This window comes from Triticum dicoccoides, chromosome 5A, assembly GCF_002162155.2.
Source record: "Triticum dicoccoides isolate Atlit2015 ecotype Zavitan chromosome 5A, WEW_v2.0, whole genome shotgun sequence".
Taxonomy (NCBI): Eukaryota; Viridiplantae; Streptophyta; class Magnoliopsida; order Poales; family Poaceae; genus Triticum; species Triticum dicoccoides.
Genome location: NC_041388.1, coordinates 309,916,551 through 309,985,115, shown reverse-complemented (window position 1 = coordinate 309,985,115; position 68,565 = coordinate 309,916,551). Strand labels below are relative to the sequence as shown.

General features: G+C 44.9%; 1 protein-coding gene and 1 pseudogene across 3 annotated transcripts; both read right to left on the bottom strand.

The window, feature by feature from the left end:
- Positions 1 to 21,052: 21,052 nt before the first annotated feature.
- Positions 21,053 to 22,251, bottom strand: LOC119299471 (annotated as a pseudogene).
- Positions 22,252 to 25,537: 3,286 nt separating this feature from the next.
- LOC119301164 (GBF-interacting protein 1-like) lies at positions 25,538 to 36,193 on the bottom strand. 3 transcript variants are annotated; one of them, XM_037578072.1, is made up of 12 exons: positions 35,819 to 36,193; positions 33,666 to 33,709; positions 33,156 to 33,261; positions 32,322 to 32,445; positions 31,620 to 31,735; positions 31,398 to 31,553; positions 31,196 to 31,300; positions 29,389 to 29,773; positions 28,301 to 28,562; positions 27,684 to 27,842; positions 26,798 to 27,298; positions 25,538 to 26,380 (listed from the first exon to the last, which is right to left on the bottom strand). In XM_037578072.1, exons 1-12 carry the CDS (start codon positions 35,973 to 35,975, stop codon positions 26,087 to 26,089), a joined length of 2,409 nt encoding a protein of 802 aa, XP_037433969.1. In that variant the 5' UTR covers positions 35,976 to 36,193; the 3' UTR covers positions 25,538 to 26,086. The 3 variants fall into 3 exon arrangements, with proteins under 3 accessions (XP_037433969.1, XP_037433970.1, XP_037433968.1); XM_037578073.1 differs by having other exon boundaries at positions 31,398 to 31,532; XM_037578071.1 differs by having other exon boundaries at positions 31,398 to 31,735.
- Between the last annotated feature and the right edge of the window lie 32,372 nt (positions 36,194 to 68,565).

Below are 68,565 nucleotides of genomic sequence, written 5' to 3'. Positions count from 1 at the left end.
GGAGAGGAGGGAGGAGAAACCGTGAGGGCAGAGGAGGAGAGGAGGGAGGAGGAGGTCGCCGGAGAGGAGGAGGAGGAGGTCGCCGGAGAGGAGGAGGGGAGTATTGTGGAGGAGAGAAGGGGAGATGGAGTGGAGGAGAAAAATGAAGAGGTAAGGAGGAAAGGACCCCGCCCAGCCATATATACGGCATAGTAATGGCGCACCGTGGGCAGGTGCGCCACCACGGTGCGCCATTACTAACTGTTTTTTTAAGGCGGGAAGATAGTAATGGCGCCTGCCCATTACTAACTTATTTTTATTTTTTGATATAGTTTGAATTTTGAAGACGGAAAGATAGTAATGGCGCACCATGGGCAGGTGTGACATTACTAAGTTTGACTTTTTTTTAAAATAATTGCCTCTCCAGATCTTAAAAGCCTCATAACTTTTTTCTGATAGGTTTTTGAGGATTCTAGAAAATCGAATACGGGCATAGCTCGTTAAATTCGGACATAACTTTTCGAGTAGATGATTTTTCATATAAAAAACTTTTTCATCGGTGGTCGTATGCAAAAGTTACGGCCATTTTACCGAAACACGACGGCCTTTTGCAAAAAAAATCAAAATTCATGTTTGTTAATTTTCCTAACAACTAGAACACATAACACATGGGCATATTTTTTTTGAATTTTTTTGAATTTTTTATCATTTTCTTTTATTTTTTAAAAAACCTAAAAGGCGATCAACATGGGGGTGTTTGTGTGTGTGAGACGTTAGTAATGGCGCACCCTCCCCGGTGCGCCATTACTAACCTCACACACACGCAGGCACACCCCCACCAGACATAGCAATGGCGCACCACACCTAGGTGTGGCGCACCACCATCGTGGTGCGCCATTAATGTCCATATTAGCTATAGGCATTTTCCTAGTAGTGTTGCGGTGTCCTTTCCCAGTGACAGCAGGGGCAGCAAGGCACATATTGTATTGTTGCCATCGAGGATAAAAAGATGGGATTATATCATATTGCATGAGTTTATCCCTCTACATCATGTCATCTTACTTAAAGCATTACTCTGTTCTTACGAACTTAATACTCTAGATGCATGCTGGATAGCGGTCAATGTGTGGAGTAATAGTAGTAGATGTAGAATCGTTTCGGTTTATTTGTCACGGACGTGATGCCTATATACATGATCATACCTAGATATTATCATAACTATGCTCAATTCTATCAATTGCTCGATAGTAATTCGTTTACCCACCGTAATACTTATGCTCTTGAGAAAAGCCACTAGTGAAACCTATGGCCCCAGGGTCTATCTTCCATCATATTAATCTTCCAACACTTAGCTATTTCTATTGACGTTTATTTTACTTTACATCTTTATTTCTCTTTATCATAAAAATACCAAAAATATTATCTTATCATATCTATCAGATCTCACTCTCGTAAGTGACCGTGAAGGGATTGACAACCCCTTTATCGCGTTGGTTGTGAGGTTCTTATTTGTTTGTGTAGATGCGTGGGACTCGAGTGTGATCTCCTACTGGATTGATGTTGGGGAACATAGTAATTTCCAAAATTTTCCTACGTACACGCAAGATCATGGTGATGCATAGCAACGAGAGGGGAGAGTGTTGTCCACGTACCCTCGTAGACCAAAAGCGGAAGCGTTAGCACAACGCGGTTGATGTAGTCGTACGTCTTCATGATCCGACCGATCAAGTACCGAACGCACGGCACCTCCGAGTTCAGCACACCTTCAGCCCGATGACGTCCCTCTAACTCCGATCCAGCCGAGTGTTGAGGGAGAGTTTCGTCAGCACGACGGCGTGGTGACGATGTTGATGTTCTACCGACGCAGGGCTTCGCCTAAGCACCCCTACAGTATTATCGAGGTGGACTATGGTGGAGGGGGCACCGCACACGGCTAAGAGACGATCAACTTGATCAACTTGTGTGTCTAGAGGTGCCCCCTGCCCCTGTATATAAAGGAGCAAGGGGGTGCGGCCGGCCAAGGGGAGAGGCGCGCCGGAGGAGTCCTACTCCCACCGGGAGTAGGACTCCCCCCTTTTCTAGTTGGATTAGGACTTGGGAGGGGGAAGAAGGAAAGAGGGGGGCCGGCCCCCTTTGCCCTAAACCAATTCGGTTTGGGCCTAGGGGGCGCGCCCCACACTTCCCTTGCTTCCCTCCTTTTCCACTAAGGCCCATGTAGGCCCATTAAGCCCCCGAGGGGTTCCGGTAACCCCCCGGTACTCCGGTAAAATTCCGATTTCACCCGGAACACTTCCGATATCCAAACATAGGCTTCCAATATATCAATCTTCATGTCTCGACCATTTCGAGACTCCTCGTCATGTCCGTGATCACATCCAGGACTCCGAACAACCTTCGGTACATCAAAACATAGAACTCATAATATAATTGTCATCGTAGCGTTAAGCGTGCGGACCCTATGGGTTTGAGAACTATGTAGACATGACCGAGACACGTCTCCGGTCAATAACCAATAGCGGAACCTGGATGCTCATATTGGCTCCTACATATTCTACGAAGATCTTTATCGGTCAGACCGCATAACAACATACGGTATTCCCTTTGTCATCGGTATGTTACTTGCCCGAGATTCGATCGTCGGTATCTCAATACCTAGTTCAATCTCGTTACCGGCAAGTCTCTTTACTCGCTCTGTAACACATCATCCCGCAACTAACTCATTAGTTGCAATGCTTGCAAGGCTTATAGTGATGTGCATTACCGAGTGGGCCCAGAGATACCTCTCCGACAATCGAAGTGACAAATCCTAATCTCGAAATACGCCAACCCAACAAGTACCTTCAGAGACACCTGTAGAGCACCTTTATAATCACTCAGTTGCGTTGTGACGTTTGGTAGCACACAAAGTGTTCCTCCGGTAAACGGGAGTTGCATAATCTCATAGTCATAGGAACATGTATAAGTCATGAAGAAAGCAATAGCAACAAACTAAATGATCAAGTGTTATGCTAATGGAATGGGTCAAGTCAATCACATCATTCTCTCATGATGTGACCCCGTTAATCAAATGACAACTCATGTCTGTGGCCAGGAAACTTAACCATCTTTGATTCAACGAGCCAGTCAAGTAGAGGCATACTAGTGACATACCGTTTGTCTATGTATTCACACATGTATTATGTTTCCGGTTAATACAATTCTAGCATGAATAATAAACATTTATCATGATATAAGGAAATAAATAATAACTTTATTATTGCCTCTAGGGCATATTTCCTTCAGTCTCCCACTTGCACTAGAGTCTATAATCTAGTTCACATCGCCATGTGATTTAACATCAATAGTTCACATTACCATGTGATTAACACCCATAGTTCACATCGTCATGTGACCAACACCCAAAGGGTTTACTAGAGTCAATAATCTAGTTCACATCGCTATGTGATTAATACCCAAAGAGTAGTAAGGTGTGATCATGTTTTGCTTGTGAGGGAAGTTTAGTCAACGGGTCTGCCACATTCAGATCCGTATGTATTTTGCAAATTTCTATGTCAACAATGCTCTGCACGGAGCTACTCTAGCTAATTGCTCCCACTTTCAATATGTATCCAGATTGAGACTTTGAGTCATCTGGATCAGTGTCAAAACTTGCATCGACGTAACCCTTTATGACAAACCTTTTGTCACCTCCATAATCGAGAAACATATCCTTATTCCACTAAGGATAATTTTGACCAATGTCCAGTGATCTACTCCTAGATCACTATTGTACTCCCTTGCCAAACTCAGGGCAGGGTATACAATAGGTCTGGTACACAGCATGGCATACTTTATAGAACCTATGGCTGAGGCATAGGGAATGACTTTCATTCTCTCTCTATCTTCTGTTGTGGTCGGGTTTTGAGTCTTACTCAACTTCACACCTTGTAACACAGGCAAGAACTCCTTCTTTGACTGTTCCATTTTGAACTACTTCAAAATCTTGTCAAGGTATGTACTCATTGAAAAACTTATCTAGCGTCTTGATCTATCTCTATAGATCTTGGTGCTCAATATGTCAGCAGCTTCATCGAGGTCTTTCTTTGAAAAACTCCTTTCGAACATTCCTTTATGCTTTGCAGAATAATTCTACATTATCTCCGATCAACAATATGTCATTCACATATACTTATCAGAAATGTTGTAGTGCTCCCACTCACTTTCTTGTAAATACAGGCTTCACCGCAAGTCTGTACAAAACTATATGCTTTGATCAACTTATCAAAGCATATATTCCAACTCCGAGATACTTGCACCAGTCCATAGATGGATCACTGGAGCTTGCATATTTTGTTAGTACCTTTAGGATTGACAAAACCTTCTGGTTGCATCATATACAACTCTTCTTTAATAAATCCATTAAGGAATGCAGTTTTGTTTATCCATTTGCCAGATTTCATAAAATGTGGCAATTGCTAACATGATTCGGACAGACTTAAGAATAGATACGAGTGAGAAACTCTCATCACAGTTAACACCTTGAACTTGTCGAAAACCCTTTTGCGACAATTCTAGCTTTGTAGATAGTAACACTACTATCAACGTCCATCTTCCTCTTGAATATCCATTTAATCTCAATGGCTCGCCGATCATTGGGCAAGTCAATCAAAGTCCATACTTTGTTCTCATACATGGATCTCATCTCAGATTTCATGGCCTCAAGCCATTTCGCAGAATCTGGGCTCATCATCGCTTCCTCATAGTTCGTAGACTCGTCATGGTCAAGTAACATGACCTCCAGAACAGGATTACCGTACCACTCTGGTGTGGATCTCACTCTGGTTTACCTACAAGGTCTCGGTTAGTAACTTGATCTGAAGTTACATGATCATCATCATTATCTTCCTCACTAATTGGTGTAGCAGTCACAGGAATAGATTTCTGTGATGAACTACTTTCCAATAAGGGAGCAGGTACAGTTTCCTCATCAAGTTCTACTTTCCTCCCACTCACTTCTTTCGAGAGAAACTCCTCTAGAAAGGATCCATTCTCAGCAATGAATATATTACCTTCGGATCTCTGATAGAAGGTGTACCCAACATTTTCTTTTGGATATCCTATGAAGATGCACTTCTCCGATTTGGGTTTGAGCTTATCAGGTTGAAACTTTTTCACATAAGCATTACAACCTCAAACTTTAAGAAACGACAGCTTAGGTTTCTTGCCAAACCATAGTTCATACGGTGTCGTCTGAACGGATTTAGATGATGCCCTATTTAATGTGAATGTAGTTGTCTCTAATGCATAACCCCAAAACTATAGTGGTTAATTGGTAAGAAACATCATAGATCGCACCATATCAAGTAAAGTATGATTACAACGTTCAGACACACCATTATGCTGTGGTGTTCCGGGTGGCGTGAGTTGTGAAACTATTCCACATTGTTTCAAATGAAGACCAAACTCGTAACTCAAATATTCTCCTCCACGATCAGATCGTAGATACTTTATTTTCTTTTTATGATGATTTTCAACTTCACTCTGAAATTCTTTGAAATTTTCAAATGTTTCAGACTTATGTTTCATTAAGTAGATATACCCATATCTTCTTAAATCATCTATGAAGGTGAGAAAATAACGATACCCGCCACGAGCCTCAATATTTATCGAACCACAAACATCTGTATGTATGATTTCCAACAAATCTGTTGCTCGCTCCATAGTTCCGGAGAACAGCGTTTTAGTCATCTTGCCCATGAGGCACGGTTCGCAAGTACCAAGTGATTCATAGTCAAGTGGTTCCAAAAGTCCATCAGTATGGAGTTTCTTCATGCGCTTTACACCGCTATGACCTAAACGGCAGTGCCACAAATTAGTTGCACTATCATTATCAACTATGCATCTTTTGGCTTCAACATTATGAATATGTGTGTCACTACTATCGAGATTCAATAAGAATAGACCACTATTCACGGGTGCATGACCATAAAAGGTTTTATTCATGTAAACAGAACAACAATTATTCTCTAACTTACATGAATAAACGTATTGCAATAAACATGATCCAATCATATTCATGCTCAACGCAAACACTAAATAACATTTATTTTAGGTTTAACACTAATCCCAAAAGTATAGGGAGTGTGCGATGATGATCATATCAATCTTGGAACCATTTCCAATACACATCGTCACTTCACCCTTAACTAGTCTCTGTTCATTCTGCAACTCCTGTTTCAAGTTACTATTCTTAGCAACTGAACTAGTATCAAATACTGAGGGGTTGCTATAAACATTAGTAAAGTACACATCAATAACATGTATATCAAATATACCTATGTTCACTTTGCCATCCTTCTTATCCGCCAATTACTTAGGGTAGTTCCGCTTCCAATGACCAGTCCCTATGCAGTAGGAGCACTCAGTTTCAGGCTTAGGTCCAGACTTGGGTTTTTTCACTTGAGCAGCAAATTGTTTCCGTTCTTCTTGAAGTTCCCCTTTTTTTCCTTTGCCCCTTTACTTGAAACTAGTGGTTTTGTTTACCATAAACACTTGATGATTTTCTTGATTTCTACCTTCGTCGATTTCAGCATCACGAAGAGCTTGGGAATCGTTTCTGTTATCCCTTGCATATTATAGTTATCACGAAGTTCTACTAACTTGGTGATGGTGACTAGAGAATTCTATCAATCACTATTTTATCTGGAAGATTAACTCCCACTTGATTCAAGCGATTATAGTACCCAGACAATCTGAGCACATGCTCACTCCTGAGCTATTCTCCTCCATCTTTTAGCTATAGAGCTTGTTGGAGACTTCATATCTCTCAAATCGGGTATTTAATTGAAATATTAACTTCAACTCCTGGAACATCTCATATGGTCCATGACGTTCAAAACGTCTTTGAAGTCCCGATTCTAAGCCGTTTAAGCATGGTGCACTAAACTATCAAGTAGTCATCATATTGAGCTAGCCAAACGTTCATAACATCTGCATCTGCTCCTGCAATAGGTTTGTCACCTAGCAGTGCATCAAGGACATAATCCTTCTGTGCAGCAATGAGGATAAACCTCAGATCACAGATCCAATCCGCATCATTGCTACTAACATCTTTCAACTTAGTTTTCTCTAGGAACATATCAAAAATAAAACAGGGAAGCTAAACGCGAGCTATTGATCTACAACATAGATATGCTAATACTACCAGGACTAAGTTCATGATAAATTTAAGTTCAATTAATCATATTACTTAAGAACTCCCACTTAGATAGACATCTCTTTAATCCTCTAAGTGATCACGTGATCCATATCAACTAAACCATGTCCGATCATCACGTGAGATGGAGTAGTTTCAATGGTGAACATCACTATGTTGATCATATCTACTATATGATTCACGCTCGACCTTTCGGTCTCCGTGTTCCGAGGCCATATCTGTTATATGCTAGGCTCGTCAAGTTTAACCTGAGTATTCCGCGTGTGCAACTGTTTTGCACCTGTTGTATTTGAACGTAGAGCCTATCACACCCGATCATCACGTGGTGTCTCAGCACGAAGAACTTTCGCAACGGTGCATACTCAGGGAGAACACTTGTTCCTTGATAATTAGTGAGAGATCATCTTATAAAGCTACCATCGAACTAAGCAAAATAAGATGTATAAAAGATAAACATCACATGCAATCAAAATATGTGACATGATATGGCCATCATCATCTTGTGCCTTTGATCTCCATCTCCAAAGCATCGTCATGATTTCCATTGTCACCGGCATGACACCATGATCTCCATCATCTTGATCTATATCAATGTGTCATCACATGGTCGTCTCACCAACTATTGCTCTTGCAACTATTGCTATCGCATAGCGATAAAGTAAAGCAATTATTTGGCGCTTGCATCTTATGCAATAAAGAGACAACCATAAGGCTTCTGCCAGTTGCCGATAACTTCAACAAAACATGATCATCTTATACAACAACTTATATCTCATCACGTTTGACCATATCACATCACAACATGCCCTACAAAAACAAGTTAGACGTCCTCTACTTTGTTGTTGCAAGTTTTACGTGGCTGCTACGGGCTTAGCAAGAACCGTTCTTACCTATGCTTCAAAACCACAACGATAGTTTGTCAAGTTGGTGTTGTTTTAACCTTTGAAGGACCGGGCGTAGCCACACTCGGTTCAACTAAAGTTGGAGAAACTGACACCCGCCAGCCACCTATGTGCAAAGCACATCGGTAGAACCAGTCTCCCGTAAGCGTACACGTAATGTCAGTCCGGGCCGCTTCATCCAACAATACCGCTGAACCAAAGTATGACATGCTGGTAAGCAGTATGACTTATATCATCCACAACTCACTTGTGTTCTACTCATGTATATTACATGAACGCATAAAACTTGGCTCGGATGCCACTGTTGGGGAACGTAGTAATTTCCAAAATTTTCCTACGCACACGCAAGATCATGGTGATGCATAGCAACGAGAGGGGAGAGTGTTGTCCACGTACCCTCGTAGACCGAAAGCGGAAGCCTTAGCACAACGCGGTTGATGTAGTCGTACGTCTTCACGATCCGACCGATCAAGTACCGAACGCACGGCACCTCCGAGTTCAGCACACGTTCAGCCCGATGCGTCCCTCTAACTCTGATCCAGCCAAGTGTTGAGAGAGAGTTTCATCAGCACGATGGCGTGGTGACGATGTTGATGTTCTACCGACGCAGGGCTTCGCCTAAGCACCGCTACAGTATTATTGAGGTGGACTATGATGGAGGGGGGCACCGCACACGGCTAAGAGACGATCAACTTGATCAACTTGTGTGTCTAGAGGTGCCCCCCTGCCCCTGTATATAAAGGAGCAAGGGGGTGCGGCCGGCCAAGGGGGGAAGAAGGAAAGAGGGGGGCCGGCCCCCTTTGCCCTAAAACAATTTGGTTTGGGCCTAGGGGGGCGCACCCCACACTTCCCTTGCTTCCCTCCTTTTCCACTAAGGCCCATGTAGGCCCATTAAGCCCCCGGGGGGTTCCGGTAACCCCCTGGTACTCCGGTAAAATCCTGATTTCATCCGGAACACTTCCGATATCCAAACATAGGCTTCCAATATATCAATCTTCATGTCTCGACCATTTCGAGACTCCTCGTCATGTCCGTGACCACATCCGGGACTCCGAACAACCTTCGGTACATCAAAACATAAAACTCATAATATACTTGTCATCGTAGCGTTAAGCGTGCGGACCCTACGGGTTCGAGAACTATGTAGACATGACCGAGACACGTCTCCGGTCAATAACCAATAGCGGAACCTGGATGCTCATATTGGCTCCTACATATTCTACGAAGATCTTTATCGGTCAGACCGCATAACAACATACGTTGTTCCCTTTGTCATCGGTATGTTACTTGCCCGAGATTCGATCGTCGGTATCTCAATACCTAGTTCAATATCGTTACTGGCAAGTCTCTTTACTCGTTCCGTAACACATCATCCCTCAACTAACTCATTAGTTGCAATGCTTGCAAGGCTTATAGTGATGTGCATTACCGAGTGGGCCCAGAGATACCTCTCCGACAATCGGAGTGACAAATCCTAATCTCGAAATACGCCAACCCAACAAGTACCTTCGGAGACACCTGTAGATCACCTTTATAATCACTCAGTTACGTTGTGATGTTTGGTAGCACACAAAGTGTTCCTCCGGTAAACGGGAGTTGCATAATCTCATAGTCATAGGAACATGTATAAGTCATGAAGAAAGCAATAGCAACAAACTAAACGATCAAGTGATATGCTAACGGAATGGGTCAAGTCAATCATATCATTCTCTAATGATGTGACCCCGTTAATCAAATGACAACTCATGTCTATGGCCAGGAAACTTAACCATCTTTGATTCAACGAGCCAGTCAAGTAGAGGCATACTAGTGACATACTGTTTGTCTATGTATTCACACATGTATTATGTTTCCGGTTAATACAATTCTAGCATGAATAATAAACATTTATCATGATATAAGGAATAAATAATAACTTTATTATTGCCTCTAGGGCATATTTCCTTCAATTGATACCTTGGTTCTCAAAAACTGAGGGAAATACTTACGCTACTTTACTGCATCACCCTTTCCTCTTCAAGGAAAAAACCAATGCAGTTCTCAAGAGGTAGCAGGGAGCACGCCGGTCGGTGTCTGCCGTGCGTGTTTCCTCGCGCCTCCAGATGACGAGCCACTGGCCACTGGGGTGGCGTTAAGGTCGATGGGCGCGGGCGTGGAAGGCGCGACCACGCTCACGTCGGGCGAGCACTCCCCGGAGAGGCGGGAGGCCTGCGGGTACACGTGGAAGCCGGGCATCAGGTTGCAAGCCAATGTGCGGGGCGAGTCAGGCAGCACCATCCGACGAAACACCGATGAGCCGATGCTGGCCGCGGCGATGGCGGCGTTGAGGAGGTTGTGCTGGCTAGGGTTTAACCCTAGCATGTAGAGTGCATCCCTCGTTGCCGCCGCGATGCGGGCGTTGGTGACCTCCTGTTGTGCGGCGGCGGCGATGGCGGCAGCCGCGACGGCTTCATCCCTCATGTCCGCGGCGTGCCTCCGACCCTTTCTCTTGGCCGACACACTTGCATGTTGTTCGGACGTCAGCGCCTTCTTTGGCTTGGGCGCGGCGGCGGTCTTGCGCAGGGCAAGAGGCTTGCCTTTGCCGGAGGGGGCGGTCATCTTGCCGGACGAGGCGAGGAAGGCGAGGCCGAGGACGGCGTCGAGGTCAAGGTCTTCGTCCATGGTGGGTGGGGGCGGGAGCTCGCGCTGGCGGGTTTTTTTGGGAAATGGGAGGAAATGGTGGTGGATGCCACTGACTAGCAGGCCCCGGGGAGAGGAGTAGGCGCACGCGCGTGTCCGTCTCGTGCCCGCGCCGATGCAAATCCGACTCAAAATTGGGCCGAGAATGGGTCATCATGCGGACACCAAACGGATGCGTATCTGTTTGGATCGGCTCATTGGGCCGCATTTTGTATCCGCGCGAACCCAAACGGACGCCAGCGGACGAAATGAATCGCCCCATTGAAGTTGCTCTAAAGAATTATTGTGATCTTACGTTAAAAAAAACTCTTCTCATTCACATCGGTGTCGCTATGCTTTTTTGTGCTAATTCAATACAGCGCCTGACCACAATTACTTACTACCTCCGTCCTCATTTATTGATCCTCTTCACATTTTGTGTCAAAATTTAATATAGGTTTAACTGATAAAATATTAATGCATGTCATTAAAATTATATCGTTAAATTCATATTTGAATATAGTTTTAAATGATATTATTTTTTATGACATGCATTAATATTTTGTTAATTAAATTCATGATCAAACTTTGGCACAAAATACTAAGGTTGCCAATAACCACGGCAGCTGAGGCGGTGCTGCTAAAGGCCCTTGGCATTGTGCATGACGATCTGGCAGTGCACGATGGCGCGCTGGGACAATTGCATGAACTGTTCGACTCGCCAATCCAGGAGCCCTAGCTCAAGGCGATTGCGGCCATTTTCGGCAAATCTATCCCGTTTGACCTGGGCAAGGAGGAGGCCACGAGGGTGATTGTGCTTGCCTAATTGGCAGGCCCCGGCGCGACTATCTGCTGCTATGTCGTCGCCCAATCTAGAGTTGGTGTGCTGGAATATGCGCGGCCTCAACAGTCCCGCGAAGAAAAAGGCGCTGCGGGAATTCGCAGATACGACTCACCCGGCGATTTTCTATATTCAGGAGACTAAATTGGCATGTATTGATGATTTTACGGTTATGCAATGTTTAGGCCCCGCCTATGACGGGTTTGCTTATCTTCCGGCGATTGAGACCAGGGGGTATCATGGTTGCCTGGAACTCTTCGTTGGCGCGCATTTCGAACCATGTGCTTGACACAAACTTTTTCACGGGCTACGTGACACCCATCGATGGTGTGCCCTGGTGGCTAACCACCGTCTATGGCCCGCAAGAAGATGAGGAGAAAATCGCCTTCCTGGAAGAACTAACTGCTAGAAGGCAGCTTTGCCCAGGGCCATGGCTTGTCATTGGCGACTTCAACATGATTATGCAAGCCTCGGACAAAAGCAATACGAACCTGGATAGGAGAATGATGCACAGGTTTCGCCAATTCGTTGATGGCACTGGTTTGAAAGAATTGTTCCTACATGGCAGGAAGTTCACTTGGAGTAACGAACACGAGGCCCCGACCCTCACCAAAATCGACAGAGCGCTGGTTTCGGTGGATCGGGAGATGGAGCACCCGGATTGCCTTCTGCAGGCCTTGTCGATGGCTTCATCGGACCACTGCCTGCTGCACTTGGCTCTGCATGAGCATTTGCACCCACACCGGAGGTTTAGGTTTGAGCTGTTCTGGACAAAGCTCGAGGGATTTGAGGATGCGGTGAGAGAAGCCTGGCAATGCGACCAGGAGATCACCGACCCCTTTATGAGGATCGACCTCCTGCTCCGGAACATGGCGAGATTTCTTACGGCTTGGGGTCAGAAGAAAACGGGCAATGTTAAGCTGCTTATAGCTATCGCCAATTGGGTTATTTTCCAGCTGGACGTTGCTCAGGAAAGAAGGAGGCTCTCTGAGGGAGAGAGGTGGTTGAGGAGAACTCTCAAGCTGACCACCTTGGGTCTAGCTTCGCTAGAGAGGACAATTGCATGGCAGAGGTCTAGAATTAGATGGCTCCAGGATGGTGACGCTAGCTCCAAACTGTTCTACCTCGTGGCCAACGGCAGAAAAGTTAAGAATTTCATCCCTGCTCTCTCACATGAGGGAAACCTGATCACGAATCAAATTGGCAAGGAACACATCTTCTACGATACTTACAAGGAGTTGCTGGGTACGACCACTATCCGCGAGCACACTTTGGACCTAGACTTTCTAGGCATCACACCCTTGAACTTGGAGGATCAGACCGTGATATTTATAGAGGAGGAGGTGTGGGCAACCATCAAGGAGATGCCCTCGGACCGTGCCCCGGGTCCGGACGGATTTATTGGTATTTTCTTCCAGAAAGCTTGGAGCATCATCAAGGATGATATTATGGCAGTGATTCACAAGATCTTCATGGATAATGGGCATGGCTTTGGCCGGCTCAACCAGGCCTTGATTACTCTCATTCCCAAGAGGTCGGACGCCTGCCATGTTGGAGACTTCAGACCCATAACGTTGGTGCACAGTTTGCCCAAAATCTACTCGAAGCTTCTGTCCAAAAGGCTATACCCTCGCATGTGTGAACTTGTGCAAGCAAACCAATTGGCTTTCATAAAAGGGAGAAACTTGCATGACAACTTCGTGCTAGTTCGACAAGTGGCCAGATCCCCTCACCATAGGAAGGCCAAGGGAGTTATGCTTAAGCTGGACATATCTCGTGCTTTCGACACCATAGCATGGCCCTTCCTTTTTGAAGTTCTCAGGGCCAAGGGATTCCCTGATCTTTGGCTTTCATGGATTGCAACCCTACTCACCACAGCTTCGTCTAGAGTGGTAGTAAATGGATATGCTGGGCCGAAATTCATGCATGCCCAAGGCCTCAAACAAGGCGATCCGATCTCTCCCCTTCTCTTTGTCATCGCCATGGATGTCCTGACATCGATCGTGTCTAAAGGCCAGGAGATGGGAGTCCTCAGTACGATGCCAGGCTGCTCCTCGATGCAAAGAATATCGATATATGCTGATGATGTGGTGCTATTTATCCGGCCTTCTCTGCCTGATCTCTGGTTCATCAAAGAGGCCATGCTCATCTTTGGGACAGCATCGGGACTGAAAATTAACTTTGCTAAATCTGCGGCAATTCTGATACGCGAGGAGGAGGGAGACAAGGAACTTGTAGCTGCTGCCCTACCATGGAAGATGGACAAATTCCCATGCAAATACTTCGGGTTGCAGCTATCTATTTGGCAACTGACTCGAGCGAAGTGGCAACCGATTGTGGACAACGTTTTGAACTTCCTCCCTGGATGGCAACGAGGACTTATTACTCGTGCGGGCCGGCTGGTTCTCGTTCATGACATCGTTATGGCTAGGCCGACGCATCATCTTCATGTGGCAGATGCACCAAAATGGGCTGTTGAGTGTGTGAACAAGAGATGTCGAGCCTTCTTCTGGGAAGGAACAGAGCAGATTCATGGAGGGCAGTGCTTAGTCTCTTGGCAAAAGGTATGTAGACCTAAAGAGCTCGGCGGCCTCGGCATCATGGACCTAAAGAGACACGGTCTAGCTTTAAGACTGCGCTGGGAGTGGATGCGTCGCACCGATCCTTCTAAACCATGGCACGGTCTGCCGATGACTTGCGACCCACAAGTTCAGATAGCTTTCAACAGCTTGGTGCATTGGAGATTAGGATCTGGGGATAAGGTGCTATTTTGGAAGGACAGATGGATCGATGGGGCCTCGATCGATGATATTGCACCTGATGTCAAGAAACTGATTCGCACCCAAACCGTCAACAAGAGATTGGTGAAGGATGGATTGCTGAATCATAGATGGGCATCGGACATAGCAAGAGAGTTGTCCACTGATGGCCTAATCCAGCTGATCCGACTTTGGGAGATCATGTTGAACACGCAGCTCATCCCCAACCAGCAAGATGAGGCGATCTGGCCATGGAACGAACGCGGAGTCTACACTTCTGCTTCGGCTTATAAGATGCTCTTCATGAGAGCAATTAAGGCCGCTTTTGCTTGCTGGATCTGGAAGTGTTGGGCGCCTTTACCCATCAAAATCTTCATGTGGCTAGCTTTGCAATACCGTTTCTGGACTTCTGACCGTAGGCTGCGACATGGTCTGCAAGAACAAACTTCATCTTGCTTTCTTTGCGACCAAGAAGAGGACAACGTAGACCACATTATGACTCAATGTACCTACTCTAAGCAAGTATGGTTCACGACCTTCTCCAGAAGCAGGATAGATACACTACTCATACCCGATGGCAACAACACTCTGGAGACTTGGTGGGGTGCTGCTCGCAAACACATCCACAAAACACACCGTCGTGCTTTCGACTCACTTGTGAGCCTAGTTTGTTGGAGCATATGGAAACAAAGAAACAACCGAGTGTTCCGCGATAATTCCAGTTGGATGAGTGCCACGGAGCTAGTCACAAGGATCTTCGAAGAGGTACATTTGTGGACGCTTGCAGGAGGAAAAGGAGTTAGCGTGTGGTGTGAGTAGTAGTGTGAGATAGCAGGAGTAGGAGTGGAGTGTCCTTCATGCCTGAGACGACTTGTGGCTTTGATGCATCTAAACTCTTGTACATACGCTTTCTATCTTCTATCAAGCTATGGTACGCAATTTGTGTGCTCTCGAAAAAAATAGTACTAACATAATGGTTCTTTTATCTATTTTGCCATTGGTTGTGTCGGCACTCCTTCATTTTCGCCACTACAAGTGTCAACAACTCAAAAATGCCATATTTTCATTAAATGTGTGCTAAAAATGCAACTCACCATCGCACGGTTAAAGGCCACTAACCGGAGTGCAATGGCCAAATTACCACGGCCAATTGTCTTTGACCGACGATAAAGGTGTCGACTATCATTTCTAAGCACACGCTTAACAGAAGGATTGCATTTTTAGATAGTTGACACTTTTAGTGCCAAAATCGAATAGTATGACACAACTAGTGACAGAACTAATAAGAAAACTAACATAACTGTTGTTATTGTGCATCACAGAAACTTGACATCTACCAAGTAAATTTCGCTCAATACTAATTTCATCATTGACACGAATTTTACTACTCCTTCGGATCCATATTACTTGCCGCTCCGATCCATATTACTTGTTGCTTAAACGGATGTATCTACTACTGGATCGAAGGGAGTGTCTCAACAACTGCCCATGTTGAACTTGCCACTGTTCCTTGCTCTTCTACTTCCCACTCAAGACAATCGGCGATGAAATGGCTATTCTTCTTGCATTTGAAACAATTATTTTCACTAGAGGAATTTGAGCTTGAGACGGAATTTGTGTTACTTTTCGAATTCTTCATCTTGCATTTGAAACAATAAAGTTCAGTCAACGACGGGGTCATCCACCTAGACGCCACTTGGCTCTCTCTTTCGCTCAGGACCAAATTGTCACATCTGCCACAAGTTTTAGAGCGGCGTGGTGGACATTTTCAAATTGTTCTAGGGCTTGGGTGCTTTTGACTCATTTACTTGTGTTGCATGGGCCCACCTTTGTAGGGCCACGAGTAATCATCTGACTGGCCAAGGACAAGAACGAGGGATCACCCTTGTGAACACAGGCAAAATTTTGTGTTTTGACTCTTTTGGAGAAGTCGTTCGGGATTTGACCCTAGTTTGTAAAAATTCAGGATCTGACCCTTTTCCTACCACCAAGGGGCATGGCGGTAGGGTATAACAGCCTACCGCCGAGGTCCCTGGCCGTAGGGTTGCACGTCCTATCGCAAAAAAAAATAAGTTTCAGACACAATGCGTGTGTGCACCTACCGCCGGGCACCTTGATGGTAGGGTTACGCATGCTACCGCCATCCCCTGTGGCGGTAGGGATGTGTTGTGCTGACGTGGTCAAGTTTGTTACCGTCAGGGGCCTTGGTGGTAGGCTGCTATACCCTACCGCTATACCCCCTGGCGGTAGGAAAGGGTCAGATCCTAAATTTTTTTCAAACTAAAGTACTTCCTCATAAAGGGTTAAACACGAAATTTAGCCGCGAACACAGTTCTGCCTGTTGTCCAATTCTGCAGCATGGGGACAAGAATCCTTACTTTTTCCTCAGCTTTGGCAAGGTAAATTAGACTTTCATCGAACTGGAAACTGCATTGCTGACCAACAACAGAAAGCGTCTGTAGTCTGTACAATGTAAAGCAACGCTATGGGTAGAGAGCTTCAACTGCTCTGTCCGGCACCATCTTTATCTTCGGTCAGCCCACAGTCCGGTCCTGCAGTATGTAGACAACACACCCTTGCTCTTTTTTTTCTTTTACTCAGCTTTGGCTTGCACAGTGAAAACTGAAAGGCCATAACTTACACCAGATAGGAAACTGTCTCCCTTTGGTTCCCAAGCAAGTATAAAAGGCTTGCCCCAGACTGCGCAACTAATTGAGCATAGCTTTACGTGGTCTGTTTCCCGGCGAACAAAGGCCCTGTTTGGATTTTCTAACTCAGTTAGAGATTAGAGTTAGATTCTAACCTTGAACTAACTCTAAACTAACTCTAGCTAGAGAGGTGTTTGGATGGCAGGGTTAGATGAAGCGCGGATACGGCGAGACGCCTTCACGGACAGTGCGAGAGGTAGGGAGGAAGAGGAGGAGAAGCTTCGAGGAAGTGAGGAGGGATCTGCTGCAGGAAAAGCGAGAGAAAAATGTGTTTTTTAATGGTCCTAAAAAGAACTAACCCAAATAAGCACCTCTTGAATGGGTTAGACTTTTTGAATGGGTTAGATGCATCTAACCCAAACTAACCCTTCTGTTTGAATATTTTTGGGTTAGTTGAGTCCAAACTAACCCAAACTAACTCTAATCCATGGATCCAAACAGAGCCAAAGTTGGCTCGCGGCAGGGTTGACGGAATCGTGGTGACACAGGCGCATACTACCTACGTATTTCCAGACGAACGCAAGCTCACGGGTTCCAGTCCAGCGAGCATATGTAGCACTAAACTACATGTTCTGCTGAATGATGAATGCTACATGTTCTACACAAATTCGCTCAAGAGCAGTATTGAAACTAAGCTACAACATTTTTATTTTACTTTTGAAACTAAACTACCTAGGTTGAAGACTTGAACCAGTCCCTACGGAGACAATTAAATCTGGTTGTGTCCACGGTACACAACCATGCAGTTCAACAAATCAGGAGAATAGAATGTTAAGAATCAAAAGTGCGATGAGTATTACTGGCATGCTTAGATAACAGTTTTGAGAATATCAAGTCTAAATGATGCTTAGATAAAATACAAATATAGGAGCTGACATTGCTTAGATAGTCTAATTAAACAAGGTAATAGGAGCGCTTCTTCCTCTCGCGTTGCGTGAAGGTGCACATGGCATTAGTGAGCCGAGGTGATAGGATTCCAACTGACTTCAAATAAAAACTGTGCTGATTCCGATCTCAGAAGTCAGGAACCTGATTCACATAAATTGCAGATATAAGCCATAAAAGCTAAACTGATAAGCAAAAGGAAATTTTAAGCTTATATATAGATGGTGTTACAAAAACTGAAACAGGCCTGAGAACTCACTTTTCCAATAAAAAAAATTCTGAAAGAGTTTTCTGAGAGTTTGCACAATTTCAGCTGAACTGAAAAGTGCTGAGTATTCTGAGAAGAATATTGTATCAATTGGGCTGTTTGCTAAAATGAAAAACTATTGACCAGTAGATTGCTATTCAGAACATTAAGCCATGTCTATGTACAAGCAAACTGCGATCACAAACATTAGGCCAGTGTACAAGTAAAGCAAAAGACTGCTGACAGCATTTAATGATTTTAAGCAATGAAAAATTCAAAATATAAGGTACTTCCACGGGAAAAAAACTATTTAAGTGCTAATGAGATGATGAACATAATTAAGGTTGACCAAATACTACTCATTCAATAAAAAAATGACCAAATTTTAGGAAACACGCCGTTATGGTTATTTCTGGCTCTCTCCTTTTTAAGGCAGAGTTTAGCTAATGGTTAATTAATGGCTGCGACCAGCAGAACAAGTAGGAATGTTTACTCTATTCGTTCTAGTAGTTGTTAACGGCTGTAACAAATAGCAATATTTAATTCGTTCAACAAACTCCATTGAATTGCGAAAGCGTTGGTATGCGAAATATGACAGACCGGGATAGAAATGAACATGCGTGCAGTGTAGCTAGAGACTATGATCCATGTAAAGGAAGAACGTATATGTATGCATTAGACCTTCTACCACCAGCATATATCGAAACCGGAATCGAGAAAGAAATCATGACTAGAAATTCTAAAATAGACATGTATTTTGGATTGATTGCTTCACATTTGTTACCACTTTGAGCACAGTGGCTTCAGAGGCCTGTCTTGCAATAAGAAATCCTGGCAACTTTGCAAAATCCGACAACAAATGGATATATATGTGCTACCAACGCCAGCAGCGTAAACTAAATCGAATGCACCTCGCAAACCTCTTTTTACCGGATACGGTACCTACCGGCAAACCATCTGCCACTCAAATGCGAAGTGATTCGTGCTATAGGAAGGCCCACAGACAATGTATAGATGTGTATAATGAGAGTCTATCTCTTGTATCTTTATTAATAGTCAAATCAATGTCAGATGAAAGGGGCCCATGTCAGCAATATAGTTATACTTGACGCATGCATGGTCCATTCTCTCTCCTCGTTCTCACGTACTGAAGATGTATCACATGTCAGACTAATTCATGTCCTTTATTTTCTCTTTGGCAATTTCATTCATTCATATATTTTAAACTGCAACTTGATTTTTGAAACTTTTTATATATTTGAACTCCTGATGCACAGACCTTCAGAACAAGATCAATCTTGAATACATTCAAACATCTTTTAATTTCAACATTTCAAATGAGTGAAACATGTTTTGTAAAATACACGAAATAAGTATTTGAGCAAAACCAAAACATGTGAGACAGATTATTTCAAAAAAAATTATAAACGAGCGAAATCTATTTTATGAAGCGAATGAAATTGTTTTTTCATTTCATTTAAATTTCAGTTATTCAAGTTAAATTTTATATTTCAAACATTTGAAACTAACTTTTGAGATGATTGAAATACATTTTAATATATTTCGTAAATACAAAGCGGAATTAGTTTTTGAGATATATTTTGTAATGAGTGAAATCAGTTTTATGAAATGGGTTATTTCAATTAACTGAAATATGTTTTTTGAATTCAATGAAAACAATTTTATGAATTGAATGAAATCATTGTTTGAATGAGTGAAATATAATTTTTTAAATGAGCGTAATCCGTTTTATGAAGCGAGCGATTTTTTTTCTTTTCAATTGAGTGAAATCGGTTTTTTTAAATAATTGAAATGAGTAATTTGAAACAAGTGACATCAAATGAGTGAAGTTAGTTCTATGAAATAATTTAAGTTTATTTTTTTGACATATACCAGCTTCTCGAAACAAGAATATTTTTATTTTCAAATGAGTGAAATTAGTTTTTCAAATTATTGAAACAGGTATTTCTTTCAATTGAACGACTCAAATCAGTTGTATCAAATGAGTGAAATGTGTTGTTTGATTCAATGAGTGAAATCAGTTATCTGAAATGTTTGAAATAAATTGTCGAATGAGTGATATCCATCATTTCGAATGGGCCTAAATCCATCTTTTGAAATTGAGTGAAATATGTTTATTCAAATGATTGAAAATGAACGAAACACTAGAAAAAACTTTGTGTGTTCCATATTCCAGATTGTGAAAAATGAGCGAAACACTAGGAAAAGCTAGAAAAAATGTTTTCCTATCAAATATATCCGTGTCTCTTTGAGTTCCATATTCCAGTTTATGAAAATGAGTGAAACACTAGAAAAAACTTTTATGACATAGTGAAACAATCTAATGGTTTATGAAAGTGATTTCAAACAAGATTGAAATACATAAAATAAAATATATTTCAAACATATCCAAAATTGATCTTGTTCTGAAGGTCTTGTCACCATGAATTTAAATATATAAAAAATTCAATAATAGACATTTGGTTCAAAAGATATGAATCATTAAAAATATGAGGAGAAAAATAAAAGCATGCCATATGTATGGCTTGAGAGAATGCATGCATGCATGCACCGTTCTCCCCACTCTAACTCTCTCTCTTCTGTAAAGCTGACAATACCTGACACCAGTACATGTATTGCTATGTCTAATCTAATATCTGGAAATAGAGTATAAGATATGCACAGATCTTGACAAAAGTGATGGATGGTGGATTGGTCACCCGTACATACCAGCACCGGTAAAATAACTTAGTCGGAATGCACCTATCATCACATGCACATGCAAGGAACAACTCAAGGCAGCATTAAGCATATGATCAAGCAACGTCGATGAGTGGTATCTTGAAGAGGGAAGGAGGTTTTACCAATCACGGGGAAGTCAGTATTCTGGAGCGAGGAACGCAGGCGGCCACGCGAGGAAGTAGGCGTAGATCGGATGGCCGTACTCCTTGCCATGTTTGGTGTGCAGGCGCTCGATCGGTTTTGATGAACACCTTGCCGGTACGCCCCGCGTCCATGTCGCTGGGCCACACACTGTAGACCCTGTGGGCAAGGTCCATGGGCAGGCCTGGCACTGCATCCCACACCACGCGCATGTTGAGCATCTCCCTGTCCAGAAGCTGCCAGCCGTTGTCGCTCCCCCTAGCCTCCTCGCGGACCCAGAGCTGCAGCTGCCTTGAACGACTCTCCACGGCCAGGAGGCAAAGCCGTCCGTCCTCCGGCGTCTCCCCGACGCGGTACGTGCAGAAATCGTCCGACAGTGCAGCTGGCGCCAGCAGGTAGGACAAGTGCAGCGTCGCAGGGTCCAGCACGAGCATGCGGTAGGAGTTGCAGATGTGCCAGTAGAGCTTCCGGCGGCGTGCACGCAGCGTCGCTCGAACCACCAGGGGTCAAAACCGACCTCTACCTCCATGGTCTGCGGGAGCGCGCGCCAGCTGCATCGGCCGTCGTCCACGGACGCGACCCAGGCGCGCGGGTGCCCGTCGTCGATGGCGAAGCAGACGACCTCGAAGCAGAGCTTGCTCGGGTGCGCGCGGGAGAGCAGTGCGGAGCCGACGTAGTACCTGGAGCGGCGCCAGCGGTGGTCGTCGGGCACCGTGTCGCGCGACGGCGGCGGCGGGTGGCCGGGTCGATGACGAGGAAGCGTGGGAGGATCCCCTTGGGGAGCGACCCGAGCGGTTCGAGAAGCAGGAGGCCTTGGTGGCAGTCGTGGAGCACGAAGCGGGAGGCCTCCGGAGCGAAGTCGAGGGAGAGGTTCGGGGCGGAGGCGTCCAAGGGAGCGAAGACGGCAGGGGTGTCAATTTCCTTGGATGACTTGGGCATGGGCGGCGGCAAACCGGTGGCGGTGGGGTGGAAGAAGTAGCCGAGGAGAGGAGCGGTGCGGGGGAGGCAGCGTGCGGCTACGCGGCGCCAGCGGTGGCAGGCGAGGGCGGCACGGAGAAGGTCGGCGAGGGAGAGGCGACGGAGAATGTCGCGGAGCATGTCCACGGTGAGGGCATCGACCGTCGTCCCCGACTTTGCAGCCCCCGTCTGTGGCTCCTCCACCGGCGGTGGCGTAGGGAGAGATGGTCCGGCCATGGTTTGGCTTTGCAAGGAAGGAGCAGTAGGCTTGGACGGAGGGAGGTGTTTTTCTGTACCGACGAAAAGAGCGGAGTACCGAGATCTGCCAAGGTGTTCTCATAGCTCATGTTCAGAAACAGGCTCTCGTGTAACGATCGGCTGTAAAGGCGAGGCTGGCTAAATGGATATTTTTGCAGCCTCTGTCTCCGAAGCCTGGAGTTGGCGGTTCATCTCTTCTGGGAGTGCCGTTCTCCCGTCAAATTTGGACAGTTTTCTTTGCCAGAGCCGGCTGCGAGGAAATGGTCACCGCCAAATCGCCGCTCCACTCTACAATGCAGCACTGCCTGCAAATAATACGTCACGCGCCAGCGGGAGCGCGAAAGGGCTTCAGAACGATGCTTTTTGATCGCCTGAAACTTGTAGAAGGAGAGAAACGCATGCGTCTTCAGGGAAAAGCTACCATGCCGCAATGACGTCACCCGCGCCATCAGGCTGGATTGCAAGCACCGGCGCGCCGTCGGTGCCGCCTGCCTAGAGCCCTCGTTCGGGGTCTATCCAGCGAGATAGCACCTTCATGATCGCTCCTTGTGAGCTCTAGTTTTCTCTTTCTTCTTTTACGTGTTCTTTTTTCAACCATGATCACTTGATCCTCCATGTATTTCTCATTGCTTTCTTCTAAATTAATGAAGCCGGCCAAACCTGGTCTTTCAAAAAAAAAAGAGCAGAGTACATTTGGATCAGGCTTTGGGAAGGAAAAGCAGCCTAGAGCTGCAGTACTGTTGACCAAACCATTTAGAGCATCTTCAGCCGTGCCCCCAACAAGACCCCCTAGACGACTTTTCGACTGCCAGCGTAAAAAATCGGCCCAGTCGCGCTCTCAAGGGCCCAATTTTCGCTAGCTCCGGCCGAAATTGGCGCCGGCGGACCCAACCCGAACCCGACGTGCTGGGGGCGCTCGGGGCGTCGGGCGAATCTTTTTTGGCGCGAAAGAGCCGTGGGCCCTTCTTGCCAGCGACTTGTCTCGCTTCTCGCCGCGTCGTCGTCCTCATCGCCTCGTTTTCCGCGGCGAATCAATGCCAAAGTTGTCGCGTGCTGCCGCCTCCGCCATTAATGCCTCACGGGCGGCGGTGTGAAGACGAGACGACGCGCGTCCCCTCGCATGCCACGCGTAACGCGGCGGCCACGCGTACGCACGGCGCTTCCGCCTATATAAAGCCGACCCCAGCGCGCCGGTGGCACGCACAGAGTCTCCAACGCTGACGAGCCCTTTCTCCTCCTTCCTCCCTCTCCTCTCGCCGTCTCCAATTCAAAGAATGGCCGAGCGCTTCCCAGGCGACGGCGCGGCGGCGAACGGTTTCGGCCACCGCCACCTTCACGAGGACGAAACTCGGCTCCTCTTCGAGGCCGAGTACCCGGTCCCGCCGGACATGCGGGTGCCCGGGGCGTGGAGAATCAGCGCCGGTGGGGTCCGGTGCCACCACCGCCCACCGGGGCGGCGCATCCTGCGAAGATCGCGCGTATCCGCGCCTCCCTACCGCGGGCGGCGAGGGACGTGCCACGCTACGTCCCAGACAGCCCGCTCTGTGAGCCATACTTCCGGCGCCGCCACGCCGAGCAGCTTGAGGCCACCAACGGCGTCGTACCCTCCGGCAGGCTCAACTCCGAGGGGCGGCGCCGATGGTGGGGCGTGCCCGGCCGCACGCTGGAGGCCGTCCTCGAGTATATCGAGGGCGGCAACACGCCGAGGCTGGAGTACCCCGACCCCCCGTCCTTCTCTCGCCGCCGTGGGAGCTCGTGGACGCCGAGGCGCATGGACCCCGGGGCGTACTCCTCCTCGTCCGGTCGGTCGGCCGGCTCCCCCTGCCTCCGCCCCGTCAAGCCGGAGTCCCAGGACACGCGTGTCAGCCGGCGTCCGCATCGGCGACTCCACCCCCGCCTCTGGCCGCCTCGTCCTCGTCGCGCCCAAGCCGGAGCCCGGCCTACCCCCGGAGTACGAGGAGATAGCCCGACGCGGCTTCTCCGATGACAATGCCCTACGATGGGCGCGCGACGACTACCTCCGCGACGAGATGGTCTAGCAGCGCCGGGCCTTGGAGGAGATAGCCGCCCGCAAACGTGGGCGCGAGGACGAGCACGACATCGTGGTCCTCGACAACGACGACGAGGACGCCCCCGGACCGTCCAACCTGCCGCGCCAACCGGGGGAGGGTTGCAGCAGAGACGGCGACCGCGGCGGAGGCGACGACTACACGCGGTTCTACCGCCTCCTCGGCATGTAGAACTACAAGGGCGGCAGGTGACGAGGAGCGGCGAGGAAGACGACGAGGAGCAGACTAGTAGCGTTTTTTTCTTTTTTGTAAAATATTTTAAATATAAACGAACTCGCCGAAGTTTGATTTAATTTGCGCCGTGTTTGTGACAAAATTTAAGTTTTCAAAAAAAACGTGGGCGCCGCGACTGGGGGGCATCACGCCCCCAGCACACGGTTTAGCGTCGGTGCGCCCCCAATTGGCGATTTTAGGCACCTCCTGGGGGGCCAATGGTTGGAAATGCTCTTACCTCTATATTTTGAACTTGACACAGCACTCACCTTGGGTGAACTCTCTTCGAAATATGAAATTTGAAATGCTCTGCTTAATTCTTGTGAAGCGAGTAAAGAATTATTCTGATTCTACCTAAAAAAGAATTGTTCTAGCTCACATCCATATCGCTATGCTTTTTCATGAGAATTTAATACAGCCCATGACCAAAATTATTTATTGACACGAGGGTGTTTATCTATTTTGCCGTTAGTTCTGTAGCACTACTTCATTTTGCCACTACAAGTTTGAAAAAACTCAAAAATGCCATCCTTTCATTAAATGGGTGCTCAAAAACGCAACTTGCCATCGTATCGTATGGTAACTAACGCTCAAAGCCCATTGATGGGAGTGAAATCACCAAAATACCCCAGTCAATGGTCTTTGACCAAACGATAAAGGTGCTGACTCACGCTTAACAGAGGGATGGCATTTTCAAAGTACTTGAAACTTCTAGTGCCAAAATTTAGTATGGCACTAAGTGGCAGATATGATAATAAAAAACCCTAACATAACTGTGTGCATCACAAAAACCTAGCATTGAGCAAGTACATTTTGCTCAAAACTAATTTCATCATTTCAACGGAGCATGTGTTACTGATCCTGATTTCATGTTAACACGAATTTTTCACTGACAATCTTCCTGTCCGATTGGAGGACCATGCAGCACATCAACCGACAAAACCTCGTTAGTACGTACGTCAGAATATTATTACTAAACCGAATATCAGAAAACGCAAAAGAAATAAAGCTTTGCTGCAACTTCGGGATTGGTTTATACTACTGTTCATATTACACCCAAGTACAAACAGTACAGACATGTCCTCGTAGCACCAAAATTTACTACTTTACATGTAAAGCAGCGGAAAGAATGAAAATCCCCCTAGCTCACTTCCATACCATGACTCCGAAGTCCAGAGCATCTATTACCTCAAGAGAGACGAAGCTTGGAACTTTTTTTGCAGCAAAACTTAAAATGATGTGGGGGTGCGAGGCAAAAGAACGGGTACCTGCGTAGACCCTCGTTGTCTAACATAATGGTCAGTTCCTGCTACAAATCAAACCAGTGATGAACGAACACTTAGACCATCTGGGAATCTGCAACCCTTCCCTGCAAATCACCCATGCTTGATGATATATACACTCTTGATCAGGCACCCCCTATGCTGAAAACTCTGGAAAACTTCCTTTACCAACACTTTGAGGTATCCAACAAATGACTGCTCTCTTTGTTCATCCAATGGTGGCTACTCGCAAGAATATACTGCCTGTGGTCAATAGTTAGCCCAGTTCATCTGAGCATGTTGCGGCTGCTGATAACCATTGGCAGGCGGCCCAACCATTTCAACAGCTCCAGCAATTGTCTGTGATGGCTGGAGAAGAGGATGAACGGCAGCTCCAGCAAGAGTCTGTGCTGGGTGGTACATCCCTCCGTAGGCACCATGACCAGCTTGGGCAGGGGCAAATGCCAGGTGCTGCCCCTGTGGAGGCAGGCCATAGAAGGAGCTAGATTGGAGAGCAGATAGGTCCCGTCCGGGTGCAGGAATCCAGACAGTGGAGCCTTCACTCTGTCAAGATGTACCAAGCAGTGAGAAACAAGTGTATTTGCTAAGTAACACTAAGAAGACAAAATGCCTACTGCATATGTTTATGAACTTTATCCTGGTTTTACAGTAGTACTAGCAAGTATTTGCAAGGAACTTAGTTATTGTGCAACTGCATCACAATTCAAGCTAATAAGCCATAAATTTAGGAAGTGAAGCCATTAAAAGGGCAAACATTAACAGCAGAATTGCTCTTAGCAGCCCAATATGCGAATAACCACACATGAAGTTTCCATATACTACATCTCCAAGCAGGTACTAACTAAAATAATCCCAAAACAGATCTTATATCTTCTACTCGTCAATGGCAAGGAAATTCCAAGAATTGAGATATTATAAAGAAAGTTAAGTGCGATTTCACAGACATGCATAAACGTTTACCTGCTGTCCGGCAATATATATGTTATTTTCTTTGAACTGTGATCCACTGACATCACCGTTCTCTGCCGAAGTTCCGCTTGGCACCACATTGTTATTTGTATAGACTGATGGATTAGAACCATATGTTCCATAGGCACCAGGCGTTACAGCATATGTCTGGCTTCCAGTGTTGGCACCAGGTTTGTATGCTGTGGCTGAGTATTTGACTGGAGGTGCAACAGCTGAACTTACAGGTGGATACATGCTTCCAGGTGAAGGAGCTTGAGGAAACGCAGCATTGCCCATGAAATGGTGAAGGGCATGTGGTGGAACATAGAAAGGAGAGATATACTGATTGTATGGGATAAAGCTAGGTTGATAATGGGGTACATGTACACCCACAGGCTGACGGAACATAGGGAGAGGTTGTTGCGGAATAGAAATAGAACTTGGAACAGCTCCAGGAGTTAGAGTGGCAAGTGGAGTGGGTCCAGACGAAGACAGCATCACTGAGTTGAGTTCCTGTGGTAGTTAAAAGAGAACAGTCAAAAGGATATACTGAAAAAGGAAACTGTAGATGTTTAGAGGAAACATAAAAAAGCTGACAAGGAAATACTGGAAATTATTTACTGGGTTCAGCTGTTAAAAACAAACTGAAATCTGCAGGTTGAGGTTCGTGTTTGAAATTTTGACGCCATAGAGAAACAACATCAATATTTGACCTATCTAACTATTGAGGATGAAAAGCAATCAAGGAAATGGATGAAAGACATGGTGATGCACTGAACACAAAATATATTAAATCAAATACATAGATTAATTAGCATTGATTGGCAAAGGTTTCAACAGGCTCAGCAACTGAGATGCAACAGAACAATTGAATATGTAGAAAGGTCTAGATGCAAACCTCTGGAGTCTGGCCAGTTTGAGAAGGCAGAACTGGCATGTTCCCAGACTTGATCGCAGCTCCAGGAGCAGTAAATGGTGAGATATGGCCATCGGCATCAGCCATTGGCCGGTAAATTTGTGTATAATAATTCGCTGAAAAATCGTTTGGTTGTTGCACCTGTATGCGCAATTTGGCAGTATTATATCAAAACAGCGTTATACTTCAAAATTAAAGCAATTAGAAAGGAGACAGGATAGTATGGAGTGGCAGGTTAGAAAGGGTAGTCTACTCTGAAGCACCTCATGTTGGGAAGCACACCACGAAAATAGAAGTTTGGCCAAGGCCAACAACAATCGGATCAGCCCATTGGGACAGAACAATTGGCTTGTAAACAAGTGCACTAAGGTTAAGAATGTAGGCCAGCTAGAAAGCCTACTGTTTGCTAGGGAATAATATTTCTAGTAAAGTAGAGCAATGTAAAGTGATGATGCAACATGCAACTTCAAACAAAGAAAATAAAAATTAATCTTGTGGGATGAAAGTGACTTTGCAGTCATGCATGATGCATCATACCACTTTCATATGAATGGAAAATATATGAACACAAGCATAGGTCAAATAAGTGCAGCACGTGCCTGATATTCAGATGTCTCTAGTAATGGAATCTGGTTCCCTTGCGATTGTGGTGGAACTGCAAATGTTGAGTACGCATTTTGGACAGAATCTTGGGGCATGTGTGAAGCTGCTGTGTCCTTCGATTCATCGAACTCTGCAGTTTTAGGAGTACTGGACAAATTATCCGCCTCTTGAGGTGAGATATTATCAGTCATTTCAGCAGTCAGCTGCTGCTGACCAGATTCAGCTGCCGCTTCAACAGTGGAGGATGCACTCTGATGACTGCAATTCAGTTACCAAACAACTATTAAGGACTGATGAATTAAGTTACCAAACAACTATTAAGTACATGGAAACTGAAAGGTACTAAACTTCCTGACAGCACACGGAAACTGATGACAAAAATGTCAGTTCAGACGCAGAAAATAACTTCAATCACAAGAAACACAAATGGTGAAAAACTAATATTGGTTTAGGACCACGATAGCTATTGTTATATGCTGAGATATATGTACTGCAAGAAAGCTACAAGAAAATATTGGGGAAAATGGCAAGCCCAACATGCAGAGAATTTGTACTGCAAGAAAGCTCCATGACCTCTCGGAAGCAAATTTGTACTGAAAGGCCCCATTTTGTTCAAAGGACTTTTGGGGGGTCGCTACTCCACAGTAATTTCCCCCAGGCATCTGGATTGACAAATTGCAATTCACACACAACAATATCAAGGTATGGGTTGGCAAGAATGAAGCGCAGAACTAACTAAAATGTGGATAAAATATGCTAGCAAAATCCTAACACTACTGAAATGAAGTTAACAATTTAGATATAGAACCATAACAAGCATCAATTGACTGAATCTAATGGAAACTCCTCGAAGCATAAGCAAGCAATTTTCTGCCACTGGGTCCATATCTTTACCATCAGGAAGGATTCTATGTACCAAAAATGAGGAGATTGCTGCTAAGATCAAACATTTACTATCCACACACACTCTAAAAAAATCCATCATTAAGTATGGAAAGCATGGCATCTGGTTTACTAAGCATAAGCGTCTGGTTTACTAAACCTGACATTGCATGAGATGAAAGACCGGAACTAAAATACAAACCTAGAGGCAGGTTCTTCCGCAGCTTCCTCCAGATCTTGTGATGATTCATATTCAGGCAGTATAGAGCTCTTCTCACTCCCATGGTCATTTGGAATGCTCGGAGCTTGTTCAAAACTGGTGCCAAAACTGCCAAAACTGAGTCCGTATTTTTCTGACTCTGTGACCTGAAGATGATCCGGAATAATGACATGCTGCTTGTCGAATAACTGCATATCACCGAGTCTTTTGTCCAATCCCGAAGAGATATCTTCCTTATTAATGGAAGTTGGTGCAGGAACTGACTGTGGAACAACCTCCACAGTAACAGCTACATCATCACGGGCAACATTTTCAGCTTGGGCGGGTTTGTTCGTTGGTTTTGGCTTCCACTCTTTATTTGGAACAGCTAGATAACAAAGTTTGTATTATGATTAGTAACACAAAGGAAAGATTTTCAATAATAAATGACAGTTAATATAGAACAATGACCTACAAACATTGTAAGAACTACAAAAAAACTAATAAGCTTTGTTATTTGTCTGAAAGGTAGCTGTCAGCTATAAAGAATCTGTAAGTGCATGGTATAAAGCAAACATAGAAGAAATGAGTGTTGGCGTGAAACGAAGAATTACGTTAAGTGATCAGGATTAATCGTTGAATGTTGTTATTTGCAGAAAGATGCCATCACTTTCACGGTAGAATGAATTACGCAAATCAACTAAAAAGAATTTAATCATGCATCAATTAGAGAACAACTTATCAATATCACAATCGCATCCTGGCTCACTCAACAGTTAGCAAGGAACAATGACAGCTTTTCATGTGCATATGAACAAGGCATAAAAACTATTATTAGTAAAACCGGTCCAGCTACTTTACTGGTCCAAGTAGAAGTTCTTTATTATGACACTAAGTTTATTTCAGTAGGTTTCAGTTTAGATCTAATCAGAGATCCATATATAAGTCGCGCCTTCCTGGACACAAAAGCCCAGTCTAGCAGATTTCCACCTCTCCTTGCATGAGAGAAGAAACAAGGAGCCAGATAATCAAATCCAGACCTCCACATGTGAAACAGGAGGCACAAGAAGAGTGTTTGTTCCTGGGTTTCTTAAACTTCAACCACTTGCTTAGATAAGCTTACAAAACTACGATAAGAACCAGCAACTGGGAGCATGCACAGTTGCCAATGGTGTCAAAAATATTTCTTTAAAACCTCCTTTTCTAGCAACAAAATATTAAATCAAATATACTCCCTCCGTTCCAAATTACTCGTCACAGAAATGGATGTATCTAGAACTAAAATACATCTAGATACATCCATACCTGCGACAAGTAATTCGGAACGGAGGGAGTAGTGTACTATTACAAACAACAGTGTCTATTGAAGGAAAAAGGTTTAGGAGATAACTATGATAGTTCAGATGGCTTCGTATTATTTTCACTGATCCTTATACTGGGTCTTCTTAAGAGAACATGCAAAAGACATTTTCACATCTTTTCATCAACGGAGAAGCACAATAGTTACAGGAGTTTTGAGTCAAGACAACAAGTACTCAAGCCATATACCAACACAGATCCCAGAATGATATTGGCATGAAAGCCTAATTACATGTCCAATAAATAATCTAATTATATGCAGCAACTGTTATTTCCACCATAACAGTGATTCAATAACTGCATGTGCTCTATGGTATGGCATCTGAAGTTAAAACAGTAATAGTGATACTAACCACGACTTATAGAACTGGTTGCAAAACTTGCAATAGATGCATGCTGTTCTGCAATAAGAAATGCAGAGGAATGCTCATATATTGGAGTTCTAAAGTACCTTTCTGCAAGCCACTTGGCTGCTGTGAGCGACTACTGTAGCTAGAAGATGGCCTGCTACCAGATGGCGGCACAGTAGAAGATGAACCAGAAGACTGGGGGGTGTCTAGACACATGAAAATGTGTTAATAACATAACAAAAGATAACCAAACTACGGGTTACTGGTTCCAACTGGAGAAAGTGTCTGCATATATACATGTACCTTTCGGAAGTGCTGATGCATCATCGGAAACCACCTTATATTCACCTGCTGACCGCTGACTTCTGACAGCATGTTTGTTGGCAACGATCTCACCACCATGACTGTGGGGTTGAATGGCCGGCGTGAGCAGCGGGTCTGAAACAGAAGTACCCACTCCTAGCGCCTGAATTGATGAGTTGTTTACATGTGAAACTAAATCCAAGACAACCTCTTCTGGGGTACCTTTAACGCCCGCCAGTCCTTTTGAATCTGAAGGTGGCAAGTGACAAGTAGGCTGAGAATGTTTCGCCACGGGAGCAAGAGGTTGTGATGGACCATTGGATAAGCCACCTGACGAACTGTTAAAAAGTCAGTTGCGTTTCTAAACAGCTGCAGCAGGACTCAGGTGCACATGCTCCGTTTGTAAAGCCTACTTGTAAAATTTCAAAGTAGGGAAAATGCACACATGTGCATTTATGATTGATATTAGTCATTCTTATCTTGTTTCTTGTGTATAAACTCGCAAATGATCATGCTTTTTGGCAAAATTTGCTAGTACAATATAAAAGTCCTACGCTTCTCTACATACAAGGTGATCCAAGAAACCTTAGAAAAATGATCAAGATACAAAGTTGCAACATCTAACCACACAGCCTGTTCTAAAATGCAGTGGCACACTGGCACTACATTTGAAAGGGTATTATAGTAAGACTAATGAATCCTCCGAGAACCAACATATCATTTCGAAGAAGAAAATGAAAAGAAGCACACTTCTGCCAAACATGTATTTATTGTCATCAATTTCAGAATATTAATTGACCACACTAAGAAAAGCAGAGAGCACCAATAAGATAACTAAACAATAATACAATATACAGGGCAAACAAAAAGACAGAACTTGGTGAACAGTAAATGTTCAATGGTGTTCCTTTCCAACATAAATACCTTAAAATGGAAGTTGATAGCTTCGTTTCTGTGCTTGGATTGACAGGTGAAGGGCTAGTACATTTATCCATACTCGGATTCAGGTCATTTTCCTTTCCAGCAGGAGCATTTCTCCCGGTGCCATCTACAATAACAGGAAATTTGACTATTATGTAAAGGATTGCTTATTATAAATTAGTTTTCACTTCTGGGATACTTTGAAATGGATACAGGAAGATAGATGGGTACATCGTGTATGAATATGTAACCCTACTAACTGTAAAATGCATATTCACATTAAAGGGCAGCCCGGTGCACGTAGCTCCCGCTTGCGCAGGGTCCAGGGAAGGGTCCGACCACTATGGGTCTATAGTACGCAGCCTTCCCTACATTTCTGCAAGAGGCTGTTTCCAGGACTCGAACCTGTGACCGGTGCATGTAGCTCCCGCTTGCGCAGGGTCCAGCGAAGGGTCCGACCACTTTGGGTCTATAGTACGCAGCCTTTCCCTACATTTCTGCAAGAGGCTGTTTCCAGGACTCGAACCTGTGACCTCATGGTCACAAGGCAACAGCTTTACCGCTGCGCCAAGGCTCCCCTTCTAAAATGCATATTCACATTGCACTGACAAAATGGAACGGCAATAGCGATCATGTAACATCGATTACATGTCGTCATTCCCACCAATTGTAACTTCATCTAACTACCCATATGTTTCAAGATTATAAAGGCAGACTTCTAAGAAAAATAGTTAATGCCACATCCCTACATTATCAGACTGGACATAATCCAAAAACTGAATGCCACATCTCTGTACTTGCTACGGCACTTCATTCTCCAGAGTAATGCAAGCTTACCACTACAGTTGCTTAATTGGCGTGAAGAATAGTTCCCACGGCCACCTTTTCCACCTCGCCCCTGTGTCCCAGGTCTCCATCGGGGGTCAACAGATTCTTTGTTGCTCTGTAAGATAAAGAAAAGGATATGTTAACCTTCGCAAAAGAAAAGGGTACGCATATAGTAACTATGTCAATATGTTATATGACATCTTATGCCCATCTTAGTAACTGTTATAAACCAATACAGTTGACTTGGTCAAAGTTAAACAAGTTTGACTTAGGACAAAGCTAGAACTTCGATTAATTTGGAACGGAGGGAGTATCACCGATGAAATGAGCCAAACGCCCCATGTTAGCTTATGCCACAACAATACTTATCCAAAACTATTTTTATCATCACTATCTTGCAATGACATATCAACTAATGATGAAAGCTTGATTGTGCAAACAGATTAAAGACCAGATAAAGATGTGGGAAAGTATTGCACGGTAACAATATCAGCGTCAAAATAGGGGGGGTCCTCTTACCTCCTTTTTCTTGTCACGCTTTCTTTTCACCTCATGGAAGGTATCTGAAATAATAAGAGATCTTGTTAAGGTACAATTATACCAAAAGATCTAGCATCAAATGTGCAATAATAAATACACACTGGTGATATGACATGCAGCGAAGCAAGAAAGGGATACCTCAAACAAGCCATTACTTCCGTTTACCTCAACATATCTCCAGAGAATAAGATATAAGAGTGGTCCGTTCTCTACATACAAGAACATAAGCTTTTCTCACAGCGAAAAAAAGCTTTGAGTTTAATCTCTGGCAGTTCTAAACATAGAGTGAGGTTGAAACTCCACTAACTAGGATTGGGAGAAAGTGAAGTTACGAGACATTCTCACATTCATCCTATTGATCAATCACAGGCTGAATAACCAAAATAATATGTTACTCCCTCTGTAAAATAATATAAGAGTGTTTAGATCACTACTTTAGTGATCTAAACGCTCTTATATTTCTTTACGGAGGGAGTACTTTAACTCAACATGATATCCACTCTCCAGCGAGTAAGATATTAGAATGGTCTACTTTGCACATATAAGAACACACGCTTTTTCTAGAAGCAAAAATACTAGACTTAAACTTTTGCAGTTTACATAGAAGTTAAGTTGAAGCTAACTCCATTCAACAAGGTCTCAAACAAAAGTTCATGCTACCACAAGTCCAACATATCCATCTTGAACATGAATCACAATTGATATCGGGAATCTTCAAAACCATCTCCCTTGGTTAAACTCCAGCATTTAAAGAGTTCCCCAATTAGCTGGAGTGTACACAATACTAGCTGTAATCCTAAAGACCTAAACCAACATAATCAAGAAGCACAAACACACACACACCCCTTTCATACAATAACAAAGGAAATGAAACAGAAGACGTATCCCTATTTGATTAGCCTTTGCTCAGACTTTCACAATAAAAATGAAGCACAGACAAAGGGCTAGCTTTTATTGGCTGGCTGTGTGCAGCCGGACCCATAAACTTATACAAAAGTGACAATTAATGTAGAAAGGCAATTTCAAATGGCCCTAATATACAAAAGCGATTATAAAAGAACAGTAAGCAGCAGACATGCATAGTTGTGCAACCAGAGGCAGCCTCGTTAACTAGCAGAAACATCTATGATTCAACTCAAAGGCCTCAGACATACAGTAACCTTTGTGGCAACCGGAGGTTAATTAATCCAACTTTCAGGTCAAAAGATATTGTCCCATGTCACCAGCCTTGCCACTCTATGCATTTGACCTCGTATGACACGAGTTTCTAACGAGGTTCCCAGCCTTGCCCCTTGAGGCATTCTGCCTAGTAAGACCCCATAATTATTGCTTAGCAGTTTCTTTTAACCTTTTTCTAAATCCATTTTCAGCACGAAAATTCAAATGATATTTGTAACTTGTAGGTGAAACTGAACATAGAGAACGATGTCTTGTGTGTTACACTGTTTCATACATATCTTATTTTGGTACAAATGCTTATGTATCCAAGTTTAATTTGCTTTGCTTGAATCAAATATTTACTTTGAGTTCCTTCTACGCTTTGCTTCCCGACAAATTAAGGCAAGCCACAAACTGCTCTTAAGGAGCCGCACCCAAACAGCACCCCCCCCCTTCCACCACCACCATACACACGATTGGAAGATCCAGGAAGCACCCACAAACACACTAGTACTGCCATCCTTCAAAACAGGATACCATGTTTCCACTAATAAAATCAATACATGACGTAGTATCAACTACTCGGCTTTTCCCCCAAAGATATTGCAACCCTGCAGAACTAGCTAGCCGAATCCAACAGGAGAGAAAAAACTAAAACATGATTTCACCAAGCTCTACTACTCTTGATTGGTTGTTGTACTCTAAAACAGGATCTCGGGCACAGCAATCACGAAACCTCAAACAACGAGAGGAAACGGCACAAACCCTAGGACACAGAACCAACCAGGCTCGCATCAAATCGGGCGCCGTCAGAGGCGTACTAGGCATCGCGCGTCCTGCGTTCACCTACGAGAGAGAAACCCTCATTTCTCGCTGCCAAGACCTAGCGCGCCAACGCCGCGCGAGATGAGAGAGGCTGCCTGCTCCACGCGGAATCGAATCGAAGGGGGCCGAGATGGGGGGAGTGGGGATACCTTGGTGGAGGAGCTTCTGCGCGGTCTCGTTGGGATCCATGTCGCATTCGCGGAGCGCGGCGTAGACCTCCTCGTCGGTGTGGTTCCCCGCGATCTCCTTGATGTTCTGGATCGTCCGCCGCACCGCCGCCGGGATCGAAACCCTAGCCGCCGCCATCGCCTCCCCTCTTCCTCCTGCCGCCGCCGCCGCTCCTCGCCGCCGCCCTTTCCCTGGTTTCCTGCCCCCGCACGAACGAACGCGAGAAAGGGACGGACGCGAATCCCGAGGCGGGGAGGGGTGAGCAGAGAGGAGGGAGAGAGGAGGGGGAAAGGAGGAGAGAGAAGCGGAGGGAGGTGGGAGGGGAGGGGAGGGGAGGGAGGGAGAGAGATTTGTGGGAGGGTTTTGTGGGGGAGCAAAGGAAAGGAATGTGCGTGTGACTCCGTTTGTGTTTGTGTTTGTGTGTGGGGCGGCGGCAGCTCGCGAACAGGAACAGTGCGAGAACTGCTTTCTTTTCCCTCGGTGGAACAGTGGTAGTACGAAATTTACTTTCCGGCTCCGGACCTCTGTTTCCGATGGCATGCATGTAATTCCGACGTAATGCGTGTAAATTGCAGCGTAGCTGCCAATGAAATGCATGTAAATTGCAGCTTACAATAGAATACCCCACGGGTTGTTGCGAGGATTGGTTAATAAAAATTTAGATTAATAACATGAGAATCAAAATTAAGGATGCATTTGGATGCAAAGTATTTTTGCAATTTTTCTGAAATATCATGGTTTCTGAAGAAAAAAAAGACGGTACAAAATACTTTGAGACGTTTGGATGAAACAAATATTGTAGCTCAAAATACCCTGATATCTCTCATATCGCAGTTTTCTTGCACTATCTTGAAAACAAACTCTGACCTCTTTTTTTCTAAACTGGGCCAAGAGAAATTGCGAGAGCGCTCAGCCTTCTCCGACTCCTCCTCCGTATATATCTGTTAAACGAAGTTTAGTCTATCTTCTAACAGTGGCGAATCTAGCACAACAAAGAAGGGTAGGCTCAATACACCAATTCCTAGGCCTAATTAGCAAATGTATTGCAGTTGGTGCATATAAAACACCTTGATATAATTTTGAAGCGGTAATGTTTAGCTAATAGGATTTTTGAAGGGTAGGCTTAAGCCTATTGAAGCCTCCCTAGTAGAATCGCCACTGTCTCCTAACTATTATAGATGATTAGTTTTTTACGCCTGTTGCGGCTAGCTGAGTACATATTACTTTCTAGCAATCGTGTACGCTTGTATTCAGTGGCTGCTCATTACACATGAATCGAAGCTCGCTCTTAGAGTAGATCAACTCATCGTTGGAGCACACTCGTACGCGGTAGAATGAAAACTAGCCAGTGGCGCACGTACACATATACACGATTTTGCCCCAGCTAGGAGAGGAGTAGGCGTGCATGGCATGGATATTTGCAATGGGCGGCTGTTTCTCGTAACAGATCATCTAATTAATTGTAGCTGACGTTAATGCAATGAGTCAAAGCTATCCAATATCCTTCTCTCTATAATATTGTTCAGTGAAGAGACGCTTACGTTGCAACAATATTACAGTCCAACCCTCTCAATATTCAATTCGGAGGCTTTAGCGGGAAACCGTTGGGAAGCTTGGCTCCATCTTGTGAGAAGATTGATGGATGTTCACCTCTTTCAACAGTCAGATCAGTTATACTGGAAACTCACTAAGAATGGAGAGTTTTCGGTTAAGTCCATGTATATGGATCTTATTAACACTGACCATATTCCTAGATCGAAACATGTTTGAAAAGTCAAAGTACCTTTAAAAGTTAAAGTGTTTATGTGGTTTGTCCATAAACAACTCATTCTAAATAAGGACAATTTGGACGCAACTGGACAGGATCTAGAAGATGTAGCTTCTGTGATCAGAACAAATCCATCAAACACCTCTTTCTTGATTGCCCAATGACAAAAATACTATGGTAGTCTATCCACATAGCATTTAATATTACTCATCCGAATACATTTGTTTGAGACAGATTCGTGTAGGAGTATGTGCTTTATTATGGGCAGTGTGAAACTGCATGAATGATATGGTTTTTAACAGAACAACAAATTTTCACTTCTTGCAGGTTATTTTTTGGGCCACTGCATTGATCTGTATGTGGTCGCTACTCACTCCGACGGATGCCAGAGAGCGTTTAGTTACTGGGTCTATCCGGTGGGAGATGGTAGTACGAGCTATCTTCAACCAGTTTGGATGGTGGTCATGTAATAGGATCGAAACTACTCTACAGACGACTGCGCATGCACGATGTCTAGACGACGACATCCTTGAACAGTGCAGATTTGTTAAACAATACTATCCAACGGACGTTGTTGTCCATCGTCCACAAATCATGCACAAGCTATCGTATGTGTAGCACTACTCTAATAGGATAGGTGTTTAGTTTCCTATCTTCTATATGCCGGCCGGTTGTGGCTTTTCTCCGTTTATGCTCTTTGTGAGTTTTTTTACCTTTGAGACCTGAAGACTTTGTTGAACCATTTTATTTGTTTAATAATATGACCGTATGCATCGTTCTGATGCAGAGGCCGGGGGATAATCTTCTTTTCGAAAAAATGAGTCAAAGCTATGATAAAACAGCACTTGCCAAACACATAGGTTGTTTTGCCAAAACAGGGGAAAACTATGGTCTTTGACAACCAAAGTATTTATTGTGCACACATTAAAAACTGAGATTTTGAGTTACTACAGTACTTTTAAAAATTCCAAGCTAGGCCTAAGGGTCTCTTTGATTCGAAGAATTTGTAAGACGTAGGAATAGAAAAACATAGAAATGGAGTGGCATGGCATCTTCAATACTATGGGGTTAGTGCAATCGATTGTGCACAAAAAAATGTATGATTCTTCATTCTTCCCATGAGCTTGTAGTGAATGGTAATTTTCCTATGAAAACTTGCAAACCTATCAATCAAACAATATTTTAAATCCTATAAAATTCAAACAGGAAACCTTTGAATCAATACGCCCTAAAAATACATGTGACTTGTTATATTTGATTATGTATAATTATAACAATATTTATCGAATATATGTAGAATAATTGAAGGCAAAATATTTTCATATGCATGGTTGAATGTTGTGGTAGGTTTTTTCCCATGCATGAGAGGTGGGATCCTATTCATAATGGTAGGTGAAGTGACTTGCTTTCATGTTGAGATAAAATAAGTTAGTGGGGATGACTCTCTTAGGTATATCCAAACTATTTGAAATAGATATATAGGATGTGCATCATATATATTCAGAGCTACCACACTAATGTACCCCTCATCATCTCAGACCCTAGCAGATGTCATTGGCAATAATGAAAATATGAGATTGTTTTTGTTAGATATGATGTGATATATCATTGTTAAAGTCGTACTAAGCAACAAGGACTAGTTTCGAAGTGAGAACACTATAACCGCCTCACTGTACTCCTTGAGATAATCTAGACATTGACCTATCCATTAATGAACAACTATATTATGCCATGTCTTTGGAGGTTCAGACCCCTTGATCAAGACGAAATGGGAGGGCCCATTCAAACCCTAGCTATCCGATCTATAAACTTTTACCTCGGTTCCTTTGGTCAATATAGTTTATGTTGTTGATTACCCCATGTAATTGATGCTTAGAAGTTTATTGGTGAAAAGTCCATATGTTTACATTGTTATTCCTATATTCATCTTCATTAATCACGATCCACGTAATGCATTGTGAGTAGTTCATTGTGGTACCGAGGACATGTGATGTTAATCTTGTGAAGTTAAATCTAATTCAATGCTTTGATATTATGTTGTGATGATGTTATTTTCTAGTGGTGATGCGCGAGCGTTGAGTGCATATCACTTCACCTTCATGGGCCTAGAGAAGATCATTGTGTGATTAGTATGTTCATGGCAGGTGGTTGGGGTGGCATAAAGTACCATCCCCTGAATTTATGGACTACTGCATGAGGGGTTGATGGAACTCCAAAGTTCATGGCTATTGTTAGATGTTATCTTGATCGTTCTCTTGTATTTACGAATGCTTACAGAGACGACATAACTGTAAGTATGTTGTTGTTCCAAACAGTGAACAGTAACTCAATGAAACTTGATGTGAGCAACTTGGTGAAACTCATGTGTGTCCTCGAAAGTGATTTGATCCCTATATGTAAAATCACTGGCTTGTCCTTGTCACAATTAAGGACTGGACCACTTGCTGCATCGTTTCACTTTTGTTACTATTTACTTTCCTGCAATTACTCACGTGATCGACAAACTATCAAACATTATTTGCAGCTTTTACAGTGATTTTTTACTAGTTTCCCATCAACCAATTCCTTTAGCTCCTTGTTGAGTTTGACGTTCTTGCTTATAGAAAAGGCTATGATAGATCCCCTGCACTTCAGGGTTCTCAGTCACCGCGGGCGTGCATGTGCCTTTCTCGGTTATTGGATGCGTTGGGTCAGGTTATGTCGGGTGGTTTCTCGGGTGGTGGGCAGTCGGTGGTTCCTGATACGTCTATAATTTATGAAGTATTCATGCCATGTTCACAACAATTTTATATGGTTTTGGTATGATTTTTTGTTGTTTGGTATGATTTATATGGTTAGGTCTAGATTGATTTTGTTGTTGTTTGGGTATGCCCGAGTGGGTTGTGCCCACCTCGGTGGCCTCCCGCACCCCCTCTTTACCCTAAATTCACAAATATTCCGAAAATCCTCGGGGTTAACCTAGATCAGAAGTTCCGCGGTCGCAAGGCTCTGTAGCCACCGAAAACCAATCTAGACCTCGTTCTGGCACCCTGCTGGAGGGGGGAATCATCTCCGGTGGCCATCTTCATCATCACAACGGCCATCACAATGAGGAGGGAGTAGTACACCCTCGGGGCTGAGGGTTTGTACCAGTAGCTATGTGTTTAATCTCTCTCTCTCTCTCTCTCTCGTGTTCATGAGATGTCATGATCTTGATGTATCGTGGGCTTTGTTAATATAGTTGGATCATATGGTGTTTTACCCACTCTATCTTGTTGTGATGAATTGAGTTTTTCCCTTTGAGATTTCGTTGTTATCGAATTGAATACTTTTATGGATTTGAGAACACTTGATATATGTCTTGCAATTGTATACTCGTGGTGACAATGGGGTATCATATTGATTCACTTGATATATGTTTTGGCACTCGACTCGCGGATTCCTGAGGTGACATTGGGATAATCTATGCATAGGGGTTAATGCATGTTTTTGTCTTTGTTTCTCTGGTAGAAATCTTGGGGCACTCTTTGAAGTTATTTGTGTTGGATTGAATATTATGAATCTGAATTTGCTTTGGTGTTATATTAGTACGAACTCTTGGATAGATCAATGTGAAAGAATAGCTTCGTGTTATTTTAGTATGAACTATATGATAGATTGATTGGAAAGAATAGCTTTGAGGTGGTTTCGTACCCTACAAACAATTATGTCTTATGTTCTCCGCTAGATATGAACTTTGGAGTGATTCTTCGTCACACGTTGAGGGATGGTTATATGATCCAATTATATCAGCACTGTTGAGAGATTGCACTAGTGAAAGTATGGACCCTAGGCCTCATTTTCAAGCATTGCAATACCGTTTTTGTGCCCGTTTACTATTTTCTACATTGTTGTTTTATTTATTCAGATTATAAAAATACATTTCTACCATCAATATTACACTTTTATCACCATCTCTTCACCGAACTAGTATTGGGTGTGGTGGGGACACAAGAGACTTTTTATTATTTGGTTTCAGGGTTGTTTGAGAGAGACCATCTTCATCCTATGCCTCCCACTGATTGATAAACCTTAGGTCATCCACTTGAGAGAAAATTGCTACTGTCCTACAAAACTCCGCGCTTGGAGGCCCAACACATGTCTACAAGAATAAAGTTGCGTAGTAGACATCAAGCTCTTTTTCTGGTGTCATTGCCAGGGAGGTGAGCGCTTGAAGGTATATCTTTAGATCTTGCAATCGAATCTTTTAGTTTCTTGTTTATCACTAGTTTGGTTTATAAAAGAAAACTATAAAAAAATGGAATTGAGGTTGCATCGTATTATTCATCTTTATAATGTATTCTGTGAAAATGATGGAAAGGAAAATTGTGCTCAATTGATAGAAGAAGAATTCAATAGAACGTTTGGTATAAATGATGAGCATGATTGCAATGTTGTTGGTATGAATTCTTTGAATATCCATGATGCTAATGATATGCAAAGCCATAAGCTTGGGGATGCTATGTTTGATGAAGATGATATTTTTAGTCCCCCAGGATTTGATGTGCAAATTTGTTATAATGATTGTATGCCTCCTATTTATGATGATTATAATGATGAAAGTGGATTCGGAGAGGTCATGACTTTATTTAATGATGAATCCACCATTTTGGATGAGGCTTCAATTGACTATGAGAACAAGGTTGCTATCTATGATGATTATGGTGATGACATGTATGCTAAATTGAATAATGATAACCATGAAACTTGTCATCATGATTTTAATTTTCAATCACATGGTAGCTATTTTGTTGAGTTTGCTCCCACCATTATTGATTATAATAAATTTGCTTACATGGAGAGTAATAAAATTCCTATGCTTGTGGATCATGAAGATAATGCTTTATGTGATAGTTATATTGTTGAATTCATTCATGATGCTACTAAAAATTATTACGAGGGTGGAACTTATGCTTGTAGGAATTGCAATAAATATCAAGTTTCCTCTCTATGTATTGAAAATCTTGAAGTTGCACTTGTTTTGCCTTCCTATGCTAGTTGATTCTTGTTCCCGTAAATTGTTTGCTCACAAAATCCATATGCATAGGAAGTGGGTTAGACTTAAATGTGTTTGCCATGTGATTCATGATGCTCTTGTTGTGTTTCAATTCTTATCTTTTATGTGAGCATCATTGAAATCATCATGCCTAGCTAAAAGGCATTAAAGAAAAGTGCTTGTTGGGAGACAACCCAACACTTTTACCTATTGTTTTTGTGTGTTCACATGATTATGCTACGGTAGTGATCATGTTTTATTGCTTTTGTTTCAATAAAGTGCCAAGTAAAGCCTTTGGGATGGTCTATGATGATAGTTGATTTGATCTTGCTGAAAAACAGATTTTTTTGCGCTCGGGAAAACAATTCTTATTTTTAATAGAAGCGTGATAAAATGCTGATTCTTTTTGCAGAAGATTAATAGACAAATTTCTCAGGTTTTCCTAATTGTTCAGAATTTTTGGAGTAGCATAAGTATGGCTGGAGTACAGATTACTACAGACTGTTCTGTTTTTGACAGATTCTATTTTCAATGCATAGTTTGCTTGTTTTCTAGTTTCTATGGCTTATATTGCTCAATATAAATTGTGGAAATGATATGCTACAGTAGGCATTGTGTGGAAAAATTATGAATCTTGTCTTTGACAGTACCAAAGTGAAATGGTTTGCTCTTTATCATACTAACCTATCTCACGAAGTTCCGTTAAGTTTTGTGTGATTGAGTTTTCAAGTTTTAGGTGAGATGTCGATATGAGGAGAATTAGGGGTGACAAGACCCTAAGATTGGGGATGCCCAAGGCACCCAAAGGTAATATTCAACGAAGATCCAAGCAACTAAGTTTGGGGATGCCCAAGGCACCCCAAGGTAATATTCAAGGAAGATCCAAGCAACTAAGTTTCGGGATGCCCCGGAAGGCATCCCCTCTTTCGTCTACAACATTATCGGTAACCTCACTTAGAGCTAAGTTTTCATTCGTCACATGATATGTGTTTTGCTTGGAGCGTCAATTTATTTTGTTAGGATTTGCTTTCCGTTATTTAGAATAATGTTTTGCATCTTTTATTTCAATAAAATTGGAAAGGATAGCCTTTGCCATGCTTATTTTGCAAGTATACATGTTGTTGTTTGAAAACAGAAAGTTTACCGCTGTTGCAAAAATTCCCTAGAAAAGTCAGAATGTGATAAAATGTTGAAACTTTTTGCAAAATGAGATATGATAAATTTTCTACAGTGTGGCAAATTTTCATAACTTTTGGAGTTAGGGAAGTATTGATACTCTTGCATTCTTTACAAACTGTACTGTTTTGGCAGATTGTTGTTATGTTTGCATTGTTTGCATATGTTTGCTTGTTTAATGATCCTATTTGAGGATAGGAGTATTAAATATGCAGGGGCATTTAGTATGCAATGTTTAATAATAATTTTAGTGATTTGCTACAGTAGAGAATGATAAGGTTTTTGCATTGGTTTATACTAACTTATCTCATGAGTTCTTGTTGAGTTTTGTGTGGATGAAGCTTTTGAGATTTAGGAAAACCGTGATATGAGAAGAATTAAGGAGACACAAAAGCTCAATCTTGGGGATGCCTACAGCATCCCAAGATAATATTTTAAGAAGTCTCAAGCATCTAAGCTTGGGGATGCCCCAGTAGGCATCCCACCTTTCTTCTTCAACAATTATCGGTTAGTATCAGTTGAGCCTAAGTTTTTTGCTTCTTCACATGATGTGTGCTATTCTTAGGATGTCATTTTATTTCCATTTTGCTTGTTGTTTTAATAAAACACTTTTGATCTGAAAGTTTTTAAATAAAATAGAGTCCTCAAATAGTTGCCATGGAGGCTAGGTAAGCGGCATTCACATCCCGTCAATGAAGCTGTTTCCTATGGAATTGCTCTAGTGCTTCACTTATATATTTTTGAGCACGGTGTGCTTTAATATTTTTGAAAAAATTCTCTCTTGCTTCACTTAAATTAATTTTATAGAAAGAAATATTATGCTCATGATCTTCATTTATATCTTTTTGGAGTAGCTTGTCATTTACTCTTGTGCTTCACTTATATCCTATGAGTAAATTGTTGAATAAATTGAATGTCATGAAGTTGAAATCATATCATGCCTAGTGGTAGCTTCACATTGGGTTTAGAAAGTAAATCTTTCGAGGCTTGGCAATCACAATATTGGTCATGCAAGCAATTCACGAATAATTAGTATAAGGAAGAGAACTTTCACATGCAAATACACTATCATGGGAATCTTTTGTGATTGCGAGCCCCCATCAAAATATTATATGCCAAAATTGTTGACGTTGGACAAGGAAGACAATATAATGGTTTATGTTTGTTCATATTCACATAGAAGTTATATTGTCATAGATCCTTCAACATGTGGTGTTGCCCCCATCTTTGCTAGCCAAAAATTCCGCACCAAGTAGAGATACTACTTGTTCATATGATGTCGCTTGAAGCTACGTCGATATTTCCCCAAAGAGGAAGGGATGATGCATCATAGCGGCGGTAGGTATTTCCCTCAGATGTGAAATCAAGGTTACGGAACCAGTAGGAGAACCAAGCAACACAACGTAAACATCACCTGCACACAAATAACAACTTCTCGCAACCCGACGTGTTAAAGGGGTTTGTCAATCCCTTCCGGGGTACGGCGCCTCAAGATAGGCAAACGGACATGAGGTAAATTTGTCGTAGATTGCTAGATCAAACGCCAAATAAAATAAATAAGGATAAATTGCAACAAGGTAGTTTTGTATTTTTGGTTTAGTAGATCTGAAAATAAAAGCAAAGGAAAAGTAGATCGCAAAGGCAAATACATGAGAAAGAGACCCGGGGGCCGTAGGTTTCACTAGTGGATTCTCTCGAGAAAAATAGCAAACGGTGGGTGAACAAATTACTGTTGGGCAATTGACAAAACTTCAAATACTCATGACGATATCCAGGCAATGATCATCACACAGGCTTCACGTCCAAGACTAGTAGAGCGACTCCTGCCTACATCTACTACTATTACTCCACACATCGACCGCTATCCAGCATGCATCTAGTGTATTAAGTTCATGGAGAAACGGAGTAATGCAATAAGAACGATGATATGATGTAGACAAGATCTATCTATGTAGAGATAGACCCCATCGTTTTATCCTTAGTAGCAACGATACATACGTGTCGGTTCCCCTTCTGTCACTGGGATCAAGCACCGTAAGATCGAACCCACTATAAAGCACCTCTTCCCATTGCAAGATAAATAGATCAAGTTGGCCAAACAAAACCCAAATATCGGAGAATAAATATGAGGCTATAAGCAATCATGCATAAAAGAGATCAAAGAAACTCAAATACTTTCATGGATAAAAAAAGATAGATCTGATCATAAACTCAAAGTTCATCGATCCCAACAAATACACCGCAAAAGAGTTACATCATATGGATCTCCAAGAGACCATTGTATTGAGAATCAAGAGAGAGAGAGAGAGGAAGCCATCTAGCTACTAACTATGGACCCGAAGGTCTACAAAGAACTACTCACGCATCATCGGAGAGGCACCAATGGAGGTGGTGAACCCCATCCGAGATGGTGTCTAGATTGGATCTGGTGGTTTGCTACCTCTTAAGCATGCGTTGGTTTTCCCTTGAAGAGGAAAGGGTGATGCAGCAAAGTAGTGTAAGTATTTCCCTCAGTTTTTGAGAACCAAGGTATCAATCCAGTAGGAGACTACATGCAAGTCACCTAGTACCTGCACAAACAAACAAGAACCTCGCAACCAACGTGATAAAGGGGTTGTCAATCCCTTCACACTCACTTACGAGTGTGAGATCTGATAGAGATAATAAGATAAATATTTTTGGTATTTTTGTGATATAGATTGGAAAATAAAGATTGCAAAATAAATAGTAAACTAGAATTGTAGATTGGAAACTTATATGATGTAAAGTAGACCCGGGGGCCATAGGTTTCACTAGTGGCTTCTCTCAAGATAGCAAGTATTATGGTGGGTGAACAAATTACTGCCGAGCAATTGATAGAAAAGCGCATAGTTATGATGATATCTAAGGCAATGATCATGAATATAGGCATCGCGTCTGTGACAAGTAGACCAAAACGATTCTGCATCTACTACTATTACTCCACACATCAACCGCTATCCAGCATGCATCTAGAGTATTAAGTTCATAAGAACAGAGTAACGCATTAGGCAAGATGACATGATGTAGAGGGATAAACTCAAGGAATATGATATAAACCCCATCTTTTTATCCTCGATGGCAATAATACAATACGTGCCTTGATGCCCCTGCTGACACTGGGAAAGGACACTGCAAGATTGAACCCAAAGCTAAGCACTTCTCCCATTGCAAGAAAGATCAATCTAGTAGGCCAAACTAAACCGATAATTTGAAGAGACTTGCAAAGATATCAAATCATGCATATAAGAATTTAGAGAAGAATCAAATAATATTCATAGATAATCAAGTCATAAACCCACAATTCATCAGATCTTGGCAAACACACCGCAAAAATAGTTACATCGAGTAGATCTCCAAGAAGATCGAGGAGAACTTTGTATTGAGATCCAAAGAGAGAGAAGAAGCCATCTAGCTAATAACTATGGACCCGAAGGTCTGTGGCAAACTACTCACACATCATCGGAGATGCTATGGTGTTGATGTAGAAGCCCTCCGTGATCGAATCCCCCTCCGGCGGGGCGCCGGAAAAGGCCCCAAGATGGGATCTCACAGGGATAGAAGGTTGCGGCGGTGGAAAAGGTGTTTCGTTGCTCTCCCCGAAGGTTTTAGGGTATAAGAGTATATATATAGGCGAAAGAAATAGGTCGGTGGAGCTGCGAGGGGCCCATGAGGGTGGGGGGCGCACCCACCCCCCTGGGGCACGCCCTCCTGCCTTGTGGCTCCCTCGTTGCTTCCTTGACATCCACTCCAAGTCTCCTGGATCACGTTTGTTCCAAAAAAGATCCTCGTGAAGGTTTCATTCCGTTTGATATTCCTTTTCTGCGAAACACTGAAATAGGCAAAAAAAACAGCAATTTGCACTCGTCTTTCGGTTAATAGGTTAGTCCCAAAAATAATATTAAAAGGTATATTAAATACTATTAAACATCCAAAATAGATAATATAATAGCATGGAACAATCAAAAATTATATATACGTTGGAGACGTATCATGGTTTTGGACTCTGCGGCGGCTGGATGAATATTTCATCGACTGCCCTAGGGTTTTGGGAATATTGGGGTATTTATAGAGCAAAGAGGCGGTCTCGGGGGCACCTGAGGTGGGCACAACCCACCAGGGCGCGCCTGGGCTTGCTGGAGCGCCCTGGCGGTTTGTGCTCTCCTCAGAGCACCCCCCAGGCGCAGCCAGGGCCCATTATGTTCCTTCTGGTCCATAAAAAATCTCCTTAAAGTTTCGTGGCATTTGGACTCCGTTTATATTGATTTTCTATGATGTAAAAAACATGGAAAAAACAACAACTGGCACTTGGCACTATGTCAATAGGTTAGCACAAAAAAATGACTATAAAATGATTATAAAAAATCCAAGATTGTTAATATAAGAGCATGGAGCAATAAAAAATTATAGATACGTTGGAGATGTATCAGCATACAAAAAACCGTTAAACCCAAATCTTATCTTCAAGAGTCCATCATACCTACCTAAGGATTGAGCAAGATCCTTCAAGTAAGTTGTTATCGGTGCAATAAGGCAATAAAAATTGCTTCTAAAAGTGTTAGACCATTTAGTGTAAGAGAAAATTGTGAAGGAAATATTCCCTAGAGGCAATAATAAAGTTGTTATTATATTTCCTTATATCATGATAAATGTTTATTATTCATGCTAGAATTGTATTAACCAGAAAACTTAGTACATGTGTGAATACATAGACAAACAACATGCCCCTAGTATGCCTCTACTTGACTAGCTCGTTAATCAAAGATGGTTAAGTTTCCTAGCCATGGACATGTGTTGTCATTTGATGAACGAGATCACATCATTAGAGAATGATGTGATGGACAAGACCCATCCGTTAGCTTAGCATAATGATCTTTTAGTTTATTGCTATTGCTTTCTTCATGACATATACATGTTCCTCTGACTATGAGATTATGCAACTCCCGAATACTGGAGGAACACTATCAAACGTCACAACGTAACTGGGTGATTATAAAGATGCTCTACAGGTGTCTCCGATGGTGTTTGTTGAGTTGGCATAGATCGAGATTAGGATTTGTCACTCCGATTGTCGGAGAGGTATCTCTGGGCCCTCTCGGTAATGCACATCACTCTAAGCCTTGCAAGCGATGTGACTAATGAGTTAGTTGCGGGATGATGCATTATGGAACGAGTAAAGAGACTTGCTGGTAACGAGATTGAACTAGGTATGGTGATACCGACGGTCGTATCTCGGGCAAGTAACATACCGATGACAAAGGGAACAACATATGTTGTTGTGCGGTTTGACCGATAAAGATCTTTGTAGAATATGTAGGAGCCAATATGACCATCCAGGTTCCGCTATTGGTTATTGACCGAAGATGTGTCTCGGTCATGTCTACATAGTTCTCGAACCCGTAGGGTCCGCATGCTTAACGTTAGATGATGATTTGTATTATGAGTTATGTGATTTGATGACCGAAGTTTGTTTGAAGTCTCGGATGAGATCATGGACATGACGAGGAGTCTCGAAATGGTCGAGACATAAAGATCGATATATTGGACGATGTTATTCGGACATCGATGAGTTCCGGGGGTCACCGGATAAATATCGGAGTGTCGGGGGGTTATCAAAACCCGGGGGAACTAATGGGCCAGCATGGGCCTTGTGAGAGAGAGGAAAGGGCCCTAGGGCTGGCCACACACCCCCTTGAGGAGTCCGAATTGGACTAGGAGGGGGCGGCGCCCGTCCCTTTCCTTCTCCCTCTCTCCCTCTCCTTCCTTCCTCCTCTCTTCCCTCATTGAAAACCTACTAGGAATAGGATTCCTATTCATAGTAGGAATCCTACGTGGGGCGCACCCCATGAGGGCCAGTCGGCCTCCCCCTTGCTAGTTTATATACGGGGGCAGGGGGCACCCTAGAACACACAAGTTGACAGTCGTCTTAGCCGTGTGCGGTGCCCCCCTCCACAGATTTCCACCTCGGTCATATCATTGTAGTGCTTAGGCGAAGCCCTGCATCAGTAACTTCATCATCACCGTCATCACGTCGTAGTGCTGATGAAACTCTCCCTTGGCATCAACTGGATCAAGAGTACGAGGGACGTCACCGAGCTAAACGTGTGCAGATCGCGGAGGTGCCGTGCGTTCGGTACTTGATCAGTTGGATCACGAAGACGTTCGACTACATCAACCGTGTTACTTAACGCTTCCGCTTTCGGTCTACGAGGGTACATGGACACACCCTCCCCTCTCGTTGTTATGCATCTCCTAGATAGATCTCGCGTGATCGTAGGGATTTTTTTGAAATACTGTGTTCCCCAACAAATTGAGTGTTGTACGAACTTGTGATGGCAAAGAATAAAAGCGACAGACTGCATAATAAAGGTTGCTATCATAAGGGGAAATATAACGTGACGTTCTTTTGCACTAAGGGGTTGAGCATACAAATAAATAAGCGCATGGCAACCTCTGCTTCCTGATAACCCACAAGTACAGGGGGTCGCTGTTGGGGAACGTAGCAGAAATTCAAAATTTTCTACGCATCACCAAGATAAATCTATGGAGTAATCTAGCAACGAGGGAAGGAGAGTGCATCTACATACCCTTGTAGATCGCTAAGCGGAAGCGTTCAAGTGAACGGGGTTGATGGAGTCGTACTCGTAGTGATCCAAATCACCGATGATCCTAGTGCCGAGCGGACAGCACCTCCGCGTTCAACACACGTACAGCCCGGTGACGTCTCCTATGCCTTGATCCAGCAAGGGGAGAAGGAGAGGTGGGGAAGACTCCATCCAGCAGCAGCACGACGGCGTGGTGGTGGTGGAGGAGCGCGGGACTCCAGTAGGGCTTCGCCAAGCACTACGAGAGACGAGGAGGGAGAGAGGTAGGGCTGCGCCAACAGGGAGAGCAAATCACCTGTGTTGGGCATCCCCAAACCTCAAGTATATATAGGGGGAGGGGAGGGGCTGCACCCCCACCTAGGGTTCCCTCCCTAGGGGTGGCGGCAGCCCCCAGATCCCATCTGGGTGGCGGCCACAAGGGGGAGAGGGGGAGGCGCACCTGGGGTGGGCCTTAGGGCCCATCTGCCCTAGGGTTTGCCCCCTTCCCCTCTTGGAGGCGTCTTGGGCCTTGGTGGGAGGCGCCCCAGCCAACCTAGGGGCTGGTCCCTTCCCACTATTGGCCCATGTAGGCCACCAGGGCTGGTGGCCCCACCTGGTGGACCCCCAGACCCCTCCGGTGGTCCCGGTACACTACCGGTGATGCCCGGAACACTTCCGGTGGCCAAAACCATACTTCCTATATATTAATCTTTACCTCCAGACCATTCCGGAACTCCTCGTGACATCCGGGATCTCATCCGGGACTCCGAACAACATTCGGTAACCGCATACATACTTTCCCTATAACCCTAGCGTCATCAAACCTTAAGTGTGTAGACCCTATGGGTTCGGGAGTCATGCAGACATGGCCGAGACAACTCTCCGGTCAATAACCAACAGCGGGATCTGGATACCCATGTTGGCTCCCACATGTTCCACGATGATCTCATCGGATGAACCACGATGTCAAGGACTTAATCAATCCCGTATACGATTCCCTTTGTCTAGCGGTACGATACTTGCCCAAGATTCGATCGTCGGTATCCCGATACCTTGTTCAATCTCGTTACTGGCAAGTCTCTTTACTCGTTTCGTAACACATCATCCCGTGATCAACTCCTTGATCACATTGTGCACATTATGATGATGTCCTACCGAGTGGGCCCAGAGATACCTCTCCGTTTACACGGAGTGACAAATCCGAGTCTCGATTCGTGCCAACCCAACAGACACTTTCGGAGATACCTGTAGTGTACCTTTATAGCCACCCAGTTACTTTGTGACGTTTGGCACACCCAAAGCACTCCTACGGTATCCGGGAGTTGCACAATCTCATGGTCTAAGGAAATGATACTTGACATTGGAAAAGCTTTAGCAAACGAACTACACGATCTTTGTGCTAGGCTTAGGATTGGGTCTTGTCCATCACATCATTCTCCTAATGATGTGATCCCGTTATCAACGACATCCAATGTCCATGGTCAGGAAACCGTAACCATCTATTGATCAACGAGCTAGTCAACTAGAGGCTTACTAGGGACATGGTGTTGTCTATGTATCCACACATGTATCTGAGTTTCCTATCAATACAATTCTAGCATGGATAATAAACAATTATCATGAACAAGGAAATATAATAATAACCAATTTATTATTGCCTCTAGGGCATATTTCCAATAGTCTCCCTGTCGGTGTCAAAACCGGCGGATCTCGGGTAGGGGGTCCCGAACTATGCGTCTAGGCCGGATGGTAACAGGAGGCAGGGAACACGATGTTTTACCCAGGTTCGGGCCCTCTTGATGGAGGTAAAACCCTACGTCCTGCTTGATTAATATTGATGATATGGGTAGTACAAGAGTAGATCTACCACGAGATCAAGGAGGCTAAACCCTAGAAGCTAGCCTATGGTATGATTGTTGTATATGGAGTTGATTGCCTACAGACTACAACCCTCTGGTTTATATAGACACCGGATAGGGTTAGGGTTACATAGAGTCGGTTACAATGGTAGGAGATCTTGAATATCCGCATCGCAAAACTTGCCTTCCACGCCAAGGAAAGTCCCATCCGGACACGGGACGAAGTCTTCAATCTTGTATCTTCATAGTCCTGGAGTCCGGCTGAAGGTATAGTCCGGCTACCCGAACACCCCCTAATCCAGGACTCCCTCAGTAGCCCCCGAACCAGGCTTCAATGATGACGAGTCCGGCGCGCAGATTGTTCGGCATTGCAAGGCGGGTTCTTCTCCAAATCTTGTGTACCTGTAGGAATAATGTCCGATTTGTGTAATGTAGTGCTCCTCGGCTTCCACGCCCAATAATGGCCGTCTTCCACGTGTCAAACGAATGCGAAAAGCCAGGGTGTTTTTACATCCACACCCCTAGCTGTATAAACGAGTCGCCTATTTAACAGGATGGGGATTTAGGTCCAAACCACATCTTCTCCTTTCCGCGAGTTATCATCAGAGCGCTTCCGGCAAAGGTCCATTCCAACATGACCAGCCGTCGCAGCTCCTCCCCTCGCCCCTCCGGTCCCAAACCCAAGGACTGGGAGAGTTGCATCATCCCGCATAGCAAGTTAGTGTCGCTTCAGGCCAAGGGATTTATCCCTCAGGCATACATGGTCCCGGTCCGAGCCGGTCTCGCCACCTACAATGGCGGAAAACAAGCGGAGAGCACCCCCAATCCTTCTAAAGGAGAGCGGGCGTGCCTCGTCCCCTATCTAATAAGGGGACTGGGATTTCCAATTCATCCATTTCTCCGCGGGCTTTTGGAGTTCTACGGCCTTTAGCTGCACAATCTCATGCCCGCCTCCGTATTGCATATTGCGGGTTTCGTCGCCCTTTGCGAGCTATTTTTAGGCGTTGAGGCTCATTCGCGCTGTGGAAGAGGTTATTCTGCCTGGTGCCCTGTTCTCAAGAGGGGTCTATATACCAAGTGGGCGGAGCCGAAGTATGGCGCATCGCCGGGACCGGATACCTATCCGGAACCCCAAAGAAGGCGTCCGAGGACTGGCCTTCGGAATGGTTTTATATAGATGACGTCCCGCTACCAGACCCTATCCGGGTCGGTCTCCCTGAGTTCAACAGTGCTCCATTGAAGAAACGCTTGAGCTGGCGTCCGCGGAGCTCTCAGAGAGAAAGCGACAGAGACGTCCTTTACCTGATGGGCCGGATAAGACAGTTGGCTCATTCCGGACTAACCATGATTGGAGTCATGGCCGCATGCATTATGCGGGGGGTGCAGCCGCTTCAATATAGAGGCCACCCCATGTGGGATTTCAACGGGGAGGATGACGCCACATGTTACAGTCGTAAGGGGCCGGCCTCAGCCGCCGCCTTAGTAAAGATCTTATCCTCTTTGTACAAGGGAGAAAAGGAGGAATTCCTCCGCGTCAACCCGCGGGCCGGATTCAGTATGTACGATCCTCCAAGTTGGGTAAGTGAACAATTGCACTTGCCCGTTTGTTTTATACTCCCATGGTTAGATAGGTAGTCTAACGACTTCAATGCAGGAACTGCGACAGGAGGTAAAGGATATAAGCAGCCGCCCTCCACAGCCCGAGGACCCAGAACGGTCCCTCAATCCGGACTCCGAAGAGGATCCGGACATATCGGTGGAGCTTATTGACGGGGTGTTCCATCAGCTAAGAAAGGACAATACCTTGGTAGCCATTACGGCGGATTACCCAGGGTTAATCCCGGCCTCCCAGGTGACAAAAACCGGGGTCTTATTCCCTTGAAAGAGATTCCACCCTCACGTAGCCCGGTGTTTCTGACGACAGTCATGTTTTGCAGGGGAGATTTCCGAGGCAGGAGGCCGAACCTGCGGCGGCTAGCCAACGAGGGGCCGCAGGGCCCCGTGGGGCAAAAAGGAATGAAGTCCGGACTGAGATGCCGGCGCAAAGGTATAGTGCACCCTCTGTTTCCCTGGAGTTATTCTGTCAGGGCATATTAATGTTTGTGCTATCTTCAGAACGAAGAGACCTCGCCGGACTACATCCGGAGAGGTTGCTAATCGCGCCTCCACCAGCCAGGCTCCAATGTCTGGCCAGGAAGCGGAGGCGAGCACAAGGTGCGCACCGGACGCTCCTCCGACAGAGGATGCGGACAGGCTGCCTGCCACAAATTCTGAAGTGGAGAGTGCCATGAACCACAGGCGTCGCCGGACAATTCTGCGTGACGCTTGTTTCTCCCAAGAGGCTTTAGATGCCTTTAATTCGGGAGACGCGTACCTCTGTGCCGCTCAAAATGGTTTAGCCAGAGCCACGGAGCAGTATGTAAAAGACATACGGGTAAGAAAATTTTGGTTAAATATATATATATGCCAGTAGCCCCCGAGACTTGAAGCAGTTAGAGCAACTGATTTAAGGATCATTTAATATGCAGCTTCTTACAGAGAAGAATACCGTACTGTCCCAGGAGCTGGAAAAGTGCAAGGCCCAACTAGAGGCCGCACTAGCCGCAGCAGGGGAGCCCAAAGAGACCCCCTCAGGTAAGATACACTTCGAAAGATTAGTATTGTGCGGTGTGGGTGCAAATCTGACAAATCATATTGCAGATGGCGCCGGACTCGATCCGGACGAGCAACAACTCTTACGCCGGCTAAAGGCCGGTGAGAGTACGTTGACAAAGGTGAGGCGAGAGAAGAATGATCTTCAGGATGCCAACACCAAGCTGGACGTCGAACTTAAAGATGTTCATGGCCAGCTGTCGGACTCCATGAAGGAGAATCAACGGCTTCGACGCGACATTTTTAGTAAGTGCTTGAATGAACTTTGAAAAAAGAGTTTGGCGAGGAAGTCGACTAACAGAGTAATGTCTGTAGGTATGCTCACAGGTCGTCCAGCAGAGGAGATGCTCGGTTCTACGAGTGACCTTCTTCCCGAACTCTTGCAACTGCACGAGCGAATTCGGCAGGCGATGCGGGATATTTCCCAAGCCTTATGGCCTGCCCACTCCGTGCCCAAGGACCTTGGAGAGCTTGCGGAGAAGCTGAAGGGAGCTCGGCGGCGCTTCCGGTTGTGGAAGATATCGGCCTGCCGACAAGGCGCTAGGGAGGCCTGGGCCATGGTGAAGACCCGTTTTACGAAGTCTGACCCAAACCACATGGCCGAGGTTGGACCAGTGGGGCCTGACGGGAAGGAGATCCCTGTAAGCTTAGTATACGGCCAAGTAGAGTTGGCCGCGAAGTATTCCCAGCAGGACTGTAAATTAGACAGCCTGTTAGATGGTATAGAAGAGGAATACAATCAGTCAGAATGACTGTGTAATTTTGAATTGACATGTGTAATGCCTTCTAGCCGGATTGTAGATCGTTTGTCTTTGCCGACCTTTTCGCTTCAACCTCGGGACCTGACGGTTCGGAGTGTGTCCGAATACCCTAGCGGTTATATAAGAACCGGGGTATGCGTGGAGACCAGGCGTGGGGGTCATCAGTGCTTTATCATACAAGTGCCCAACTAGTTATGTTATATTACATGGTTAGTAAGAAACATCTTCCAGAGAGAATAGTTCCATTAAGGGTTCCTTTCGCTGGGAGGCAATGCCCTAAGGTGCATGTCCGGACTGCGTGAAGAGACGCAGAAAAAGGCATCTGGGGGCGCATAAAATGAGTAAAAAGATCATCTTTTATTTCACCGACCGAATATTCCCTTAAGAACACTAGCTTTCGGCTTCACCCAGTCTGAGGTACACATCCAGCTGACCCGGCAGTAACAATCACAGAGGTGCTCCCTTTACCACCTAGCCAAACAATCGGGAACGTAGGGGTAAGCACAGGAGCCAGGCAACCCAGCTTGGCCAAAACTTAAGTCATATTGATGCATATAATGGTGAAGAAAAAAGGTACATGCGGAAGTTTGACGCATGTGTTGGGCGTGAAGCCCGTATAAATAAGCTTCTGTTAAAGAAGCCCCCAGGTTTAATGAGCGCGAGTGGCGCGTCACTAGATGAGCCTTTAAGGGCTATGAAAGAAAAAAAATGGGAAGGAGAGAAATGTAAGACAGAAAAATACAAAAAGGGATGGACAGAGGAAGGAGACGAACACAGAGTCCGGCGCTAGGCATAGAATCTTCGGAGACGGGTGGCGTTCCACGGGTTCGGCTCGAGTCGGTTGTTTGACGCATCTCGTAGGCGGTATGCCCCACCAGTCAGGACTTGGTCGATTATGAATGGACCTTCCCACTTGGGCTTGAGTTTGTCCTTTTTATTATCCGGCAGGCGTAGAACTAGTTCGCCAACATTGTAATTTTTGGCCCGTACTTCTCTGCTTTGATATCTTCGGGCCTGCTGTTGATAAAATGCGGAACGTGCTTTTGCCACATCGCGCTCCTCCTCCAAGGCGTCCAAGTTGTCCTGCCGATCGAGCTCGGCTTCTCTTTCTTCGTACATGCACACTCTAGGTGAGTCATGAATTATGTCGCAGGGCAGAACTGCTTCTGCGCCGTACACCATAAAAAATGGTGTGTACCCGGTGGTGCGATTTGGCGTGGTCCGCAGCCCCCATAGCACGGAGTCGAGCTCCTCTACCCAGTGCGTGTTAGATTCCTTGAGGGACCGCACCAGTCTGGGTTTGATGCCGCTCATGATAAGACCATTTGCACGTTCGACCTGGCCATTGGTTTGTGGGTGATAGATGGAAGCATAATCGAGCTTGATGCCCATGTTTTTGCACCAGAGTTTTACCTCGTCGGCGTTAAAATTTGTACCATTGTCGGTTATGATGCTGTGGGGGACGCCATAACGGTGTACAACCCCGGATATGAAGTCTATCACAGGTCCGGATTAGGCCGTTTTAACAGGCTTGGCTTCTATCCATTTGGTGAACTTATCCACCATGACCAGTAAGTATTTTTTCCTATGGGTTCCACCTTTAAGGGGTCCGACCATGTCAAGCCCCCAGACCGCAAAAGGCCAGGTGATGGGTATAGTTTGGAGTGCGGTGGGTGGCATATGGCTTTGGTTGGCAAAAAGTTGGCAACCAGCGCATCGTTGGACTAGGTCCTGAGCGTCTGCTCGGGCCGTCGGCCAGTAAAAGCTTGTACGGAAAGCCTTGCTAACGAGGGACCAAGAAGCGGCGTGGTGACCACCGAGTCCAGCATGAATTTCGGCCAGGAGGTTCCGCCCTTCCTCTTCGGAGATGCACCTTTGAAGGACTCCGTAGTGCTTTTCTTATAAAGTTCTCCCTCATGGACTCTGTAGGCCTTAGATCGCCGCACTATGCAGCGGGCCTCATTTTGGTCCTCCGGGAGTTCCTGCCTAGTAAGGTAGGCTAGGAATGGTTCTGTCCATGGGGCGATAACCACCATTATTACGTGGGCTGAAGGTGTAATTTCGTTGGCAGAGCCTCCAATTGTGTCAGATTGTTCGGCGCCGAGTGGTGCGGCTGGGTTCGGGCTGTTATTTGTGGGTTCCCCCTCCCATGCTACGGATGGCTTGAACAATCTTTCCAAAAAGACGTTGGGGGGGGGGGGCTGCATTGCGTTTTGCTCCGATGCGTGCTAGGACGTCCGCCGCTTGATTGTTTTCTCGGGCTATGTGGTGAAACTCCAGCCCTTCGAACCGAGCTGACATTTTTAGGACGGCGTCGCGGTAAGCTGCCATTTTTGGGTCCTTGGCGTCGAAGTCTCCATTTATTTGGGATATCACGAGGTTTGAATCCCCACGTACCTCTAGGCGCTGGATACCCATGGATACTGCTATCTGGAGGCCATGTAGGAGGGCCTCATATTCGGCTGCATTGTTGGAATCCGTGTACATGATTTGGAGCACATATTGGACTGTGTCTCCTGTGGGGGACGTCAGGACGACGCCGGCCCCCAGTCCGGCCAACATTTTTGGAGTCGTCGAAATGCATAATCCAATTTGAATATGTGCCGTACTCTTTAGGGAGCTCGGCCTCCGTCCATTCTGCGACGAAGTCGGCCAAAACTTGCGATTTAATAGCTCGCCGTGGCTTATAGGTTATATCGAACGGGAGAAGCTCGATGGCCCATTTTGCAATCCAGTCCGTTGCATCGCGGTTGTTGATAATATCGTTTAGTGGCACTTCCGAGGCTACTGTTATGGAACACTCTTGAAAGTAGTGTCGTAGCTTCCGGGATGCCATGAATACCGCGTATGCAATCTTTTGATAATGCGGGTACCGTGATTTGCATGGAGTGAGGACAGTGGACACGTAGTAGACCGGCCTTTGAAGGGGGAATTTGTGTCCATCCATTTCCCGCTCGACAACGAGCACTGCGCCGACAACTTGGTGTGTTGCTGCAATGTACAATAATATTGGTTCGCCGGTGATTGGCGCGGCCAGGACTGGGTTTGTTGCCAATATGGCTTTTATTTCATCAAGTCCGGCCGTGGCAGCATCCGTCCACTCGAAGTGTTCGATGCGCTGAAGGAGGCGATAAAGGGGTAGTGCCTTTTCTCCCAAGCGGGAGATGAAGCGGCTTAAAGCCGCCACGCACCCGGTTAATTTTTGTATTTGTTTAAGGTCCTTTGGGACATCCAATTGTGACAAAGCTCAGATCTTGGCTGGGTTTGCTTCAATTCCTCTACCGGATACAATGAAGCCCAAGAGCTTTCCGGCTGGAACGTCGAAGACACATTTTTCTGGGTTGAGCTTGATGTCATATTGTCGGAGGTTATCGAATATAAGCCTCAAGTCGTTTACTAGGGATTCGACATGTCTTTATTTGACGACCACATCATCCACATACGCCTCCACTGTTTTGCCGATCTGGTTTGCCAGACATGTCTGGATCATGCGCTGATATGTTGCACCGGCGTTTTTCAGCCCGAAGGGCATTGTGTTGAAGCAGAATGGGTCGTATGGTGTGATGAATGCTGTTGCAGCTTGGTCTGATTCTGCCATCTTGATTTAATGGCAACCGGAGTATGCGTCGAGGAAACACAACAAATCGTGTCCTGCGGTGGCATCGATAATTTGATCGATGCGGGGGAGGGGGAAGGGATCCTTTGGGCAAGCCTTGTTAAGGTCTTTAAAATCGACACACAGGCACCAGGATTTGTCCTTCTTTGGTACCATCACCAGGTTTGCTAGCCAGTTCGGATGTTTTATGTCTCTGATGAATCCGGCCTCCAATAGCTTGGCTAGCTCCTCTCCCATAGCCTGTCTCTTGGGTTCGGAAAAACGCCGAAGGGCTTGTTTGACAGGTTTAAATCCTTTTAGGATATTTAAGCTGTGTTCGGCCAGCCTGCGTGGGATCCCTGGCATGTCTGAAGGGTGCCAGGCAAAGATGTCCCAGTTCTCTCGTAGGAACTCTCGCAGTGCGGCGTCTGCATCAGGGTTCAGTCGTGCCCCGATTGAAGCTATTTTATTGGGGTCCGTTGGATGGACCTGGAATTTGACTATTTCATCGGCTGGCTTGAAGGATGTGGATTTGGATCTCTTATCGAGTATCACATCATCCCTGTTAACCGTGGAGCGCAGCGCAGTCAGTTCCTCGGCCGCTAAGGCTTCGGATAGCGCCTCAAGGGCTAATGCGGTCGTCTTGTTTTCGGTGCGGAGTGCTATGTCCGGATCACTAGCTAGAGTGATAATTCCATTCGGCCCGGGTATCTTAAGCTTCATGTACCCGTAATGGAGTATTGCTTGGAAGATTGTGAATGCTTCCCGCCCTAGTAAAGCATGACATCCGCTCTTAAACAGGGCCACCTGAAATGTGACTTCTTCGGACCTGTAATTATCCGGCGTGCCGAACACCACATCTAGTGTGATTTTTCCCGTGCAGCGCGCTTCCCGACTGGGGATTATTCCTCTAAAGGTTGTGCTACTTCGCTCGATGCGGTTCCAGTCTATTTCCATTTTTTGAGGGGTTTCCTCATAAATGAGGTTCAGTCCGCTGCCTCCATCCATGAGCACCTTGGTGAGGCGAAAGCCGTCCACTATGGGACTGAGGACCAATGCGGCTGGTGCTCGGGCTGTTCGGAATCTAGGTTCATCACTTACGTTGAAGGTAATGGCAGTGTCGCTCCATGGATTTATTGTTGCAACTTGATAGACTTCGGCGAGGCTGCGGAGTGTTCTTTTTCGCACATTGTTTGATGCGAAAGTCTCGAAGACTGTGAGAACGGTACTGGTGTCCTTGGGCTGGCTTTTTGGTGTTTATCCCGGGTGTCCTGTGATGATGCACCCTCTTAGTTCGGACGGGATTACTATTCAAGGCCGGATTATCCCAAAATTTTATTTCGGTTTTCCAGGCGCTTTCCATCGCACAGTATTTTTGTACTATGGACGCCAAGTCAGCGAAGCGTGTGATATCACGACGACTTACGGCGTTAAGGATTCCCTTGTCCGTGAGATTGCGTCTTCCTCGCGGCAATCCTTTATCCTGTTCATAACCAGGAGGAATCTGGCCCAGTAATGATGTACTGTTTCCTCGGGCCTCTGCCTGATTTAGGAGAGATCGCTTATGATTGGGTGGGCGGGTGTCGTTGAATCTGAAACCTCACCCAATCCAAGATTCGGGAGCCGAAGAGTTTCCGAACTCTGAAGTTCGGATTCTTGGATGTTGTCCAGTGAATCTGGCCCGTTGCCTGATCCTAAGCTCAGGTCTTGAGTTATATCTCCCCCTCTGCGGGTATCCGGCTTGGAGGGGTCGGGAATTCGGATGTAGCTAGTCCTTAAAATAGGTGAAGGGTCGCCGCACAGCGTCTCTACCACGACAACGTGGTGGGTGACTTGGGGAGAGTTAATTTCTCTTAGATCGGGTTTAAGCCCAACCTGGTCGTAATCCCTAGCGACCCCCAGGGCGGCGATGCGATCCAAGAGCTCGTTTACGGAAGAGAGCTCCATTGGATCTAGCTGCTCGACGAGCTCTGAGCTGACGTGTAGGTTGCTTTTGATGACCCGAGTGGTCACCATCGGCGCAACAGCCGAATAGGCGGTCATGAGGAAACCACCTAGCCGGAGGGTTTGGCCGACAGCCAAGGCTCCCTTAGCAACGGCGCCGTCTTTAAAGACGGGAGGAGGCATCCTTCCTGATTGTGATGGCACAGAGGAACTCTCAATGAAAGCACCAATGTCGGTGTCAAAACTGGCGGATCTCAGGTAGGGGGTCCCGAACTGTGCGTCTAGGCCGGATGGTAACAGGAGGCAGGGAACACGATGTTTTACCCAGGTTCGGGCCCTCTTGATGGAGGTAAAACCCTACGTCCTGCTTGATTAATATTGATGATATGGGTAGTACAAGAGTAGATCTACCACGAGATCAAGGAGGCTAAACCCTAGAAGCTAGCCTATGGTATGATTGTTGTATATGGAGTTGATTGCCTACAGACTACAACCCTCCGGTTTATATAGACACCGGATAGGGTTAGGGTTACATAGAGTCGGTTACAATGGTAGGAGATCTTGAATATCCGCATCGCAAAACTTGCCTTCCACGCCAAGGAAAGTCCCATCCGGACACGGGACGAAGTCTTCAATCTTGTATCTTCATAGTCCTGGAGTCCGGCTGAAGGTATAGTCCGGCTACCCGAACACCCCCTAGTCTAGGACTCCCTCACTCCCACTTGCACTAGAGTCAATAATCTAGTTCACATCGCCATGTGATTAACACTCACAGGTCACATCGCCATGTGACCAACATCCAAGAGTCTACTAGACTCAATGATCTAGTTCACATCACTATGTGATAAACACTCAAAGAGCTCTGGGTTTGATCATGTTATGCTTGTGAGAGAGGTTGTAGTCAACGGGTCTTGCCATATTCAGATCCCTATGTATTTCGCAGAACTTTATATCGTAGATGCTGCTGCCACGTTCCACTTGGAGCTATTCCAAATTGTTGCTCCATTATACGTATCCGGTATCTCTACTCAGAGCTATCCGGATAGGTGTTAAGCTTGCATCAACGTAACTCTTTACGTCGAACTCTTTATCACCTCCATATCCGAGAAACATTTCCTTATTCCTCTAAGGATAATTTTGACCGTTATCTGGTGATCTACTCCTAGATCACCTTTGTACCCTCTTGCCAAACATGTGGCAAGGCACACATCAGGTGCGGTACTTCAGCATGGCATACTGTATAGAGCCTATGACAAAAGCATAGGGGACTACCTTCGTCCTTCCTCTTTCTTCTGCCGTGGTCAAGCTTTGAGTCTTACTCAACTTCACGCCTTACAACTCAGGTAAGAACCCGTTCTTTGACTGATCTATTTTGAACTCCTTCAAAAACATGTCAAGGTATGTGTTCTTTGAAAGTATCATCGGGCGTCTTGATCTATCTCTATAGATCTTGATGCCCAATATGCAGCTTTATCCAGGTCTTCCTTTGAAAATCACTCTTCAAACAACCGTTTATGCTTTCCAGAAATTCTACATCATTTCGGATCAACTATATGTCATCCACATATACTTATCAGAAATGTTGTAGTGCTCCCACTCACTTTCTTGTAAATACAAGTTTCTAGCAAACATTGTATAAACCTAAAAGCTTTGATCACTCCATCAAAGCATATATTCCGATTCCAAGATGCTTGCTCTAGTCCATAGAAGGATCGCTGGAGCCATCATACCTTTTAGCATCCTTAGGATCGACAAAACCTTTTATTGTATCACATACAACTTTTTCTTACGAAAACTGGTAAGAAAACTTGTTTTGACATCCATCTGTCAGATTTCATAATCAAAACACACAACTAATGCTAACATGATTCCGACGGACTTAAGCATCGCTACGGGTGAGAAATTCTCATCGTAGTCAACTCCTTGAACTTGTGAAAAGACTCTTTCCCACAAGTCGAGCTTCATAGACGGTAACATTACCGCCCACGTCCGTCTTCTTCTTAAAGATCCATTTATCTCAATGGCTTGCCGATCATCGGGCAAGTCCACCAAAGTCCATACTTTGTTCTGATGTATGGATCCTATCTCGGATTTCATGGCTTCTAACCATTTGTCGGAATACGGGCCCACCATCGCTTCTCCATAGATCGTAGGTTCATTGTTGTCTAACAACATGATATCTAAGACAGGATTACCGTACCACTTAGGAGTAGTACATGTCCTTGTCGACCTACGAGGTTCGATAGCAACTTGATCCGAAGCTTCATGATCACTATCGTTAACTTCCTATTCAACAGACGTAGGCGCCACAGAAAACATCTTTCTGCGTTGCGTCACTCTCTGGTTGAAGTAAAGGTTCGACAACCTCATCAAGTTCTATCTTCCTCCCACTCAATTCTTTCGAGAGAAACTCCTTCTCGAGAAAGGACCCGTTCTTAGCGAAAAATTTTTTGCCCTTGGATCTAAGATAGAAGGTATACCCTACTGTCACCTTTGGGTATCCTATGAAGATGTGTTTGTCCGCTCTGGGTTCGAGCTTCTCCGGCTGAAGCCTTAAGCATCGCAGCCCCAAACATTAAGAAACGACAACTTTGGTTTCTTGCCAAACCAATGTTCATACGACGCCGTCTCAACGGACTTAGATGGTGTCCTATCTAAAGTGAATGCAGTTATCTCTAACGCATAACCTCAAAATGAAACCGGTAGATTGATAAGAGACATCATAGATCGCACCATATCTCATAAGGTTCGATTATGACGTCCAGACACACCATAACCCAGTGGTGTTCCAGGTGGCTTCAACTGTGAAACAATTCCACAATGTCTTAAGTGTTTGCCAAACTCATAACTCAGATATTCTCATTGATCAGATCGTAGGAATTTGGTCTTCTTATTATGATGATTCTTAACTTCACTCTGAAATTGCTTGAACTTTTCAAACGTTTCAGACTTGTGCTTCATTAAGTAAATATACCTATATCTACTCAAATCGTCAGTGAAGATGAGAAAATAGCGATATCCACCGCACGCTTCAATTCTCATTGGATCACACGCATCAGCATGTATGATTTCCAACAAGTCACTTGCCCATTTCATTGTACCTGAAAGCGGGGTCTTAGTCATCCTGCCCATGAGGCATGGCTCGCATGTGTCAAGCGATTCGAAATCAAGTGACTCCAAACATCCATCGACATGGAGTTTCTTCATGCATCTTACGCCAATATGACCTAAGCGGCAGTGCCACGAGAAAGTGGTACTATCATTATTAACTCTACATCTTTTGGCGTGAACATGTGTATTACCACGACCGAGATTCAATGAACCATTCACATAGGGTGCATGACCATGAAAGGTATCATTCATGTAAACAGAATAACCATTATTCTCTCACTTAAATGAATGACCGTATTGCAATGAACATGATCTAATCATATTCATGCTCAACGTAGACACCTGATAACATTTATCTAGGTTCAATACTAATCCCGAAGGCAGATGGAGCGTGCGATGATGATCTCATCAACTTTGGAAACACTTCCAACACACATCGTCACCTCGCCCTTAGCCAGTCTCCGTTTAGTCCGTAGCTTTTGCTTCAAGTTACCAGTAATAGCAACTGAACCGGTATCCAATACCCAGGTGTTACCAGGAGTACTAGCGAGGCACACATTGATAACACGTATATACTTTGTTGAAGTTGCCAGCCTTCTTATCTACCATGCATTTGGGGTAATTCCGCTACCAGTGACCGTTCCCCTTACAATAGAAGCACTTAGTCTCGGGTTTGGGTTTCAACATTGGGTTCCTTCACTGGAGCGGCAACTGATTTGCCATCCATGAAGTTTCCCTTCTAGCCCTTGCCCTTCTTGAAACCAGTGGTCTTGTTAAACCATCAACACTTGATGCTCCTTCTTGATTTCTACCTTTTGCGGTCTTAAGCACCGCGAACAGCTCCGGGATCAACTCCATCCCTTGCATGTCATAGTTCATCATGAAGATCTAGTAGCTTAGTGATAGTGGCTAGAGAAATCTATCAATCACTATCTTATCTGAAAGTTTAACTCCCACTTGATTTAAGTGATTGTAGCACCCAGACATTCTGAGCACATGCTCACTAGCTGAGCTATTCTCCTCCATCTTGTTGGCAAAAGAACTTGTCAGAGGTCTCACACCTCTCAACACGGGCATGAGCCTGAAATCCCAATTTCAGCTCTTGGAACATCTCATATGTTCTATGGCATTTAAAACGTCATTGGAATCCCGATTCTAAGCCGTAAAGTATGGTGCACTAAACTATCAAGTAGTCATCAGGACGTGTCTGTCAGGTGTTCACAACATCCACAGACGACGTTGTAGGGGTTTGCACATCGAGCGGTGCATCAAAGACGTAAGCCTTCTGTGTAGCAGTGAGGACACTCCTCGGACTACGGACCCAGTCCGCATCATTGCTTACAATATCTTTCAACTTAATCTTTCTCTAGGAACGTATTGAAACAGGGAGCTACAACATGAGCTATTCATCTACAACATATTTGCAAAGACAATTTAGACTATGTTCATGATAATTGAGTTCATCTAATGAACTCCCACTCAGATAGACATCCCTCTAGTCATCTAAGTGAAACATGATCCGAGTCAACTAGGCCGTGTCCGATCATCACGTGAGACGGACTAGTCAACATCGGTGAACATCTTCATGTTGATCGTATCTTCTATACGACTCATGCTCGACCTTTCGGTCTTCCGTGTTCCGAGGCCATGTCTGTACATGCTAGGCTCGTCAAGTCAACCTAAGTGTTTTGCTGTGTAAATCTGGCTTACACCCGTTGTATTCGAACGTTAGAATCTATCACACCCGATCATCATGTGGTGCTTCGAAACAACGAACCTTCACAACGGTGCACAGTTAGGGGAACACCTTTCTTGAAATTTTAGTGAGGGATCATCTTATTTAAGCTACCGTCGTTCTAAGCAAATAAGATGTAAAACATGATAAACATCACATGCAATCAAATAGTGACATGATATGGCCAATATCATTTTGCTCCTTTTGATCTCCATCTTCGGGGCTCCATGATCATCGTTGTCACCGGCATGACACCATGATCTCCATCATCGTGTCTTCTTGAAGTTGTCTCATCATCTATTACTTCTACTACTATGGCTAACGCTTTAGCAATAAAGTAAAGTAATTACATGACGTTTATGTTGACACGCAGGTCATAAATAAATTAAGACAACTCCTATGGCTCCTGCCGGTTGTCATACTCATCGACATGCAAGTCGTGATTCCTATTACAAGAACATGATCAATCTCATACATCACATATATCATTCATCACATCCTTTTGGCCATATCACATCACAAGGCATATGCTGCAAAAACAAGTTAGACGTCCTCTAATTGTTGTTGCAAGTTTTTTACGTGGCTGCTATAGGTTTCTAGCAAGAACGTTTCTTACCTACGCGAAAACCACAACGTGACATGCCAATTTCTATTTACGCTTCATAAGGACCATTTTCATCGAATCCGATCCGACTAAAGTGGGAGAGATAGAAACCCGCTAGCCACCTTATGCAACTAGTGCATGTCAGTCGGTGGAACCAGTCTCACGTAAGAGTACGTGTAAGGTCGGTCCGGGCCGCTTCATCCCACGATGCCGCCGAATCAATATAAGACTAGTAACGGCAAGTAAATTGACAAAATCGACGCCCACAACTGCTTTGTGTTCTACTCGTGCATAGAAACTACGCATAGACCTAGCTCATGATGCCACTGTTGGGGAACGTAGCAGAAATTCAAAATTTTCTACGCATCACCAAGATCAATCTATGGAGTAATCTAGCAACGAGGGAAGGAGAGTGCATCTACATACTCTTGTAGATCGCTAAGCGGAAGCGTTCAAGTGAACGGGGTTGATGGAGTCGTACTCGTCGTGATCCAAATCACCGATGATCCTAGTGTTGAACGGACGACACCTCCGCGTTCAACACACGTACAGCCTGGTGACGTCTCCTACGCCTTGATCCAGCAAGGGGAGAAGGAGAGGTTGGGAAGACTCCATCCAGCAGCAGCACGATGGCGTGGTGGTGGTGGACGAGCGCGGGACTCCAGCAGGGCTTCGCCAAGCACTACGAGAGACGAGGAGGGAGAGAGGTAGGGCTGCGCCAACAGGGAGAGCAAATCACCTGTGTTGGGCAGGCCCAAACCTCAAGTATATATAGGGGGAGGGGAGGGGCTGCGCCCCCACCTAGGGTTCCCTCCCTAGGGGTGGCGGCAGCCCCTAGATGCCATCTGGGTGGCGGCCACAAGGGGGAGAGGGGGAGGCGCACCTGGGGTGGGCCTTAGGGCCCATCTGCCCTAGGGTTTGCCCCCTTCCCCTCTTGGAGGCGCCTTGGGCCTTGGTGGGAGGCGCCCCAACCCACCTAGGGGCTGGTCCCTTCCCACTATTGGCCCATGTAGGCCTCCGGGGCTGGTGGCCCCACCTGGTGGACCCCCGGACCCCTCCGGTGGTCCCGGTACACTACCGGTGATGCCCGGAACACTTCCGGTGGCTAAAACCATACTTCCTATATATTAATCTTTACCTCCGGACCATTCCGGAACTCTTCGTGATGTCCGGGATCTCATCCGGGACTCCAAAAAACATACGGTAACCGCATACATACTTTCCCTATAACCCTAGCGTCATCGAACCTTAAGTGTGTAGACCCTACGGGTTCGGGAGTCATGCAGACATGGCCGAGACAACTCTCCGGTCAATAACCAACAGCGGGATCTGGATACCCATGTTGGCTCCCACATGTTCCACGATGATCTCATCGGATGAACCACGATGTCAAGGACTTAATCAATCCCGTATATGATTCCCTTTGTCTAGCGGTACGATACTTGCCCGAGATTCGATCGTCGGTATCCCGATACCTTGTTCAATCTCGTTACTGGCAAGTCTCTTTACTCATTCCGTAACACATCATCCCGTGATCAACTCCTTGATCACATTGTGCACATTATGATGATGTCCTACCGAGTGGGCCCAGAGATACCTCTCCGTTTACACGGAGTGACAAATCCCAGTCTCGATTCGTGCCAACCCAACAGACACTTTCGGAGATACCTGTAGTGTACCTTTATAGCCACCCGGTTACGTTGTGACGTTTGGCACACCCAAAGCACTCCTACGGTATCCGGGAGTTGCACAATCTCATGGTCTAAGGAAATGATACTTGACATTAGAAAAGCTTTAGCAAACAAACTACACGATCTTTGTGCTAGGCTTAGGATTGGGTCTTGTCCATCACATCATTCTCCTAATGATGTGATCCCGTTATCAACAACATCCAATGTCCATGGTTA

Excerpts from the sequence above, each read along its gene's own strand:
- LOC119301164 (XM_037578071.1), bottom strand. The coding sequence starts at position 35,975 with ATGGCGGCGGCTAGGGTTTCGATCCCGGCGGCGGTGCGGCGGACGATC. Across the intron at positions 33,262-33,665 it reads AGCGTGACAAGAAAAAGGAG|AGCAACAAAGAATCTGTTGA; the intron begins GTAAGAGGACCC and ends TTTATCTTACAG. Across the intron at positions 31,736-32,321 it reads CTATCAACTTCCATTTTAAG|TTCGTCAGGTGGCTTATCCA; the intron begins GTATTTATGTTG and ends ACTTTTTAACAG.